Below are 72,089 nucleotides of genomic sequence, written 5' to 3'. Positions count from 1 at the left end.
GCTCTGTGTGTTAGTGCTCTGTGTGGTAGGACAACAACTCCCAGCATGCCCCTGTGTGGTAGGACAACAACTCCCAGCATACTCCTATGTGGCTCTCTGTGGTGAGACAACAACTCCCAGCATACTCCTATGTGGCTCTGTGTGGTAGGACAACAACTCCCAGCATACTCCTATGTGGCTCTGTGTGGTAGGACAACAACTCCCAGCATACTCCTATGTGGCTCTGTGTGGTAGGACAACAACTCCCAGCATACTCCTGTGTGGCTCTGTGTGGTAGGACAACAACTCCCAGCATACTTCTGTGTGGCTCTGTGTGGTAGGACAACAACTCCCAGAATACTCTTATGTAGCTCTGTGTGGTAGGACATCTCCCAGCATGCCCCTGTGTGGTAGGACAACAACTCCCAGCATACTCCTATATGGCTCTGTGTGGTGGGACAACAACTCCCAGCATACTCCTGTGTGGCTCTGAGTGGTAGGAAATCTCCCAGCATACTCCTATGTGGCTCTGTGTGGTAGGACAACAACTCCCAGCATGTTCCTGTGCGGCTCTGTGTGGTGGGACAACAACTCCCAGCATACTCCTATGTGGCTCTGTGTGGTGGGACAAGAACTCCCAGCATACTCCTGTGTGGCTCTGTGTGGTGGGACAACAACTCCCAGCATACTCCTATGTGGCTCTCTGTGGTGGGACAACAACTCCCAGCATACTCCTGTGTGGCTCTGTGTGGTGGGACAACAACTCCCAGCATACTCCTGTGTGGCTCTGTGTGGTGGGACAACAACTCCCAGCATACTCCTATGTGGCTCTGTGTGGTAGGACAACAACTCCCAGCATACTCTTATGTGGCTCTGTGTGGTAGGACAACAACTCCCAGCATACTCCTGTGTGGCTCTGAGTGGTAGGACATCTCCCAGCATGCCCCTGTGTGGTAGGACAACAACTCCCAGCATACTCCTATGTGGCTCTGTGTGGTGGGACAACAACTCCCAGCATACTCCTGTGTGGCTCTGAGTGGTAGGAAATCTCCCAGCATGCCCCTGTGTGGCTCTGTGTGGTAGGACAACAACTCCCAGCATGCTCCTGTGTGGCTCTGTGTGGTGGGACAACAACTCCCAGCATACTCCTATGTGGCTCTGTGTGGTGGGACAACAACTCCCAGCATACTCCTGTGTGGCTCTGTGTGGTAGGACAACAACTCCCAGCATACTCCTATGTGGCTCTGTGTGGTAGGACAACAACTCCCAGCATACTCCTGTGTGGCTCTGTGTGGTAGGACAACAACTCCCAGCATACTCCTGTGTGGCTCTGTGTGGTAGGACAACAACTCCCAGCATACTCCTGTGTGGCTCTGAGTGGTAGGACATCTCCCAGCATGCCCCTGTGTGGTAGGACAACAACTCCCAGCATACTCCTGTGTGGCTCTGTGTGGTGGGACAACAACTCCCAGCATACTCCTGTGTGGCTCTGAGTGGTAGGAAATCTCCCAGCATGCCCCTGTGTGGCTCTGTGTGGTAGGACAACAACTCCCAGCATGCTCCTGTGTGGCTCTGTGTGGTGGGACAACAACTCCCAGCATACTCCTATGTGGCTCTGTGTGGTGGGACAACAACTCCCAGCATACTCCTGTGTGGCTCTGTGTGGTAGGACAACAACTCCCAGCATACTCCTATGTGGCTCTGTGTGGTAGGACAACAACTCCCAGCATACTCCTGTGTGGCTCTGTGTGGTAGGACAACAACTCCCAGCATACTCCTCTGTGGCTCTGTGTGGTGGGACAACAACTCCCAGCATACTCCTATGTGGCTCTGTGTGGTGGGACAACAACTCCCAGCATACTCCTGTGTGGCTCTGTGTGGTGGGACAACAACTCCCAGCATACTCCTATGTGGCTCTCTGTGGTGGGACAACAACTCCCAGCATACTCCTGTGTGGCTGTGTGGTAGGACAACAACTCCCAGCATACTCCTGTGTGGTAGGACATCTTCCAGCATGCCCCTGTGTGGTAGGACAACAACTCCCAGCATGCTGCTGTGTGGCTCTGTGTGGTAGGACAACAACAACTCCCAGTGGTGGGTATGTGTGGTGTGTATGTGTATATGTGACTGTATGTGTGTCTGTGTTTGCAGGATATATATATATACTGTGTGTCTGTGTAAGCAGTATATACACTGTGGGAGAGGTTCATCAAACATGGTGTAAAGTGAAACTGGCTCAGTTGCCCCTAGCAACCAAAGAGTCTGTGAGGAATGAAAGGTGGAATCTGATTGGTTGCTAGGGGAAACTGAGCCAGTCTCACTTTACACCATGTTTGATGAACCTCCCCCGTGCGTCTGTATGTGTATATGTGACTGTATCTGTCCGTGTAAGCAGTATATACAGTGCGTGTCTCTAAGAGATAGGCTTGGGATGGGCTACAATCAGCCGGGGGGTGGGGGGGGGCGCCAAAAGAGTATTCTGCACAGGGCGCCATCTACCCTAAGGCCGGCCCTGGGTGTGGGAGGAAACCGGAGTACCCGGAGGAAACCCACGCAAACACGGAGAGAACATACAAACTCTTTGCAGATGTTGTCCTTGGTGGGATTTGAATCCAGGACCCCAGCTAGCTAGACCCCAGATAGCTGGAACCATGGGCACGGTCCACACACTTATAGGAAGAATGCAGAGGCTCCAACAACAGGGTCAGGATGAAGCAGGAATTTATACGGAGGTGGTTAGGCTCAAGGACCAATTAGAGGTGTACTGCCTCTTTAAATGACACATTGCGCGAGAGCCGACAGTGGATGCCATGGACAGGAAGCAGGAGTTCAGAGACGTGAGGCGCCCTGCAGGGCTGAAGTACCCCCCCTTTTGGCCTCCCCCTCCTTCTTGCCTGTAAGAACCTCTTGATAAGTACTTGATCCAGGATGTTGGCCTCAGACTCCCAGGACTTCTCATAAGCACCAAAACCTTCCCAGTCCTCAAGAAAGTACCATCTACCTCTTCATGGCCAGGATGTCTTTGACGGCATAAAAGTCTGAAGAGGATGTTTGTGGTTGAGGACCACTGGCTTTAACCCCTAGACGACCCTGGACGTAGGGTTATGTCATGGAAGTCTGTCCCCAGACGACCCATGACGTAACCTTACGTCCTGGGTGTTTCTCCCGCTATGAAGCGTGCTCCGGAGCGGAGCGCGCTTCATAGCAGGTGGGGGCCGGCTGCAATCAGCAGCCGGGACCTCACCGGTAATGACACGCTGCAGCGATCGCGCTGCCGCGTGTCATTAACCCCTTAAAAGCCGCGATTGCGGCGCGACCGCGGCGTTTAAGTGTAAGTGACAGGGGGAGTCCCCTGTCACTTACCGATCGGGACCCCTGCAGTGTGACTGCGGGGGTCCCGATCGTTGAAACGGGCCGCCGGAGCTCTCTCACCTGCCTCCGTGCGGTCCGATCGGCGATCTGCTACACTGAGCCTGCACAGGCAGACTCAATGAGCAGATCGCCGATAACACTGATCAATGCTATGCCTATGGCATAGCAATGATCAGTGTAAAAATCCAAGTACTGGATGTGAAAGTCCCCCAAAGGGACTTCAAAAGTGTAAAAAAAAAAAAGTTCAAAACACTATTACACTACCCCAAAGCCCCTCCCCCAATAAAAGTCTAAATCACCCCCCTTTCCCATTATATAAATAAAACATATAAAAATAAATAAATAGATAAACATATAATATACCGTAGCGTGCGTAATTGTCCGATCTATTAAAATATAACAAGCGTCATTGTGATCGGTAAACGGCGTACACGAAAAGAGGGGAAAAAGTGCGCAGATTACCGATTTTATGTTACATTATATATTAAAAAAAATCAATAAAAAGTGATCAAAACGTCCGATCTTCACAAATATGGTATTAATAAAAACTAGAGATCATGGCGGAAAAAATGACACCCCATACAGCCCCGTAGGTGAAAAAATAAAACCGTTATAAGCGTCACAATAGGCCCATTTTATTAATATTTAATTGCCAAAAAAAAGGATTTCATTTAAAAAAAATCTATAACATTAGAGAATCTGTGTAACCTGCATGTGGTTGTGTTCAGACTGACCTATAGAATAATAGTATCATGTCGCTGTTACCATATAGTGCATTACGTAGACACAGGAACCCCCCAAACATTACCATATTGCATTCTTATTTACGATTTCACCTATTTATATCTTCATAAATAATATATTTGGGGTTCCATCATACATGTTATGGTAAAATGAAAGGCGCCATTACAAAGTACAACTATTCCTGTAACAAATAAGCCATTACATGGGTTGTAGATAGAAAACTGAGAGTGCTGGAGCTCTTAGAAGGGGAGGAGGGAAAAACAAAAACACTAAGATCAAAATTTGCGCGGTCCACTGGGTCATTTTGGGCCTGGTCCTCAAAGGGTTAAAGCGACTCTGTACCCACAATTAGGGCATGGATACTCTAGGCCACGGCCCTTTGCTATCCGAAGGTACAATCGGTTTGGGAGGGACAGTGGGTACAGAGTTGCTTTAAGAGAGAGAGAAGTGGAAGGAGTTTGGGATCTACATAGACAGAGGCAGACAGAGTTTATAAGCAACTGGATTTATGCAGACCCAAATTGTAGCTGCTTATCTACAGCTGTACATACTTGGCCAACAAACAGACTTTGCCACCTGGTGCGAAAGTTATTCTTGTGAGCCTGCTGCATCTCTTCCCAAATGGACTTAAAGTCTTTCACTAATTCGTCCACGGCTGGTACCTCAGAGGATGTAGACAGAGGTAGCGGAGGAAGAGACTGTCAACCATAGACAAAGAAGAATAGTTACTTGTCGTTGGAACTTGAGTACAGGTGATTAGAGGAGAACTCTGCCTAGGGAAGTAGACTAGACCAGTTGTCCTGGTGGGCAGAAACAAAATGATGGAGATAGTCCCCCAGAACCTGGTTGACTCTCTCAAGTTGCCCCTTGGTCTCAGGGTATTAGGCCAAAGAGAAGTTCAACTTGACCTGGAGATGGGAACAAAGAGTGCACCAGGACCTGGAAACAAATTGAGGTAGCCTGTCCGAGACAATATATTAGGGCAAGCCGTGCAAGCGGAAAACATGCTGGAAGAAGAGGCTGGCCAGACGAGGAGCAGAGGGTAAACCGGGAAGAGGCACAAAATGGGACATTTTGGAAAACCGATCCGTAACCACCCAGAAGACTAAGTGTTACTAAGAGAAGAAGGAAGATCGGTAACAAAGTCCATGGCAGTGTGTGTCCAAGGGTGGTCTGGAATCGCCAAAGGCTGAAGCAGACAGCTAGTCTTTGACGAAAGGACTTGTTTTAAGCACAGGTGGTGCAGGTAGGCACAGAGTCCTTGACGTCCTTGGATTGACTCAGCCACCAGTAGTGATGGGAGATCTGCTGCTCAGTCTTCATGCGATCAAAGAAGAATGACCCCATTTCAGGATTCTCCTTTGGAGCACAGGTTGTCCATAGGTCTTCCCGGGAGAAATTTTCTGAAGAAAAAAAAGATTTTCTGATGTTGAAGGCGTTGTTTCATTTGTTGGCCTTACAAATCCTAATCAAGTTGTAGGCCCTTCTGAGATCCAGTTTCTTGAATATTCAGGCTTCACAGAGACCATTAAACAACTCCAATATCAGAGGCAAGGGATAGCGGTTCTTCACCCTAACCTTATTGAGGCCCCAGCAGTCTATACAAGGACGGAGAGACCCGTCCTTCTCCTGAAAGAACCCAGTGCCCTCTGGAGAGGTGGACTTACGGATGAAGCCCCTCTGCAGATTCACCTTGATGTAGGCAGCCATGGCTTCAGTCTCTGGGACCGAAAGTGGATACACTTTACCACGAGGAGGAGTAGCACCTGGAAGAAGGTCAATGGGGCAATCGTATGGCCAATGAGGTGGTAGAATCTCAGCCTCCTTTTCAAAGAATACATCTGCTAGGTCTTGGTATTGAGCAGGAAAGTCAGGCAACGGCTTCAAAGAGTCTGGTGATGGTGAAGAAGGCCAAACCTGAGTGGCTGGCAGACAGTGAGCAAAGCAATCTGGACCCCAATGTAAGATCTCCCAGGTCCTCCAGTCAAGACTGGGGGCACAGAGTTGTAGCCAAAGGAGACCCAACAGGATATCTGAAAAGAAACTGGACAGAACAGAGAAGGTTATTTTTTAGAATGCAGTGCCCCCACTTGAAGTGTCACTGGTTTGGTCTGGCACTGGACGGCTTTAGTTGGAGTCTAGCTGGTGACTGAGGAGATGGACAGTGGTAAGTTGAACCAACTGAAGTTGCCATATCTGGACCAAGGAGGCTGTGATAAAACTGCCCACAGAGCCTGAATCCAGGAGGGCGTTAGACTGGAAACACTGCCTAGATGGAGCTAAGACTGTAACTGGCAAGGACAAGTATGGATAGGATGCGTTCTACCTAGCGAGCCCTCTCCAACCGGCCCTAGGTGCGAGAGTTTCCAGACCGCTGTGGGTGCTGAGGACAGTTCAGGCGGAAGTGATCGGGGCTGGCACAGTAGAGGCAGAGCTTCTGGTCCCGACTGTCAAGGACAAGTATGGACAGGATGCGTTCTACCTAGCGAGCCCTCTCCAGCCGGCCCTAGGTGCGAGAGTTTCCAGACCGCTGTGGGTGCTGAGGACAGTTCAGGCGGAAGTGATTGGGGCTGGCACAGTAGAGGCAGAGCTTCTGGTCCCGACTGTCAAGGACAAGTATGGACAGGATGCGTTCTACCTAGCGAGCCCTCTCCAACCGGCCCTAGGTGCGAGAGTTTCCAGACCGCTGTGGGTGCTGAGGACAGTTCAGGCGGAAGTGATTGGGGCTGGCACAGTAGAGGCAGAGCTTCTGGTCCCGACTGTCAAGGACAAGTATGGACAGGATGCGTTCTACCTAGCGAGCCCTCTCCAACCGGCCCTAGGTGCGAGAGTTTCCAGACCGCTGTGGGTGCTGAGGACAGTTCAGGCGAAAGTGATTGGGGCTGGCACAGTAGAGGCAGAGGTTCTGGTCCCGACGGCGAGTGTCAGGCACACTCTTTCCACCTGCATAGGCATCTCAGAAGCTGGCGGGAGCAAATGAGTAGGTGGGCTTTGGAATGCTGGCGCAATCCAGGAATGTGCTACGAGGATGGTGCTGCTCATGTTCTTGTCGAGCCTCCTCCTCTCTACCGGAGAACCGAACATTGATCTGAGTAGCTAGATGGATCAGGTCATTTATTATTATTATTTATTTATAGAGCGCCCTTAATTCCAGAGCGCTATACAATAGATAGGGGTAAGGAGCAGAAACACAAGATCAAAACACATTACATGAAGGCAAATGGCAGACTGGTGCATGGGGAAGAGGACCCTGCCCGTGAGGGCTTTTAGGGAGGTTAGGAGGTCTTGGCTTGAGAGGTGGTGATTAGGGCCGCATTGTTCCAGCCAAGCTCAGCAGACAGCATGTGGAAGTTTATAGCATAGTCGCCCACAGAAGAGTTCCCCTGGCACAAGTTAAGGAGGGCGGTCTCTGCAGAGGACGCTCTTTGAACATGAACTCTGACAGGTGACTGGATCATCCCGATCCCACAGGGGTGTCGCCCAAGTCAAGTCCTCTTCCTCAAGGAGGCTGATGACAGATGCCACCTTGGAGCGCTTGGTGGTGAATTGGTTGGTCAGAGACGAACCCAGTGCACCATGAGGATGCAGAGGGCAGGAAGTAGGAGCTTGGACATGTTAGGCAGCCTGGGGGCCAAAGAATCAGCGCCTCCGGATCACTGCACATGGGGACCGGTGTCCGCCCATGACTGGGAGCGACATCAACCGTGACAGTGGAATATGCATATAGGAGCAGAGACATCTGTTGCTGAACTCTGTATCCATACTGTACTAGTGATTGACTATGCATAAACTGGCCAAAAACCAAAGAATTTGCACAATTAGGTAAAGGTATACAAAAGTCTTTATTACAATCAATCAATTCATAAAAGCAGATAAAATGACATATGGAATAGAACACAGAGGTCACAACCAGAGGGGAGGGAGACATCAGTGTGGTATAACAAAATAGAAATAAAGTATACTGTGGTAAAAGATAAGGCACTGCCATCTAGTGGAAAAAAGGCTTATAGCAAGTAGAAAGCCAGGTGATTGTAACAAACCATAAAACATGTATATAATATCTGGGGAACTGTATGTGACCCCAGAAAAGGTTTGCAATCATGTAGGTGAATAAATTTAGTGATCAACCTAACAAACACAGAAAGGATAATAATAATAAATGAAAAATAAATGAAGATAAAGTAACCATACACAGGTTAACTATATCATAGGACCAACACTGAAGTCTTACCCCCCGTCTGGCACAACAGCCCGACGTACGTTTCGCTCACTTCATCAGGAGCTAATATGCATATAATGGATTGCACAATGGAGGAGTGGCTGACGCTGGTTTGCTACTGTTAACGTGCAGGAAGATAGCACATCACTAGGAGACAGAAAAGACTGGTCCACTGGGGAAACCGATGCATCTGGCATTTGCTTGAAATGGCAGATGGCCAGTCCGGCCTTGATAAGGAACATGACCAGGAGCAGGCGAGCGACAAGGTAACAGGAGCAGACCAGAGACAAGGTAAGGATAGAGACCTGGAACAGGAGCAGACCCGGGACAAGGTAAGGATCATGACCAGGAGCAAACCCGGGACAAGATAAGGATCATGACCAGGAGCAGACAAGGATCAAGGTAAGGATCATGACCAGGAGCAGACCCGGGACAAGGTAAGGATCATGACCAGGAGCAGACCAGGGACAAGGTAAGGATCATGACCAGGAGCAAACCCGGGACAAAGTAAGGATCATGAGTAGGAGCAGACAAGGATCAAGGTAAGGATCATGACCAGGAGCAGACCCGGGACAAAGTAAGGATCATGAGTAGGAGCAGACAAGGATCAAGGTAAGGATCATGACCAGGAGCAGACCCGGGACAAAGTAAGGATCATGAGTAGGAGCAGACTAGGGACAAAGTAAGGATCATGACCAGGAGCAGAAAAAGATCAAGGTAAAGATCATGACCAGGAGCAGACCCGGGACAAAGTAAGGATCATGACCAGGAGCAGACAAGGATCAAGGTAAGGATCATGACCAGGAGTAGACCCGGGACAAAGTAAGGATCATGACCAGGAGCAGACAAGGATCAAGGTAAGGATCATGACCAGGAGTAGACCCGGGACAAGGTAAGGATCATGACCAGGAGCAGAAAAAGATCAAGGTAAGGATCATGACCAGGAGCAGACTAGGGACAAAGTAAGGATCATGACCAGGAGCAGACCAGAACAAGGTAAGGATCATCACCAGGAGCAGACCCGGGACAAAGTAAGGATCATGACCAGGAGCAGACCCGGGACAAGGTAAGGATCATAACCAGGAGCAGACTAGGGACAAAGTAACAATCATGACCAGGAGCAGACAAGGATCAAGGTAAGGATCATGACAAGGAGTAGACCCGGGACAAGGTAAGGATCATGACCAGGAGTAGACCAGGGACAAGGTAAGGATCATGACCAGGAGCAGACTAGGGACAAAGTAAGGATCATGACCAGGAGTAGACCAGGGACAAAGTAAGGATCATGACCAGGAGCAGACCAGGGACAAAGTAAGGATCATGACCAGGAGCAGACTAGGGACAAAGTAAGGATCATGACCAGGAGCAGACTAGGGACAAAGTAAGGATCATGACCAGGAGCAGACCAGGGACAAGGTAAGGATCATGACCAGGAGCAGACCAGGGACAAAGTAAGGATCATGAGTAGGAGCAGACTAGGGACAAAGTAAGGATCATGACCAGGAGCAGACCAGGGACAAGGTAAGGATCATGACCAGGAGTAGACTAGGGACATGGTAAGGATCATGACCAGGAGCAGACCAGGGACAAGGTAAGGATCATGACCAGGAGCAGACCAGGGACAAAGTAAGGATCATGAGTAGGAGCAGACTAGGGACAAAGTAAGGATCATGACCAGGAGCAGACCAGGGACAAGGTAAGGATCATGACCAGGAGCAGACCAGGGACAAAGTAAGGATCATGAGTAGGAGCAGACTAGGGACAAAGTAAGGATCATGACCAGGAGCAGACTAGGGACAAAGTAAGGATCATGACCAGGAGCAGACTAGGGACAAAGTAAGGATCATGACCAGGAGCAGACCAGGGACAAGGTAAGGATCATGACCAGGAGCAGACCAGGGACAAAGTAAGGATCATGAGTAGGAGCAGACTAGGGACAAAGTAAGGATCATGACCAGGAGCAGACCAGGGACAAGGTAAGGATCATGACCAGGAGTAGACCAGGGACATGGTAAGGATCATGACCAGAAGCAGACTAGGGACAAAGTAAGGATCATGACCAGAAGCAGACCCGGGACAAAGTAAGGATCATGACCAGAAGCAGACCCGGGACAAAGTAAGGATCATGACCAGGAGCAGACCTGGGACAAGGTAAGGATCATGACCAGGAGTAGAAAAAGATCAAGGTAAGGATCATGACCAGGAGCAGACTAGGGACAAAGTAAGGATCATGACCAGGAGCAGACCAGGGACAAGGTAAGGATCATGACCAGGAGCAGACTAGGGACAAAGTAAGGATCATGACCAGGAGCAGACTAGGGACAAAGTAAGGATCATGACCAGGAGCAGACAAGGATCAAGGTAAGGATCATGACCAGGAGCAGACCAGGGACAAGGTAAGGATCATGACCAGGAGCAGACCCGGGACAAGGTAAGGATCATGACCAGGAGCAGACCAAGGACAAGGTAAGGATTATAACCAGGAGCAGAAACAAACCAACGATAATGTAAGGATAATGAACTGGAACAGGAGCAGACCAGGAACAGGGTAACGTGAGCAGAAGCAGGCCAGGGACAAGGTAAGGAACATGACCAGGAGCAGACTAGGGACAAAGTAAGGATCATGACCAGGAGCAGACTAGGGACAAAGTAAGGATCATGACCAGGAGCAGACCTGGGACAAGGTAAGGATCATGACCAGGAGCAGAAAAGGATCAAGGTAAGGATCATGACCAGGAGCAGACTAGGGACAAAGTAAGGATCATGACCAGGAGCAGACCAGGGACAAAGTAAGGATCATGACCAGGAGCAGACCCGGGACAAAGTAAGGATCATGACCAGGAGTAGACCAGGGACATGGTAAGGATCATGACCAGGAGCAGACCAGGGACAAGGTAAGGATCATGACCAGGAGCAGACCAGGGACAAGGTAAGGATCATGACCAGGAGTAGACCAGGGACATGGTAAGGATCATGACCAGGAGCAGACCAGGGACAAGGTAAGGATCATGACCAGGAGCAGACCAGGGACAAGGTAAGGATCATGACCAGGAGCAGACCAGGGACAAGGTAAGGATCATGACCAGGAGCAGACCAGGGACAAGGTAAGGATCATGACCAGGAGTAGACCAGGGACATGGTAAGGATCATGACCAGGAGCAGACAAGGATCAAGGTAAGGATCATGACCAGGAGCAGACCAGGGACAAAGTAAGGATCATGAGTAGGAGCAGACTAGGGACAAAGTAAGGATCATGACCAGGAGCAGACTAGGGACAAAGTAAGGATCATGACCAGGAACTGGAGAAGGCAAGGGACAAGGTAATGACCAGCGAGGGGCAGACCAAGGACAAGGTAAGGATTATAACCAGGAGCAGAAACAAACCAACCATAATGTAAGGATAATGAACTGGAACAGGAGCAGACCAGGAACAGGGTAACGTGAGCAGAAGCAGGCCAGGGACAAGGTAAGGAACATGACCAAGAGCAGACCAGGGACAAGGTAAGGAACATGACCAGGGACAAGGTAGGGATCCTGACCAGACACAAGGGGATGGGGAATACGTAACAGCTGATGTATTATTTGTATTTTTTTATTCTACGATTCAGCAGCTGCATCAGATACAGAATGTCATACAGAAGATTAACCCCAGATTTCTGGTATATATAGGGATCATGTGATCTGGCATATAGGTACACTATGCTTTACCATGAGCAAGGGATATAGATACAGTGTATCACTATGGGGCAGGTGGAGGGTATATAGATACAGTGTATCACCATGCAGAGTATATAGCTACAAAGTATCACAGTGGGGGTGTATATAGTGTATCACCATGTGGAGGGTATATAGATACAGTGTATCACCATATGGAGGGTATATAGATACAGTGTATCACCATGTGGAGGGTATATAGATACAGTGTATCACCATATGGAGGGTTTATAGCTACAGTGTATCACCATGTGCAGGGTATATAGATACAGTGTATCACCATGTGCAGGGTATATAGATACAGTCAGTGTATCACCATGTGCAGGGTATATAGATACAGTCAGTGTATCACCATGTGCAGGGTATATAGATACAGTGTATCACCATGTGCAGGGTATATAGATACAGTGTATCCCCATGCAGGGTATATAGATACAGTGGATCACCATGTGCAGGGTATATAGATACAGTGTATCACCATGTGCAGGGTATATAGATACAGTGTATCCCCATGCAGGGTATATAGCTACAGTGTATCACCATGCAGGGTATATAGATACAGTGTATCACCATGTGGAGGGTATATAGATACAGTGTATCACCATGTGCAGGGTATATAGATACAGTGTATCACCATGTGCAGGGTATATAGCTACAGTGTATCACCATGTGCAGGGTATATAGATACAGTCAGTGTATCACCATGTGCAGGGTATATAGCTACAGTGTATCACCATGTGCAGGGTATATAGATACAGTCAGTGTATCACCATGTGCAGGGTATATAGATACAGTGTATCACCATGTGCAGGGTATATAGATACAGTGTATCCCCATGCAGGGTATATAGATACAGTGTATCACCATGTGCAGGGTATATAGATACAGTGTATCACCATGTGCAGGGTATATAGATACAGTCAGTGTATCACCATGTGCAGGGTATATAGATACAGTCAGTGTATCACCATGTGCAGGGTATATAGATACAGTGTATCACCATGTGCAGGGTATATAGATACAGTGTATCCCCATGCAGGGTATATAGATACAGTGTATCACCATGTGCAGGGTATATAGATACAGTGTATCACCATGTGCAGGGTATATAGATACAGTGTATCCCCATGCAGGGTATATAGCTACAGTGTATCACCATGCAGGGTATATAGATACAGTGTATCACCATGTGGAGGGTATATAGATACAGTGTATCACCATGCATGGTATATAGATACAGTGTATCACCATGTGCAGGGTATATAGATACAGTGTATCACCATGTGGAGGGTATATAGATACAGTGTATCACCATGTGCAGGGTATATAGATACAGTGTATCACCATGTGCAGGGTATATAGCTACAGTGTATCACCATGTGCAGGGTATATAGATACAGTCAGTGTATCACCATGTGCAGGGTATATAGCTACAGTGTATCACCATGTGCAGGGTATATAGATACAGTCAGTGTATCACCATGTGCAGGGTATATAGATACAGTGTATCACCATGTGCAGGGTATATAGATACAGTGTATCCCCATGCAGGGTATATAGATACAGTGTATCACCATGTGCAGGGTATATAGATACAGTGTATCACCATGTGCAGGGTATATAGATACAGTGTATCACCATGTGCAGGGTATATAGATACAGTGTATCCCCATGCAGGGTATATAGCTACAGTGTATCACCATGTGGAGGGTATATAGATACAGTGTATCCCCATGCAGGGTATATAGATACAGTGTATCACCATGTGCAGGGTATATAGATACAGTGTATCACCATGTGCAGGGTATATAGCTACAGTATATCACCATGTGCAGGGTATATAGATACAGTGTATCCCCATGCAGGTTATATAGCTACAATGTATCACTATGGGGTGGGTGGAGTGATGGGGCTCTGCTATAAGGAGGAGGAGGAGTCATGTGACCTGTCAGCTGATGAGGAAGAGCTGTGTTCTGGGTGTAGTTACATTGTATGAAACCGGGATTGTGAGCAGGATACATGTGATGTGGATACAGGTAATGTACAGTGCTGGGTATATCTGGTATATGGGGGGTGTACAGTGCTGTGTATATCTGGTATATGGCGGTGTACAGTGCTGTGTATATCTGGAATATGGGGGGTGTACAGTGCTGTGTATATCTGGTATATGGGGGGTTTACAGTGCTGTGTATATCTGGTATATGGGGGTGTACAGTGCTGTGTATATCTGGTATATGGGGAGTGTACAGTGCTGTGTATATCTGGTATATGGGGGGTGTACAGTGCTGTGTATATCTGGTATATGGGGGTGTACAGTGCTGGGTATATCTGGTATATGGGGGGTTTACAGTGCTGTGTATATCTGGTATATGGGGGTGTACAGTGCTGTGTATATCTGGTATATGGGGGTGTACAGTGCTGGGTATATCTGGTATATGGGGGGTGTACAGTGCTGTGTATATCTGGTATATATGGGGGTGTACAGTGCTGTGTATATCTGGAATATGGGGGGTGTACAGTGCTGTGTATATCTGGTATATGGGGGGTGTACAGTGCTGTGTATATCTGGTATATGGGGGTGTACAGTGCTGTGTATATCTGGAATATGGGGGTGTACAGTGCTGTGTATATCTGGTATATGGGGGTGTACAGTGCTGTGTATATCTGGTATATGGTGGTGTACAGTGCTGTGTATATCTGGTATATGGGGGGTGTACAGTGCTGTGTATATCTGGTATATGGGGGTGTACAGTGCTGTGTATATCTGGTATATGGGGGGTTTACAGTGCTGTGTATATCTGGTATATGGGGGGTTTACAGTGCTGTGTATATCTGGTATATGGGGGGTTTACAGTGCTGTGTATATCTGGTATATGGGGGTGTACAGTGCTGTGTATATCTGGTATATGGGGGGTGTACAGTGCTGTGTATATCTGGTATATGGGGGGTGTACAGTGCTGTGTATATCTGGTATATGGGGGGTGTACAGTGCTGTGTATATCTGGTATATGGGGGTGTACAGTGCTGTGTATATCTGGTATATGGTGGTGTACAGTGCTGTGTATATCTGGTATATGGGGGTGTACAGTGCTGTGTATATCTGGTATATGGGGGTGTACAGTGCTGTGTATATCTGGTATATGGTGGTGTACAGTGCTGTGTATATCTGGTATATGGGGGTGTACAGTGCTGTGTATATCTGGTATATGGGGGGTGTACAGTGCTGTGTATATCTGGTATATGGGGGTGTACAGTGCTGTGTATATCTGGTATATGGTGGTGTACAGTGCTGTGTATATCTGGTATATGGGGGTGTACAGTGCTGTGTATATCTGGTATATGGGGGTGTACAGTGCTGTGTATATCTGGTATATGGCGATGTACAGTGCTGTGTATATCTGGGGGGTATACAGTGCTGTGTATATCTGGTATATGGGGGGTGTACAGTGCTGGGTATATCTGGTATATGGCGGTGTACAGTGCTGTGTATATCTGGTATATGGGGGTGTACAGTGCTGGGTATATCTGGTATATGGCGATGTACAGTGCTGTGTATATCTGGGGGGTATACAGTGCTGTGTATATCTGGTATATGGGGGTGTACAGTGCTGGGTATATCTGGTATATGGGGGTGTACAGTGCTGTGTATATCTGGGGGTATACAGTGCTGTGTATATCTGGTATATGGGGGTGTACAGTGCTGTGTATATCTGGTATATGGGGGGTGTACAGTGCTGTGTATATCTGGTATATGGGGGGTGTACAGTGCTGTGTATATCTGGTATATGGGGGTGTACAGTGCTGTGTATATCTGGTATATATGGGGGTGTACAGTGCTGTGTATATCTGGTATATATGGGGGGTGTACAGTGCTGTGTATATCTGGTATATGGGGGGTGTACAGTGCTGTGTATATCTGGTATATGGGGGGTGTACAGTGCTGTGTATATCTGGTATATGGGGGTGTACAGTGCTGTGTATATCTGGTATATGGTGGTGTACAGTGCTGTGTATATCTGGTATATGGGGGTGTACAGTGCTGTGTATATCTGGTATATGGGGGGTGTACAGTGCTGGGTATATCTGGTATATGGCGGTGTACAGCGCTGAGTGTATCTGTTTTATAGGGGTGTGCAGCGCTGAGTATGTATCCGGCGCCCTCTGTTGATACTACACTCTTTCTCTGCAGTGATGACCTCAGAAAGTTCTCCCCTCCTCCATTACCGCCTCTTCAGTGTGTCGGATGGGGCCCTGGGACCCGCCACCTCCACCCTCTGCGATGCAGAGCCAATCACGGTGGGCACCGGCCCCGCCCCCCGAAAGCTCTCCACCTTCTTTGGGGTTGTGGTCCCCACCGTCCTCTCCATGTTCAGTATTGTGGTCTTCATGAGAATCGGTGAGTGGGCGGGCCGTGATATCTTGTTTCTCACAGAGGTAGGTATATGGGTAATAAATCCTTATGGTGGCTACAGGCGGTATAACCAGTGTATTATATGCTGTATCACCCAGTAAGTGGTCAGTATACAGATACAGGCGGTATAACCAGTGTATTATATGCTGTATCACCCAGTAAGTGGTCAGTATACAGATACAGGCGGTATAACCAGTGTATTATATGCTGTATCACCCAGTAAGTGGTCAGTATACGGATACAGGCGGTATAACCAGTGTATTATATGCTGTATCACCCAGTAAGTGGTCAGTATACAGATACAGGCGGTATAACCAGTGTATTATATGCTGTATCACCCAGTAAGTGGTCAGTATACAGATACAGGCGGTATAACCAAAGTATTATATGCTGTATCACCCAGTAAGTGGTCAGTATACAGATACAGGCGGTATAACCAGTGTATTATATGCTGTATCACCCAGTAAGTGGTCAGTATACAGATACAGGCGGTATAACCAGTGTATTATATGCTGTATCATCCAGTAAGTGGTCAGTATACAGATACAGGCGGTATAACCAGTGTATTATATGCTGAATCACCCAGTAAGTGGTCAGTATACAGATACAGGCGGTATAACCAGTGTATTATATGCTGTATCATCCAGTAAGTGGTCAGTATACGCATACAGGCAGTATAACTGGTGTATAATATGCTGTTTCACTGAGTAAGTGGTCAGTATACAGATACAGGCGGTATAACCAGTGTATTATAAGCTGTATCACATAACAGGTGTATTATATGCTGGATCACTCAGTAAGTGGTTAGTATATGGATACAGGCGGTATAACCAGTGTATTATAAGCTGTATCACTCAGTAACTGGTCAGTATACAGATACAGGCGGTATAACCGGTGTATTATATGCTGTATCACTCAGTAAGTGGTCAGTATACGGATACAGGCGGTATAACCAGTGTATTATATGCTGTATCGCTCAGTAAGTGGTCAGTATACAGATACAGGCGGAATAACTAGCGTGTTATAAGCTGTATCGCTCAGTAAGTGGTCAGTATACAGATACAGGCGGAATAACTAGCGTGTTATAAGCTGTATCGCTCAGTAAGTGGTCAGTATACGGATACAGGCGGTATAACCAGTGTATTATAGGCTGTATCACATAACAGGTGTATTATAAGCTGTATCGCTCAGTAAGTGGTCAGTATACAGATACAGGCGGTATAACCAGTGTATTATATGCTGTATCACCCAGTAAGTGGTCAGTATACGGATACAGGCGGTATAACCAAAGTATTATATGCTGTATCACCCAGTAAGTGGTCAGTATACAGATACAGGCGGTATAACCAGTGTATTATATGCTGTATCATCCAGTAAGTGGTCAGTATACGCATACAGGCAGTATAACTGGTGTATAATATGCTGTTTCACTGAGTAAGTGGTCAGTATACAGATACAGGCGGTATAACCAGTGTATTATAAGCTGTATCACATAACAGGTGTATTATATGCTGGATCACTCAGTAAGTGGTTAGTATATGGATACAGGCGGTATAACAGGTGTATTATAAGCTGTATCACTCAGTAACTGGTCAGTATACAGATACAGGCGGTATAACCGGTGTATTATATGCTGTATCACTCAGTAAGTTGTCAGTATACGGATACAGGCAGTATAACTGGTGTATTATATGCTGTTTCACTGAGTAAGTGGTCAGTATACGGATACAGGCAGTATAACCAGTGTATTATAAGCTGTATCACATAACCAGTGTATTATATGCTGGATCACTCAGTAAGTGGTCAGTATACAGATACAGGCGGTATAACCAGTGTATTATAAGCTGTATCACCCAGTAAGTGGTCAGTATACAGATACAGGCGGTATAACCAGTGTATTATAAGCTGTATCACATAACAGGTGTATTATATGCTGCATCACTCAGTAAGTGGTTAGTATATGGATACAGGCGGTATAACAGGTGTATTATAAGCTGTATCACCCAGTAAGTTGTCAGTATACAGATACAGGTGGTATAACCAAAGTATTATATGCTGTATCACTCAGTAAGTGGTCAGTATACAGTTACAGGCAGTATAACCAGTGTATTATATGCTGTATCACTCAGTAAGTGATCAGTATACAGATACAGGCGGAATAACTAGCGTGTTATAAGCTGTATCACCCAGTAAGTGGTCAGTATACGGATACAGGCGGTATAACCAGTGTATTATAGGCTGTATCACATAACAGGTGTATTATAAGCTGTATCACTCAGTAAGTGGTCAGTATACGGTTACAGGCGGAATAACTGGCGTGTTATAAGCTGTATCACTCAGTAAGTGGTCAGTATACGGTTACAGGCGGAATAACTGGCGTGTTATAAGCTGTATCACTCAGTAAGTGGTCAGTATACGGATACAGGCGGTATAACCAGTGTATTATAGGCTGTATCACATAACAGGTGTATTATATGCTGTATCACTCAGTAAGTGGTCAGTATACGGTTACAGGCGGAATAACTGGCGTGTTATAAGCTGTATCACTCAGTAATTGGTCAGTATACGGTTACAGGCGGAATAACTGGCGTGTTATAAGCTGTATCGCCCATTACAGTCCTGTCTGCTCCTCATGACCGCCTGGTCTAGTCCCTGGGGCAGAACACAATGGCGCTCTCTGTCCCTCATCCCACATGGATCCGGTTAGTAACGCTTATTATACTGCTGTTCTCTGCTTGTGAAATTTCCTTCTTAGACAAAAATCATGTGACAGGACTGCTGATCCTGCAACAAACGTCATACCGCCATATAGACCCCCGGACACATGTATAGTCACGTCATACCACCATATAGACCCCCGGACACATGTATAGTCGCGTCATACCACCATATAGACCCCCGGACACATGTATAGTCACGTCATACCGCCATATAGACCCCAGGACACATGTATAGTCACGTCATACCACCATATAGACCACAGGACACATGTATAGTCACGTCATACCGCCATATAGACCACAGGACACATGTACAGTCACGTCATACCGCCATATAGACCCCCGGACACATGTATAGTCACGTCATACCACCATATAGACCCCCGGACACATGTATAGTCGCGTCATACCACCATATAGACCCCCCGACACATGTATAGTCACGTCATACCGCCATATAGACCCCCGGACACATGTATAGTCACGTCATACCGCCATATAGACCCCCGGACACATGTATAGTCACGTCATACCGCCATATAGACCCCCGGACACATGTATAGTCACGTCATACCGCCATATAGACCCCCGGACACATGTATAGTCACGTCATACCGCCATATAGACCCCCGGACACATGTATAGTCACGTCATACCGCCATATAGACCCCCGGACACATGTATAGTCACGTCATACCGCCATATAGACCACAGGACACATGTGTAGTCACGTCATACCGCCATATAGACCCCCGGACACATGTGTAGTCACGTCATACCGCCATATAGACCCCCGGACACATGTATAGTCACGTCATACCGCCATATAGACCCCAGGACACATGTATAGTCACGTCATACCGCCATATAGACCCCAGGACACATGTATAGTCACGTCATACCGCCATATAGACCACAGGACACATGTATAGTCACGTCATACCGCCATATAGACCACAGGACACATGTACAGTCACGTCATACCGCCATATAGACCACAGGACACATGTATAGTCACATCATACCGCCATATAGACCACAGGACACATGTATAGTCACGTCATACCGCCATATAGACCACAGGACACATGTATAGTCACGTCATACCGCCATATAGACCCCAGGACACATGTATAGTCACGTCATACCGCCATATAGACCCCAGGACACATGTATAGTCACGTCATACCGCAATATAGACCACGTCTATCCACGTCTTTTGGCGTCTATCCTCCCGTAGAACATAGGAGAACCTCTATTTTCTAGCAGTACCTGTGTGTGTGTGGGTGGGGAGGGGCATCTATCCTCCCGTAGGACATAGGAGGACCTCTATCTTCTAGCAGTACGTGTGTGTGGGGTGGGGGGCGGCATCTATCCTCTCTCTCATCCTCTCGTCACTCTCTGTTCCGTAGGTTTTGTGGTGGGCCATGCCGGTCTCCTGCAGTCTCTTCTCATGCTCTTTGTAGCATACCGCCATATAGACCCCAGGACACATGTATAGTCACGTCATACCGCCATATAGACCACAGGACACATGTATAGTCACGTCATACCGCCATATAGACCACAGGACACATGTATAGTCACGTCATACCGCAATATAGACCACGTCTATCCACGTCTATTGGCGTCTATCCTCCCGTAGAACATAGGAGGACCTCTATCTTCTAGCAGAACGTGTGTGTGTGTGTGGGGGGGGGGCGTCTATCCTCCCGTAGAACATAGGAGGACCTCTATCTTCTAGCAGAACGTGTGTGTGTGTGTGTGTGTGTGTGGGGGGGGCGGCATCTATCCTCCCGTAGAACATAGGACGTCGTCTATCTTCTAGCAGAACGTGTGTGTGTGGGGGGGGAGCGTCTATCCTCCCGTAGAACATAGGAGGACCTCTATCTTCCAGCAGAACGTGTGTGTGGGGGGGGGGGGGGCGTCTATCCTCCCGTAGGACATAGGAGGACGTCTATCTTCTAGCAGAACGTGTGTGTGTGTGGGGGGGGGGGGGGGCGTCTATCCTCTCTCTCATCCTCTCGTCACTCTCTGCTCCGTAGGTTTTGTGGTGGGCCATGCCGGTCTCCTGCAGTCTCTTCTCATGCTCTTTGTAGCATACGCCATCATCTGGTTGACGGTTCTCAGCGTTTGTGCCATTTCTACCAACGGGGCGGTCCAAGGAGGTGGAGCCTACTGTATCCTTCTTGTGGTTTATACGTGCATGGATGTCACCCAGTCAGCTAGTCGGACATGGTTTTATTAACAGTGATAGCCTGAATCTGCTGACCCGTCTATGCGGTCTGTAGCGGTAGATGTTGGTGACACATTTCTTACTAGGCATTTCACACAGTCCAGTCCAGGTAGTCAGTGGGCCAGTCCCCCCCAAATGATGAGGAGAATGGCCAAACTCCTACAGCACTGGGATTCTTTGGGTTGTGGTTTTTGGTAAAATGATGTCTTCTGGCTGCAGACAGACATTGAGCTCTATGACAGCATCTACCTAGTCCTGCCGTGGCCAGTAGGAGTGATTGGTACGTTGGCATGGTTTTTCCTTAACTTCTGCCAGTTATGATCTCCAGGACTCTGGGCCCAGAGTTTGGTGGCAGCATCGGACTTATGTTCTACTTGGCCAACGTGTGTGCGTGTGGAGTTTACGTTCTCGGTCTGGTGGAGGGTGTTCTGGATATCTTTGGGCAGGGTCAGTTCCACCCTCCTGTTTGCCCCCATGTCACTCGTGTGTGTGGCCCTGTAACCGATCCTCTCTCATGTTCCTCTAGACTCGTCTGATCCCACCAATCCTCTGCGATCCCTGCCCCAGGGTTACGGATACAACTTCCTTTATGCTAGTGTGGTGCTCCTGCTCTGTCTGTCCGTCTGTCTGGTTGGAGCTTCCATCTATTCCCAGGCGGCTTTCTTCATCTTTATTCTGGTCACTGTGGTTCTTTTGTCCATTGTGCTCAGTTTTTTAGCTGTCGGGCCCCGGCAGATCACCATTCGTCATGGAGGGAATGTGACTCTGATGGGAGACTACACCGGAATCAATAGTACCACGTTGCATAACAATCTACAGGGTAAGACGTGTGGTTGGTGGCTTCTTCACTTCACAGGTGGATGACTTTGCTTACCTCTCCTCCATTTCCCATTAGCGGACTACTCCGTGGACTACACCACCGGAAACCTCATGAATTTTGCCACCGTCTTTGCTGTGATGTTCAATGGATGCACCGGCATCATGGCTGGATGTAATATGTCTGGTAAGACCTCTTTTAGCTTCTTGTCAAGTGTCACCACTCACAACGTTGCTCTCTGTACTGGGAGGAGCCTTAGACCTGCGGATTGTCATCAGATGTCTATGTTCACACCATTGCACAGGGGCCAGTATTGGATTGGTTTGGTAGGGTCACTTTTTGTTTTACTTTTTTCAGGGGAGCTAAAGCAGCCAAGCCGCGCCATTCCCATCGGGACCATCATAGCTGTCATCATTACGTTCTTCGTTTACCTGATACTCTTTCTCCTCACAGCTCTGACCTGCAACAGGTCTGTAGATGCTATAGAGAGTCCTTACCTACATAGAGATGAGAGGCATGATTGTATGAATGGAGTGGTGGGAATCCTTGTGTGAATGATAGGATATAAGGTTGGCCTAACAGTGGATGTGGTTCTGGAGCTTAGCTGGTCCATTAACTTTCTCCTTCTTGTCAGGACATTACTGAAAGAAGATTATGGATTCTTTCGGCCTATCAATGTCTGGCCACCATTTGTCTTGATTGGAGTCTACGCCACCTCTCTTTCGGCCTCTATGAGCACTCTTATTGGGGCGTCTCGCATCTTGCATGCTCTTGCCAAGGATGACCTATTTGGTGAGACTTTTAGAACATACTTATGTTTTGGGTTTTCCGATACTTCATGTTTCATCCCATGACCTTTGGTCCATCCGACATTGTGTTTTCCAGGAATTCTCCTCGCTCCTGCAAAGCTCATATCAAAGGGAGGAAACCCCTGGGGAGCAGTGGTGTATACCTGGGCCCTGGTGCAGGTAGGATTGTTCCCCATGTCCATGTGAGGTCCTTAATAATCGGTCATAATCCATTTGATAGTCATGAATGTAAATGTAAGTGGATGTCTAGTACTGATAAGAAACCATTGACCTGCCATGTTTCATATCTGGTTCACGTATGATGAGCACTCTTGAGGCCGAGCCTGTGGAAAGGTCGAAAGGATTTTAGGGAAATGTCAACATCTGAAAACCTATAATGCTGGTCAGATTTTGCCCCTCGAAGGCTTAGGCTTGATGTAATAACCTGGACCTACATAGCCACGTGTAACCTTTCTCTAAGGATAGAAGGAGGACTTTTATATTCTCTTAGTAAATGTCCCAATGATTCTCCTTCTCAGTTGGTTCTGCTGGCTGGAAAGTTAAACACCATTGCTGGAATAGTGACAGTTTTCTACCTCATGGCATATGCAGCAATAGACCTGGCCTGCCTAGCACTTGAATGGGCGTCAGCTCCAAACTTCCGGTAAGTGTCTCCACCTCATGATGTCTGAAGTTTTGTTCTATTTGTTCTTCACATTGTGTGGTTTTTCCGTTCTCCTCTTAGGCCTACTTTCCGTCTCTTCTCCTGGCATACCTGTCTTCTGGGCATCTTTAGCTGCTTGGTGATGATGTTTTTAATAAATCCTGCATACGCCTCAGGCAGCATTGTCCTACTTCTTCTCCTGCTAGGATTCATTCACTTCAGAAGCAGCAGCAGCAGCTGGGGATATATCAGCCAGGCCCTTATATTTCATCAGGTGAGAACAAGCAGAGGGAAACTAATACTAGGATACTAGAGGAGACATGAGGAGGTCCACCATAAAGGAGGGTAGTGATGAGGTAGAGGAACGAGACATGAGGAGGTCCACCATGAAGGAGGTAGTGATGAGGTAGAGGAGCAAGACATAAGGAGGTCCACCATGAAGGAGGATAGTGATGAGGTAGAGGAGCGAGACATAAGGAGGTCCACCATGAAGGAGGGTAGTGATGAGGTAGAGGAGTAGAGGAACGAGACATAAGGAGGTCTATCATGAAGGAGGGTAGTGATGAGGTAGAGGAGTAGAGGAGCGAGACATGAAGGAGGTCTATCATGAAGGAGGGTAGTGATGAGGTAGAGGAATGAGACATGAGGAGGTCCATCATGAAGGAGGGTAGTGATGAGGTAGAGGAGTAGAGAAGCGAGACATAAGGAGGTCCACCATGAAGGAGGTAGTGATGAGGTAGAGGAGTAGAGGAACAAGACATGAGGAGGTCCATCATGAAGGAGGTAGTGATGAGGTAGAGGAGCGAGACATAAGGAGGTCCATCATGAAGGAGGTAGTGATGAGGTAGAGGAGTAGAGGAACGAGACATTAGTAGGTCCACCATGAAGGAGGGTTGTAATGAGGAGGTCCATACAGAAAAAAGGATAGTGACGAGGTTGAGGAATAAGACCCAACGAGGCCCTCATGATTGGTGATAGAGGTGTAGGACACAATGATGGTGGATATATTATAAGCTTTCCTTTGTTCTCGCACACACTGGGTCTTTATTGTTCTCTCTATTAGGTCAGGAAATATCTCCTGCTCTTGGATGTGCGCAAGGAGCATGTTAAGTTCTGGAGGCCGCAGATCCTTCTCATGGTGTCCAACCCGCGGACCTGCTGCCAGCTCATCAAGTTCATAAATGATCTGAAGAAGGGCGGACTATTTATCATGGGTCATGTAGAAACTGGAGATTTAGGTGAAATGGTGCAATCCTTGTTAGCTTGATCAACACATGTACTCTGGGTGGTCTGATATGATGGGTTCTCTGGTAAGCTGGGTGGTCTCATACTGGGCAGTCTGACACAGTGAGTCCTCTAGTACACTGGGTGGACTGATATGGGTTTCCTGGTACACTGGGTGGTCTGATATGATTGGTTCTCTGATACACTGGGTGGTCTGATATGATGGGTTCTCTGATACACTGGGTGGTCTGATATGATGGCTTCTCTGATACACTGGGTGGTCTGATATGATTGGTTCTCTGATACACTGGGTGGTCTGATATGATGGGTTCTCTGATACGCTTGGTGGTCTAATATGATGGCTTCTCTGATACGCTGGGTGGTCTGATATGATGGCTTCTCTGATACGCTTGGTGGTCTAATGCGCTGGGTGGTCTGATATGATGGCTTCTCTGATACACTGGGTGGTCTGATATGATGGCTTCTCTGATACACTGGGTGGTCTGATATGATGGGTTCTCTGATACGCTGGGTGGTCTGATATGATGGCTTCTCTGATATGATGGGTTCTCTGATACGCTTGGTGGTCTAATGCGCTGGGTGGTCTGATATGATGGCTTCTCTGATACACTGGGGGGTCTGATATGATTGGTTCTCTGATACACTGGGTGGTCTGATATGATGGCTTCTCTGATACACTGGGGGGTCTGATATGATTGGTTCTCTGATACACTGGGTGGTCTGATATGATGGCTTCTCTGATACACTGGGGGGTCTGATATGATTGGTTCTCTGATACACTGGGGGGTCTGATATGATGGCTTCTCTGATACCCTGGGTGGTCTAATATGATGGCTTCTCTGATACGCTGGGTGGTCTGATATGATGGCTTCTCTGATACGCTTGGTGGTCTAATGCGCTGGGTGGTCTGATATGATGGCTTCTCTAGTACGCTGGGTGGTCTGATATAATGGCTTCTCTGGTATGCTGGGTGGTCTGATATGATGGCTTCTCTGGTACGCTGGGTGATCTGATATGATGGCTTCTCTGGTACGCTTGGTGGTCTAATACGCTGGGTGGTCTGATATGATGGCTGGTAAGCTGGGTGGTCTCATACTGGGCAGTCTGACACAGTGAGTCCTCTAGTACACTGGGTGGACTGATATGGGTTTCCTGATACACTGGGTGGTCTGATATGATTGGTTCTCTGATACACTGGGTGGTCTGATATGATGGCTTCTCTGATATGATGGCTTCTCTGATACGCTTGGTGGTCTAATACGCTGGGTGGTCTGATATGATGGCTTCTCTGGTACGCTGGGTGGTCTGATATGATGGCTTCTCTGGTACGCTGGGTGGTCTGTAACGGTGGGTTCCTGTTCTTCCTTTCCCAGATACGCTCCCATCGGACCCGGTGCAGGCACATTACAGCTTTTGGTTGAGTCTGGTAGATAAACTAAATGTTAAAGCTTTTGTGGATCTGACTCTGAGTCCATCGGTACGACACGGAACGCAGCAGCTTCTGCGCATCACGGGGTTAGGTATGTTAGATGCCCACTTACACATTACAGTACCAAAGTGTGTGTGTACAGTGCAGCCATTGGTTTCCTGTACTGACCTGGCACACTCTCCGCTCGGCCACCTCCATGATTGTTGTGTTTTTCCCCTTCCAGGTGGGATGAAGCCGAACACTTTGGTTCTTGGCTTCTATGATGACGCCAGCCCAGAGGATTACTTTCTGCAGGACTCTGCCTTTACCCCTGGCCTGTCTCCCCATGACGACCCCTTTGGTGTAGACGCCACGTCCCTGCAGGCTCACTTCCCTCCGGTCCGCAGTCCGGACACTCCGCACCATCTGGAGCCTAAAGAGTATGTGTCCATAATTTGTGATGCGCTGAAGATGCATAAGAACATTGTGCTGGCCCGGGGATTCCCTTCGTTGGTGCGGCCAGGGACGTCCAGCTCCAATGCGGCCCTGTACATTGACGTTTGGCCCCTGGACCTCCTTCGGCCCCAGGCTTCTGCCTACGTGGATGTCTGCAGTTTATTTCTGCTCCAGATGGCGTGTATTCTGAACATGGCCGCCTCGTGGCGCAGGTACCAGCTGCGTGTCTTCCTCTGTGTGGAGTCTTCTAGCGGCATGAACAGTGGTAATAACGGATTGTTAGCGGCAGAAGTCAAGTTCCGAGAGCTGCTCATCAAGTTGCGTATCCGAGCTACCATCCGGGTGGTGGACTGGGATAGAGTGGCCGTTCTGCGGGGGCAGGATGTAGAACATACAGGCCTCACCCGTAAACCCACCTCCCCGGAATATCTGAGGGCGGCCAACCAGGCGGTGCTGGAGGAAGGCGGCATGGAGTCTGCTGTGCGGTTCCTCTACCTCCCCCGCCCGCCCGCCGACCCAGCTCTCCATGACCTTTACTTGGGGGAACTGGACGCTCTCACAGCGGGGCTGGGCCCCACACTACTGATCCACGGCCTGACCCCCGTCACCTGCACTGAGCTTTGATGGGGCCCCTGCAGCCACCGCCGCCTCCTCCTTCTCCAGGACCTTCAGCACCTTCTAGAACCTTCCAATGCAATAATGAACCACTTTCCAACGCGGCCTGCACCCCCATCCTCTCTAGCAGGGTGCAGACCCTTCCCACAATCCTCTGCTGAGTCCCCTTAGTCATGCGGTGGACGTTACAGCCCGGGCTGTGGCATCAGACGACCTTCTGACTGTTTCCCCTGTGACCGGCTGATGTATGACTGTAAATACTCCAGATACTTAGAGTTAATAATATTAATAATATAATCTCTTTATTCCTCCACGTGTGACCCCACAGCCCGGCTGGTCCGTCCCCCCACCCCCACCCTGTATCCAGCCACAGGCTCCACCCCCAGCTATCACTTTGGTTGCACTTTACACTGACAGATGTTTCCTGTTCTCTCTTTCCTGCTCAGTCATTGGTTGGTGTTCACACTGAGCTCTGTGAGCTGTATGCACTGTGGGCCTGAGGGCGCCCCCTACAGGCTGCTCTTATTTTTGGTATGCAGAACTCTCATCCTTTCAGCTTGTTGGCACAAGTTACACCCAGAGCTGCTCCGCACTCCTCCTGTCTGATCAGTCACATGGGTAGAGGTCTTCCCCTCCGGAGCTGCACTCACAATATGCTCTTTCTCCCATCGTATTCACATACAGAACTGTGTCTATCATTTTACCGTTGTAACACTCCATTCACAGTGATTATGTCCGATCACATCACACCCAGAGCTGCATTCACAATTCTGCTATTACACCATATAGTTATCATGTCTTCTGCTCCAGTCATATCCAGAGCTGCACTCAAACTGTTTACTCTTCTACCAGCTGTAACGTTGCGTTATTGCAGTCATTATTATATCGATCCCATGTCTCATCCTCCAGAGCTGCACTCACTATTCTGCTGTTACATCATGTTTCATCCTCCAGAGCTGCGCTCATTATTCTGCTGTTACATCCTGTCTCATCCTCCAGAGCTGCACTCACTATTCTGCTGTTACATCATGTTTCATCCTCCAGAGCTGCGCTCATTATTCTGCTGTTACATCATGTCTCATCCTCCAGAGTTGCACTCGCTATTCTGCTGTTACATCATGTTTCATCCTCCAGAGCTGCACTCACTATTCTGCTGTTACATCCTGTCTCATCCTCCACAGCTGCGCTTACTATTCTGCTGTTATATCATGTCTTATCCTCCAGAGCTGCACTCACTATTCTGTCATTACATCATGTCTGATCCTCCAGAGCTGCACTCGCTATTCTGCTGTTACATCCTGTCTCATCCTCCAGTCACCTCCAGAGTCATTATTTTGCTGTTACAACATCTTTAATGTCAATCACATTCAAAGAGTTGGATATAATGTAATAGAATAATGAGTGCAGCTCTGGAGGATGAGACAGGGTGTAACAGCAGAATAGTGAGTGCAGCTCTGCAGGATGAGACATGATGTAACAGCAGAATAGTGAGTGCAGCTCTGGAGGATGAGACATGATGTAACAACAGAATAGTGAGCGCAGCTCTGGAGACATGATATATCTCAGAATCAGTAAAGCATTTGTAATCTGTGCTGCCCCTTATGGTGCCATCACTTCTCCATTACCCACAATCCTACAGTCTATTTATTGGGGGGCTAGGGGGGCTTTGCGGATGGTTTGTGCCTTCTGGTCTATGTTTCTGCCTTAGCGCCTCGGCCATGCTGGTGGGAGGGGCTTATCCCGGGTCGTGACTGTTACGTAAGGTTCTTTTTTTTTCTTTTTTTTTAACCTGAATTCGTTTTTTATGTAACAATTTGACAATTAATAAAATTTAAAAATAAATAATGTACCAGAGTTTTGTAATGTGCGCCCCCTCCCCCTCCCCTGTCAGTGTGTAGTGACTGCTGACACCACCAGGGGGCACCTGAGCCACCTGAACGCTGCAGAGGATTCTAGAGAACAGCACAAGCATCCCAGGCACTCAGCCACACACATCCACATTACAGCCGGGCAAGTGAGGGTTAGAGAGATGAGTGTGTCTTGCTTATCACTCATCGCTAAGGTAGAGTAAAAGTCGATAGAACCTTAAGTTCACTAGTGAAGCACCAACGGCCGAGGTGCTATTTGTGTTAACCACTTATCAGCCAGTGAGACCTAGTTATACATATGTGGATGAAAAATACATATAACCCGAAGGTAATCTATACCCCAGCTATTTTAAACAATTTTTCACTGTATAGATTGAGCACAATTATTCTTTTTTATATTTATATATATATACAAATAAAAGTTAAGTTTTAGTCCGCAGGGAATATATGGGCATAAGGGTATTTTCCCAACACAACACAGCGTAATGTACGGCGCTCACAGGGTAATGTACGGCGCTCACAGGGTAATGTACGGCGCTCACAGGGTAATCTACGGCGCTCACAGGGTAATGTACGGCGCTCACAGCGTAATCTATGGCTCTCACAGCGTAATGTACGGCGCTCACAGGGTAATGTACGGCTCTCACAGCGTAATCTATGGCGCTCACAGGGTAATGTACGGCGCTCACAGGGTAATGTACGGCGCTCACAGGGTAATGTACGGCGCTCACAGGGTAATCTACGGAGCTCACAGGGTAATGTACGGCGCTCACAGCGTAATCTATGGCTCTCACAGCGTAATGTACGGCTCTCACAGCGTAATCTATGGCGCTCACAGGGTAATGTACGGCGCTCACAGCGTAATCTATGGCTCTCACAGCGTAATGTACGGCGCTCGCAGGGTAATGTATGGCTCTCACAGCGTAATGTACGGCTCTCACAGCGTAATCTATGGCGCTCACAGGGTAATCTACGGCGCTCACAGGGTAATGTACGGCGCTCACAGCGTAATCTATGGCTCTCACAGAGTAATGTACGGCGCTCACAGGGTAATGTACGGCGCTCACAGGGTAATGTACGGCGCTCACAGCGTAATGTACGGCGCTCACAGCGTAATGTATGGCCCTCACAGCGTAATCTATGGCTCTCATAGCGTAATGTACGGCCCTCACAGCGTAATGTACGGCGCTCACAGCGTAATGTACGGCGCTCACAGCGTAATGTACGGCGCTCACAGCGTAATGTACGGCGCTCACAGGGTAATGTACGGCGCTCACAGGGTAATGTACGGCGCTCACAGCGTAATGTACGGCACTCACAGCGTAATGTACGGCGCTCACAGCGTAATGTACGGCCCTCACAGCGTAATGTACGGCGCTCACAAGGTAATGTACGGCGCTCTCAGCGTAATGTGCGGCCCTCACAGCGTAGTGTACGGCCCTCACAGCGTAATCTATGGCTCTCACAGCGTAGTGTACGGCGCTCACAGCGTAATGTACGGCCCTCACAGCGTAATGTACGGCACTCACAGCGTAATCTATGGCTCTCACATGGTAATGTACGGCACTCACACGGTAATGTACGGCGCTCACAGCGTAATGTATGGCTCTCACAGCGTAATGTACGGCGCTCACAGCGTAATGTACGGCTCTCACAGCGTAATGTACGGCACTCACAGCGCAATAAACGGCGCTCACAGGGTAATGTACGGCGCTCACAGCGTAATGTACGGCACTCACAGCGTAATGTACGGCACTCACAGCGTAATGTACGGCCCTCACAGCGTAATGTATGGCTCTCACATGGTAATGTACGGCACTCACAGGGTAATGTACGGCGCTCACAGCGTAATGTACGGCTCTTACAGCGTAATGTACGGCACTCACAGCGTAATGTACGGGTCTCACAGCGTAATGTACGGGTCTCACAGTGTAATGTACGGCGCTCACAGCGTAATGTACGGCCCTCACAGCGTAATCTATGGCTCTCACAGCGTAGTGTACGGCGCTCACAGCGTAGTGTACGGCGCTCACAGCGTAATCTATGGCTCTCACAGTGTAATGTACGGCTCTCACAGCGTAATGTACGGCATTCACAGCGTAATCTATGGCTCTCACAGCGTAATGTACGGCGCTCACAGTGTAATGTACGGCGCTCACAGTGTAATGTACGGCTCTCACAGTGTAATGTACGGCTCTCACAGTGTAATGTACGGCTCTCACAGCGTAATGTACGGCCCTCACAGCGTAATGTACGGCCCTCACAGCGTAATGTACGGCACTCACAGTGTAATGTACGGCACTCACAGCGCAATAAACCGCGCTCACAGGGTAATGTACGGCGCTCACAGCGTAATGTACGGCGCTCACAGTGTAATGTACGGCGCTCACAGGGTAATGTACGGCGCTCTCAGCGTAATGTACGGCTCTCACAGGGTAATGTACGGCGCTCACAGCGTAATCTATGGCTCTCACAGCGTAATGTACGGCTCTCACAAGGTAATGTACGGCGCTCACAGCGTAATCTATGGCTCTCACAGGGTAATGTACGGCGCTCACAGGGTAATGTACGGCGCTCACAGCGTAATCTATGGCTCTCACAGTGTAATGTACGGCGCTCACAGCGTAATGTACGGCCCTCACAGCGTAATCTATGGCTCTCACAGCGTAATGTACGGCGCTCACAGCGTAATGTACGGCCCTCACAGCGTAATCTATGGCTCTCACAGCGCAATGTACGGCCCTCACAGCGTAGTGTATATAATAGTGAATATAATTCACAAACAAGGCAAGAGGCGGCACTCCAAATTTTAAAGTGAACAAAAAGTGGTGTTTATTCACCCAGTATGCAACGTTTCAATCTACTCATTGAGATCTTTGTCAAGCACAACAGTGGACCATAAGGGGCTGGTATATAACACACCATAAGACAGCCCACTAATCAAGTGACATCATAATAATTAATAATATAAACATATACAAAGATACATAACCGTGTATTACATAGTGATAAAAAGTGTCCCTGTGTAATGTGAACATAATCAAACATATAGTGAAAACGACCGATCGACATGTAAATATCCTGATCTCTATTATAATCTTCATAAAATAGCTTCCCTGTTAATGGAGGGGGCCGGACTCACCAACGTGTTTAACAAGCCGCTACTCCGTCACGTTGTCTTCCATCGTCGGTCACTTGTTTGTACACAAAGTAACTGCGCATGCGTGAGGAGCGCACCAAATAGGGGGAAGCTTAGGAGTGTCATAGCGTCCGGCAGACCAATCAGAAGATACATGGGAGGATCAAAGTGTCTAGTGGGCAGAGTTCCATTGTCACAGTGCAAGTAGCGCATGCGGTCTAGCGTCATATCTCCCCCGCCGCCATCTTTGATGTTGGCGAAGCGTCTGGACAGCACGGGAATAGCCATCCCAAATGAGTGATATCCAGGATTTCAGCGCCTGCGCACCGCAACGGGTTTCTGCGCCATCTTTGGATAGGGAAAGATAGCCCATACTTGTATTCAAGCGGCATCAATATGATATTACCCGGGTACCAAGGCTGCTCCATTCTCGGGGTCCTTCTCAGTCATCCCAGGCTGGTTGATCCTCTGGCGCTTGTCTTAGCCATATCTCGAGGTCTCCCAATAAAGTTCAAAAAGTGAGCCGCATCTTAAGGAGAAAATCCAAAAATATGATGATCCTCAGACCAGGTCTGAATCGGTCGTCACGACACTCCATGCTTCCCACTTGTAAATAATAAAGGATAAAAGCTATATACTGGTGAGTCATCGGCCAAGCTCCATCATCAGATCTAAAAAAGAGAAAAAAGTAGTGTAAATACCCAATCATAAATATCGGTCATATATTGTGCCAAAAAACATTTATTATTATTATTATATACATATATACAAAATGTCAAATTCCTTTACCCAGTCTGAGGATGGCATATAGGGTTGAAATAGGGCAAGGTCTACAGAAAGGCCTTCAGTGAAAAGTCAATATTCAATCCAGTGGGTTGTAATGAATTCAGCTTAGCTATCCAATGTGCCTCCCTTTGTTTAAGTAATTTGTGACGATCTCCACCCCGTCTAGGTGGGGTAATCCTGTCAATAACACTAAATTTTAATTGTTTAACTGTGTGTCCACATTCTTTAAAATGGCGTGGTACTGGTAGTTCAAGTTTCTCCGTACGGATTGAGGATTTGTGATTGTTTAATCTGATTCTGCACTCGGTTGTGGTTTCGCCTACATAGATCCGTGGGCAGGATCCTTCGGAACCTGGGTCTGGAACCGTGGGGCAGAGCACCCGACCGGAGCCTTGAGCCACGCAGTGCCGTTTAGCAACTATACACATTCCTAATAGTGAATATAATATATACACACCCGGATGTTATATATACACAGACCAGAATGTAATATATATATATATATATATATATATACACCCCCGAATGTAATATATATATACACACCCGAATGTAATATATATATACACACCCGGATGTAATATATATACACCCGAATATAATATATACACACCCGGATGTTATATATATCTACACACACCCGAATGTAATATACACTCAGCTGAATGTTATATATACACACACCTGAATGTTATATATACACACACCCGAATGTAATATATATACACACCCGAATGTAATATACACACACCTGAATGTTATATATACACACACCTGAATGTTATATATACACACACCTGAATGTTATATATACACACACCCGAATGTAATATATATACACACCCGAATGTAATATACACACACCTGAATGTTATATATACACACACCTGAATGTTATATATACACACACCCGAATGTAATATATATACACCCTCGAATGATATATATATACACACCCGGATGTAATATATATACACCCGAATATAATATATACACACCCGGATGTTATATATATACACACACCCAAATGTAATATACACTCACCTGAATGTCGCCTGGATGGGACTTTTCGGAATGATACCCATGACTAGTACGAGTGTCATCCCTAGGCGATGTATTAGTGAGCGGTGTGCCGTCCGACATGAGAACAATACTTTGTGGAGTTGGAGTTGCTGAAATGATGTGACTGTATATATTTATTCTAGCTGGATGGACTAATTCTGGACCATCTCTGCGTTAGCGGTTGAGTCCGCTGTGGACATTAGGCAGAGAGAAGGTTAAGCCACTATGGGCGGTGATCCCAGCTGGTCATATCGAACTATGTAGAAGCCTAAAGATTCTATTAAGATGCGGCCTGAGACAGTGGACGGCGAATATGCGAAGCTGCTAACCCTGAACCAATGGGAACACAAGCATCGCAACTATGGTAACACCTACGCCTATTGCCGCTCTAAGCGTGTCAATCCTGAACCAATGGGAACATAAGCGTCGTAGCTATGGCAACATTTACACCTATTGCCGCTCTGAGTGTGCGCAGCCGCTCTTTCTTTGTTTACAAGCCAGACCAGGACGAGTGGAGTCGCTTATCAGATGACCGCTCACCCGGAGAGGATTCGTGATCGTGTGAGCTGGAGTACGGAGGGTGTAACGGGTTAGTTCCCGGAGGGGACAGTGTATATCTTATGTTTATTGTTATGGATATAACTATGAAGGTTTGGTTAATTGATGGATGTCCCCGCCCCTAGCCTTTTATGATTGGCACTTTTTTAATTGTATGTCGGTGGTGATTGGTCACTTGGTATATAAAACTCCTGTTTGCACATTGATGTAATATACTTGAGAAAGGCTCAGTATGTTTTTTTGAAGGGCCGAAACGTTGTTTGATATTTTGTACGCATATGGCTAAATAAAATAAAAGAAGAAACTTTTTTGATATTCTAAGAGACGCTGTCTTCAATTGCGATTTTCTTTGTGGATGAAGTACTGGGAACGAGCCAACCTGGTGGAGGACTGTGCGTCTGTATGGGAATACCGCTGTTTTCACTTGGGAGAAACTACACACCTGAATGTTATATACACACACCCGAATGTAATATATATATATATATATATATATATATATATATACCCCCGAATGCAGTAGTGGACTATAATAGGGGCGTTCCGGGCGGCAGCCCGGGGCCCTGAGCTCCTGGGGGGCCCATGACCACCCAAAAAGACTTATACTTTCAGTGGTGTACTGTCTCCTGGCTACACTTCTGCCATGATTTGCAAAAAATCACTGTTTTTTAACTGTTTGTCAATTTTGCACAAATCAGGACATCATGACATTATCTGTCCTGTACTGTGAACGCCAGGCTAGTGCTGCCATAGTTACAGTGGGGTGGGGGGGGGGCCAGGCTAGTGCTGCCATAGTTACAGTGGGGTGGGGGGGGGGGCCAGGCTAGTGCTGCCATAGTTACAGCGGGGCGGGGGGCCCAGGCTAGTGCTGCCATAGTTACAGCGGGGCGGGGGGCCCAGGCTAGTGCTGCCATAGTTACAGCGGGGGCGGGGGGCCCAGGCTAGTGCTGCCATAGTTACAGCGGGGCGGGGGGCCCAGGCTAGTGCTGCCATAGTTACAGCGGGGCGGGGGGCCCAGGCTAGTGCTGCCATAGTTACAGTGGGGTGGGGGGCCCAGGCTAGTGCTGCCATAGTTACAGTGGGGTGGGGGGGCCAGGCTTGGTGAACAGCCCGGGGCCTATGGGAAAGTTAATCCGCCCCTGCCCGAATATAATATATACACACCCGGTTTTAATATATATATACACACCCGGATGTGTCCACATTCCAATTCGACCGAAGTGATGTTCATCCAACCGATACTGTCGTATTGGCTGAGTGAGTATCTCGGACATCGGCCATTATTTGACCCAGCCGGGTGAAACGACGGCCGATGCTCACACTGTGTAAACATGGCCTTAACCTTTATTGCATTAAGTAGTTTACAGTAAAAGTATTCCCTTGGTTAATTGCCGGACTCTGTCCAGTTTTTGTGTCCCAGCACCTGCTCACACTTTGGCTATCCCTCTTTTCAAGCGGGTCGGGCTCTCCGGGTGGGTGCGGGGTGATGGTCACACTCTCTGGGTGGGTGCGGGGAGATGGTCGGGCTCTCTGGGTGGGTGCGGGGTGATGGTCACACTCTCTGGGTGGGTGCGGGGTGATGGTCACACTCTCTGGGTGGGTGCGGGGTGATGGTCACACTCTCTGAGTGGGTGCGGGGTGATGGTCACACTCTCTGGGTGGGTGCGGGGTGATGGTCACACTCTCTGGGTGGGTGCGGGGTGATGGTCACACTCTCTGGGTGGGTGCGGGGTGATGGTCACACTCTCTGGGTGGGTGCGGGGTGATGGTCACACTCTCTGGGTGGGTGCGGGGTGATGGTCACACTCTCTGGGTGGGTGCGGGGTGATGGTCACACTCTCTGAGTGGGTGCGGGGAGATGGTCGGGCTCTCTGGGTGGGTGCGGGGTGATGGTCACACTCTCTGGGTGGGTGCAGGGTGATGGTCACACTCTCTGGGTGGGTGCGGGGTGATGGTCACACTCTCTGGGTGGGTGCAGGGTGATGGTCACACTCTCTGGGTGGGTGCGGGGTGATGGTCACACTCTCTGGGTGGGTGCAGGGTGATGGTCGGGCCCTCTGGGTGGGTGCTGGGAGATGGTCAGGCTCTCTGGGTGGGTGCGGGGTGATGGTCACACTCTCTGGGTGGGTGCGGGGTGATGGTCACACTCTCTGGGTGGGTGGGGGTGATGGTCGGGCTCTCTGGGTTGATGCGAGATGATGGTCGGGCCCTCTGGGTTGATGCGAGATGATGGTCGGGCCCTCTGGGTGGGTGCAGGCTGAGGGGTCGTGCAGTATATTGGGGGGGAGGCTGAGGTGTCGTGCAGTATATTGGGGGGGGGGGAGGCTGAGGGGTCGTGCAGTATATTGGGGGGGAGGCTGAGGGGTCGTGCAGTATATTGGGGGGGGGGAGGCTGAGGGGTCGTGCAGTATATTGGGGGGGAGGCTGAGGGGTCGTGCAGTATATTGGGGGGGAGGCTGAGGTGTTGTGCAGTATATTGGGGGAAGGCTGAGGTGTCGTGCAGTATATTGGGGGGGAGGCTGAGGGATCGTGCAGTATATTGGGGGGGGAGGCTGAGGTGTCGTGCAGTATATTGGGGGGGGAGGCTGAGGGGTTGTGCAGTATATTGGGGGGGAGGCTGAGGGGTCGTGCAGTATATTGGGGGGGGAGGCTGAGGGGTTGTGCAGTATATTAGGGGGGGGGAGGCTGAGGGATCGTGCAGTATATTAGGGGGGGGGAGGCTGAGGGGTCGTGCAGTATATTAGGGGGGGGAGGCTGAGGGGTCGTGCAGTATATTGGGGGGGAGGCTGGGGGGTCGTGCAGTATATTGGGGGGGAGGCTGAGGTGTCGTGCAGTATATTGGGGGGGAGGCTGGGGGGTCGTGCAGTATATTGGGGGGAGGCTGAGGTGTTGTGCAGTATATTGGGGGGGAGGCTGAGGTGTCGTGCAGTATATTGGGGGGGGGGGCTGAGGGGTCGTGCAGTATATTGGAGGGGGGGGCTGAGGGGTCGTGCAGTATATTGGGGCTGAGGGGTCGTGAAGTATTTTAAGGGGGGGTAGGCTGAGCTGGGGGGGTGCTGGGTTGTGGGTCTCCTCTGATGGGCTGTGGGTTGTTGATCACTCCCTCATGTCTCATCCCCATTGGGTTTGGTGTTAGGACCCTTTGACCTCCAAACAATCCCAGCTCTGCTTTCAATCTGAGTGTTGAGCAGTGATTGGTTACTATGGTGACTGGCCTGTCCTTTTCCCCTGCAGCCATGGTTGCAGAGCTTCATATAATATGGTGGCCGCCCTGTGGGTTCCTATTATACTGATCCCTGTAAGTGGCCTAGAACTGCAGTGTTCTAGAGCAGTGTTTCTCAATTCCAGTCCTCAGGCCTAACCAACAGGTTGTGTTTTGAGGATTTCCTTAGTATTTCACAGGTGATATAATTAGTCAGTGCATCAGGTATAGTCACAGGTGATATAATTATACTCAGTGCATCAGGTATAGTCACAGGTGATATAATTATACTCAGTGCATCAGGTATAGTCACAGGTGATATAATTATACTCAGTGCATCAGGTATAGTCACAGGTGATATAATTATACTCTGTGCATCAGGTATAGTCACAGGTGATATAATTATACTCAGTGCATCAGGTATTAGCACAGGTGTCTTTTTGTATGGGAAATCCTCAAAACATGGCCTGTGGAATTGAGAAGGCTGACATAGTTCTAGGCTGACATAACCTTCTGTACGGTGTAACCCTTGCCCCATCCTTCTGTGATGCCGGACACATCAGCCCTCTCCCTATGTATGCATGTTGTCGTGTCTCTGGCCAAGATGGGGATGTGTAGGAGATCTCTGGGGGTTGTCTGGGGCCACTATGGGGATCTGTAGGAGATCTCTGGGGGTTGTCTGTGGCTACTATGGGGATGTGTAGGAGATCTCTGGGGGTTGTCTATAGTCTGGGGCCACTATGGGGATGTGTAGGAGATCTCTGGGGGTTGTCTATAGTCTGGGGTCACTATGGGGATGTGTAGGAGATCTCTGGGGGTTGTCTATAGTCTGGGGCCACTATGGGGATGTGTAGGAGATCTCTGGGGTTTGTCTATAGTCTGGGGCCACTATGGGGATGTGTAGGAGATCTCTGGGGGTTGTCTATAGTCTGGGGCCACTATGGGGATGTGTAGGAGACCTCTGGGGGTTGCCTATAGTCTGGGGCCACTATGGGGATGTGTAGGAGACCTCTGGGGGTTGCCTATAGTCTGTGGCCACTATGGGGATGTGTAGGAGATCTCTGGGGGTTGCCTATAGTCTGGGGCCACTATGGGGATGTGTAGGAGACCTCTGGGGGTTGCCTATAGTCTGGGGCCACTATGGGGATCTGTAGGAGATCTCTGGGGGTTGTCTATAGTCTGGGGCCACTATGAGCCTTAGAGGCGTTGATGAGTTCTAGATGAACGATCCTGTAACCTCTTCTATTGGTGGAGTCTCCTGGAGGTCAGAATCCTGTGATGGAGCAGCTGCTCTCACATCTACACTGATGGCCTCCCAGTCCCTTGTTGCTCCTGTTGGGGGTGCTGTTGGTAACATGTATATTGGGGGTTATAGTCTTGAACCCCAACCCCCCCCATACAGCAGAGTGGTTCATGTTCCAGGATTGGTAGCGATCCCTTCCTGGCTGTGGTCTGATGGATGTGATGCATCTTCTCCCCTGTCAGACCGCTGGATGGATCAGTAAAGTTTGGTTGATCCACAATCGATGGTCGTTCCTGGCAAAATCAATTTAGATCTGCAAACCAAGGATTGCATCGTCCCGCTGCTGGCCCCAATCTGTACCAACTAGGGGCCCAACACCTGCAAGTGGCTGCTCTAAAAAGACTATTAAAAGACCCCTTTAGCTCTGCTACATCTGTGTATAACATGTTCTACTGGTTAACATGACGGCCCACTCTGCTGACTGTTTCCAAGTGTGACTGGAGATGGTGTCTGCCATGTCCCCTGCTTTATGTTTAGACAGTATGGTGTAGTTCACACTTCAGTAGCGGAGTTCTTACCATGTCTGTCCTCCCTCTCTCCACAGCAATGGGTGGGGTGACCGTTCTGCTTCTGTGGTCTTTCCTGGCATTCCTATCTGGTAAGTAGAGACCGTACATGTTGTCTAATCTGTTGAAGGGTCCTTTTACACGTACAGATAAATCACTTGCCAAACATAGATCGCCATGAAAAGTCATAAATATGATCAGAATTGGGTTCGTACATATTCTGATCGTAATTGGGTTTGTATCTATATACTGTGACGAATGAGTTTACGCTAAGACTTAAGGACAGTTGACGAAGATTCATCAATCATTGCCACGTTTACACCCAAAGATTATCCCTTAAATTCGAATGATTTAATGACTTTTTTTTTTTTGCTCGATAATCGGCCTGTGTAAGAACAGTCAACCATGCTGTAGTTCAGACAACTCTCGTCATACACATGAATGTTTGGCATGACTGATCGCCCATGTGTTCCTTATGGAGAGGGTTAAGCCACAAACAAATGGCTCTGGTGGCAGGTTAACTATCCAACAACAAGAGTCAGGCAGCCAACACTGATGCAGGTGGAGAGTTGTCAAAGCCACCACCAGTGTTGGGTTTGACTGACTTGTCCATAAAGTGTTTTGGCACCTGTGCCTCAATCCCCTATGTCCAAATACCCCAACGGTTACAGGTAGGAGCCCATTCCAGGGGTCTACAAGCCATTACCATTGTGTATTAGCTGCTACTATAGGGAATAAAGTCTCCTGTTGGGTTATAACCTTCTGTGATGTTTCCTACTCTCCCTATAGGAACGTGTACGGCCGGTCCGCTGGGTGAGGAATTTGTTACAGTCTTCATGCAGAACTAAACAAAAAAACAGAAAATCGCTACAACCATATACATGCCTGTAATGCAGGTCTGAACCTTCTCCTAGATGCAAGCGTGGTATAGGAGGCGTCGCTAGTGCCCTGGAACTCACAGGGCTGGTCAAAATGCAATGTCCAGAAAGTATTCCAGCGAGACAGCCATCCTTGATAAAATCCACTTTTATTTAACTTGGACAAAAATAGAATAAAACATCCAGCACATGGATAGTGTGACGCGTTTCGACGTTAGTACGTCTTAATCACTGCAGTGATTACATCTCACGCCAAATCTCACCATTTGATCACACAACTGAACACCAAGGGGGAGATTTATCAAAGGGTGTAAAATTTAGACTGGTGCAAACTGCCCACAGCAGCCAATCACAGCTCCTCTTTTCTTTCAAAGCTGAGCTGTGATTGGCTGCCGTGGGCAGTTTGCACCAGTCTAAATTTTACACCCTTTGATAAATCTCCCCCTTGGTGTTCAGTTGTGTGATCAAATGGTGTGAGATTGGTCTGATTGGTCCCATGGGCTGCTGTTCTGGAATGTGGACAGTGTGAGCAAGGGTAGCAGAGGTAATATTCCAGGTTGCTACCCTTGCCCACAAGCATAGTCTGGGGATTTTTTAGTGTTCTACCCTCATCCATGAGCTGTAGTTAGTATGACGAAGAGAAAGGCGGACACTTTTCTAATCTCATACTAATAGTGCATTTACACAGACAGATTTATCTGACCAATTTTGGAAGCCAAAGTCAGGAATGGACTTGAAAAGACAGGGAATCTCAGTCTTTATGACATGCACCCTGTTTATAGGCCGTTCCTGGCTTTGGCTTAAAAAATCTGTCAGATCTGTGTAAACGCACCATAACATACATACTATTGGCAAACACTAACTAGAAATCTCTCTCCTTAGCACTGCCTTGTCCTGAAAACAGCGAGTACATGCTCTGTGGCCAAGCCTGCCCAGCCACTTGCAATGAGGATGCAAAACCTTCCATATGTTCTGCTTCATGTGTGGAGTCGTGTCACTGCAAGGCTGGCTATGTCCTTGATGAAGGAAAATGCATAGCAAAGTCTGAATGTGGATGTATCTACCAAGGCAAGTTATTTGCACCCAATGAAACCTTCTGGGGTGATGATAGATGTGAGCAGCTATGCAAATGCAACCCGTCAACCAGGGACGTCGAATGCAAAACCACCAGGTGTAAGTCTTCAGAGCAGTGTTCTGTGGTGAATGGAATCCAGAACTGTTACCCCGTATCTTATGGCACCTGCTCGGCATCAGGAGATCCCCCACTACCTTACCTTCGATGGTGTCGGATACGACTTTCAGGGCACATGTATCTACCAGTTTTCAGGACTTTGTAACAAATCGGATCATTTGGAGGACTTCCAAGTCATTGTGCAGAATGAAAACCGAGGCAGCAAAGTCGTGTCTTATGTCTCAGCCGTCCAAGTCAAGCTCTTCACCTATGACATGGGTCATCGACAGGAGGTACAAGGACAGGATTGTGGTGAGTTTATCATGAGTGCACAGCCTGTGTGTCTATCTCTATAGGAGAGTCTACCCTAGTAACCTATTCTCTTTTTAGCTCAATGGAGTCTTAACTAACCTTCCCTTTGTGGTTGAGAATGGCAAACTGTTGGTCTACAAACGCGGTTATTTTGCCGTAATCCAGGCTCGCTTTGGTCTACGTGTCTCCTACGACTGGGACAGTCATGTAGCCGTCACCCTTCCAAGCAGCTACACCGCAGCTGTCTGTGGTCTCTGTGGTAACTTTGACAATGACACAAGTAATGAATTCCTTATGAAGAACAACCACATGACCACAGAACCAACAGTGTTTGGAAATAGCTGGAAGGTGCAAGATGTATCTGGGTGTTATGGAGATGAAAAAGTCACTGTTATTCACAAACAAGGCAAGGATCCCATTTCTCCTAATTCATATCGTCCAATTTCTTTAATTAATCAAGACTTAAAAATCCTAACAAAAATCATGGCAGACCGCTTAGCCCTTCTTCTTCCCAAACTAATAGGTAACCATCAAACGGGTTTTATACGAGGTAGAGCTGCTGTTACTAACATTCGAACAGTTTTAACAATCCAAGAGTCTGTCTGTAAGAGGAGAAATCCTGTCCATTCCCCAGGTCTACTAACTATCGATGCCGAGAAGGCATTTGACAATATAAGCTGGGACTGGTTGGATATTGCCCTCTCAAACTATGGTATAATAGGACCATTCAGAGACCTTCTTTCCATCATTTATAATCACCCTAAAGCCCGTATTCATACCCCAGGCTTTCTTTCAGATGTATTCTATATCCATAAAAGAACAAGACAGGGATGCCCCATTTCACCTCTCCTTTTTAATTTAGCATTAGAACCCCTAATTAGACATTTATTGATCTCGCCAGATTTTGAAGGTATAAAAATTAAAGATACTGAGATACGTGTACTTTGCTTTGCCGATGATACTTTGATATTCCTAGAAAACCCAAATGTGCATATGACTAAGATTCTAGACCTCTTCCATTATTATAACTCTTTTACAGGCTTCAAAGTCAATGATTCTAAATGTGAATTGTTACCACTGATCCCTCATTTAGCACCATCGACTTCTCCTACAGGAATATCTATTGTTGAATCTCATATTACTTACTTAGGTATTAAAATTGGTCCCTCTCCATCCTCTCTGTATACTCTAAACTATAATCCGCTTTTCAAAAAAATTGAACAAGAGCTAATAAGATGGAAAGATTTACCTCTATCAGTTTTGGGAAGAATACATCTTATAAAAATGATATCATTTCCTCGATTATTATACCCCATACAAATGATTCCCATTCTCCTTAAACATAAAGATATATCTAAACTTAGAGCTGCATTCACTGCTTTTATATGGAGATCAAAAAAATCCCGAATATCGTATGATACTTTATACAGATCCAAAAACCGAGGAGGAGCTCAGCTACCTGATATCAGGTTATACAATCTGGCATCTATATACAGACATATTAGAGATTGGCTCAATCACACCTCTTACTTCTCTAACTTCTCACTAGAATCCTCCCTTACCCATCCATGGCCTTTATCCGCACTCCTTCATAATACCATCTCTGAATTACCTTCTCATTTCAGGCAGAATGTCATTCTTAGAGACACAATAGCGACTTGGAAGGCTGTCAGGAAACTATACAATTTACCCTTCAAACTTTCTAAATATCTTCCCTTGTGGAATTCACCATTATTCCGACCTGGAATTAGAAGCCCCGATCATACAATATGGAAGGAAAGGAATATCACTACTTTAGGTCACTTACTTGATTCTGAAGTAGGAATATTTCTTTCCTTGATCCTTCCTTGATCAACAAGAAGTACAGCACTATAAACTTCTCAAATTAGCAAGCAACCGAGTTCAATCAATAGCCATTGCAGAAAAATCGGGACCGTTTGACCTTCTTTGCTCCAGAACGACCTTACGACTTTCCCTGTCACCAATATACCAAATGCTTTCCTCCATTTCTTTTGACCGTGCCCCCCCCCGGCATTTGTGAAAAAATGGTATGACGACTTACAATGTAATGTATTAGAACAACGATTATTAAATGGAATTAAATTCGTCCACACCGCTACTCCTAACACAAAACTTAGAGAGCTCCACTTCCGACTGTTAAACAAAGCAATATATGCTTTTAATCTCTTATACTCAACACATAGAAGGTTATTTACAACACTGTCCTAAATGCGCTAAATCTAAAGCTGATCTCTTTCACTGCGTATGGCTGTGTCCCCATGTCCACTTATATTGGAAATTGATAGAATCTTTTCTAACAAACACTTGGGGCACGTCTCTGCCTTTTGATCCAATCTGTTATTTGTTCCACGACGTGACGGAAGGAGGTGAGGCGCTCTCAGCCACAAGGACTATTCCTCCCGGAGTTCACCTTACTCTATTGTTAGCTCTTAAATGCCTTTTAAATCATTGGCTCAAGTCTACATCCCCTACAATACCAGAGTTGGTTGATAATCTCAAAGAAACACTTCATTGGGAAATGATTGATACCCTACGTAGTAATGAAAAGTTTACGGTTTCTTTCATGAAAAAATGGAAACTTTTTATAGTGAATGTTCTGTCTACAGAAGAAGAAATTCTGTTATGCAACAATTTTCCAATACAACTTGGTATCACAAAGCAATGGTTGCAGGTACCCTGGGAGTACTTACCTGTACTTGATATAGAGCATAGTATGATACAATATTACTTTAATTGTATGTTAGAGCAATAATTGGTTGCTTTCTTGTTTGCTTTAATGATTTGTTATATTTATTATATGATTGTTCCTATCACTTTGTATTTTTGTATAACTTCAATAAAATATTGTAAAAAAAAAAAAAGAAAAAGGCAACTGCTCCAAGCTGGCAGAGCTGGAACTCCGCCACAGTAACGACAGCAAAGGATGTGGAATACTAAGGGATACGAATGGACCTTTCCGTGAGTGCCATGCCAAGATCGACCCAGAGGGGCCCTTTAAGAATTGTGTATATGATGTTTGCTTCTATGAAGGTAGACAGGACGTAATTTGCAAGATGATAGCCAGCTATGCCAGCCTGTGTCAGGAGGCTGGGGTCACCATATACCCATGGAGGACCTCAGAGTTCTGCAGTAAGTTTCATTGAGAACATTTCACGTGTATCACCTGCTTATGTATTTTCAGCATAAATGTAACCTCTACCATCTTTATTACAGGTCCCATTTGTCCAAAACAGCTCCTATTCAATATGCACCTCTGGATGTGCTCCAACATGTCTGTTGTTCTCTCCTCCATTGGGATGTCAACCCCAGTGCTCTGAGGGATGTGAGTGTCATGATGGTTTCCTCCTGAGTGGTGGACAATGTGTTCCGATCTCCCAATGTGGCTGCAAATACAATGATAAATATTACAAGGCTGGTGAGGTGTTTTTCCCCAATAGTGTCTGCAGTCGGCAGTGTGTATGCATGGCCAATGGAGTCGTTGAATGTAAAGCTTTCAGCTGTGGACCCAACGAAGAGTGTAAAGTCGTAGATGGAGTCCAGAAATGCCAACCAGTCGGTTCTGCTCAGTGCTCTGCTGAGGGTGACCCTCACTACATGTCATTTGATGGTCGGACCTTTGATTTCCAAGGCACCTGCACTTACACCCTCACCAAGACCATCGCAAAGAACAACAACTTGGTGCAGTTTGTGGTCAATGTGACAAATGAGAAATGGGGTAACGGGAAGGTTTCAGTCACTAAACTGGTGTCCTTTGAAGTCTATGGATACAACATCGTCCTTCAGTATGACGTTAAAGACAAAATCCTGGTGAGACAACATCTCCTCTTCTAGAACAGGTCTATAGGATATTGTGAGCTTCTCTGATGGCTACCTCTCTAGTATTAAACAATGGCTCAGTGGTTACCAATGTTGCCTTCCAGTACTGGTAGAATTTGGGTTGAGAGCCATTTATGGGGGTTGGGAGTGACTGTGTACAGAGCTGTAGAATAAGTTGCCATAATATGAACTTGTATCCCATAACCTAGGAATTCCTTCAGGCACTTGAAATGGAGACCTCTGTACTGGACTTCCTAAAGCATTCTCCTACCCCAGCTGTGTGTGTGTGTAAAATATATATAATATTCTGTATACGGTGGTTTACAGCCCCTGTAGACCTATTCCCACTTCATCCCAAATGCAAAGGTGTAATGTGAAGCTCCTGAGGTCTATTTCAGAATTCCCTTCCCTATAACGTTGTATGAATAGCATTGGACAGGTTTTTTTATTTACTTGATCGTATCCTCTGGGACATAAGTCAAGTGGAGGAGGATAGCAGCAGTCGTCTCCCCACTGAAGACTCTCAGCCAACCATTTGTGTATGTAGGGATCAGAAGAGATGGATGTTAGCCAACAGCTATCTTGTGTATGGTGGCTACAGTATTGCACTTAGTAGGTGCAACCCATTAGAAACCTTATGAGTAGGTTTACAGCTTGTTGAGGTGGTGTGAGTAATTGTTCTGTATCCCACAGGTTAATGATGTATACTTTAAGACCCCATTAAACTTGGAGGATGGAAAGATCCGTGTATACCAGCTTGGAGTTAGCATCCTCATTGACACAGACTTTGGCGTTCAGGTCAATTACGATCTTGTCTACCACGTCCTAGTTACTGTTCCTGGAAACTACAAGGAGCAGTTGGGCGGCCTGTGTGGTAACTATAATGGTGATGGGGAGGATGACTTCCAGCTACCCAACAAGACTCTGACTACAGATGCCACCAGATTTGGAGCCTCCTGGAAGAGCCAGGTTCCCGGTGACTCTTGTGAGGATGGCTGTGGTGGCAGTGACAATGCTTGCCCAACGTGTGGTGAAAAGAGTGAAAACTTCAAGACTGAGAACTATTGTGGGTTCCTGAAGAAACCTGAGGGTCCACTGAGTGCTTGCTATGCCGCCATTAATCCTGATCCCTACTTCAACAACTGTGTCTATGACCTGTGTGCAGATGTGGGAGATAGGAACATCCTGTGCAGCAACATCCACAGCTATATGGCTGCATGCCAGGCGCTTGGGGTCACCATCAAACCATGGAGAACTGAAGCCTTCTGCCGTAAGTCTACTTAACTATAGGAGTACTCCAAAAAGTTACATAATCTTCTAAAGCAAATGTCTAGATCGGTTTAGGACCACTAGGAAAGATGTCCAAAGTCACTAAGTAATGCATTTACCAACTGACTCATACGAGTCAGATTTGGCTTCCGGTAACTGCTCGGGGTTGCTCAGAGTCAATGTAGGCCCTCAATGGTAGCTGTAGTTCTCCTGTCTGCCCCACCTTAAGGTGCGTGCATGCTTGCTTGGGTTGCCCTAAGGCCCTGGAATCTTGTTTAGATTTGCAAAAAATTTTTTCGTGTTCTATTGTAAGTATATACTATGAGATGTTGGCATCCTGTTCTGCTTTGCTCCAACCAGTGGACTTGGCTTTCTTCTATGACTAATGGCCTAAATTGCTGTTCTTCTAGCGATGTCCTGCCCAGCAAACAGTCACTACGCACCCTGTACCAGAACTTGTGCACAAACCTGCTCGGGACTGGTGGAGCCAATGAGATGTACAGATCGCTGCTTTGAAGGCTGTGAATGTGACGCTGGCTATATGCTGGACGGAGACAAATGTGTCACGGCTGGCGGATGTGGATGTGTATTCGGCGAAAGATACATGAGTGTGAGTATAAATCATTGTATGTAGAGAAGCTAATTGTCCATCTAACCGAAGTGCATTTGATCAGCAAGTAGCCGCCTGCCTTTTAAAGGGAACCTGTCACCCCATGGCCCCAGGCAGCAACTGACATACAGGGACATAAAGCTCAATATACTTACCACATTGGTCCCGGTCCTGTCCTGGATCCCAAAGAAAATGCTGAATCTTCTCTAGCCCATTATGGTAATGAGACAAGATAAGTCCAACGTCCATAGGAATCGATGGATGAGTCCAGCTTATTCATGAGGTCCTCTTCTCATTGCCGCCCATTTATGCCTCCTGGAACTTGATTGACATCTTCAGTCTTCTCACGAATTCCCGTGCAGGCACCGTTGCAGAGGTCTCCTCACTACTTCTGCGCATGCACAGTCAATGGTGAAGCTGTGGAGCGGCTTTAATTGTGAACTGCGCATGCGCCGAAAACATCCGCCACGGCGCCTGCGCGTGATCCGGCGAGAAGGACTAGGAGGAAGACCGGCATCAATCAACAGTCTGAGGCGTGGAGAAGGCTGGACTTCGGGTCCGCCGGCGCTCATTACCATAATGGGCACAAGAAGAATCGGCGATTTCTCCAGGTGAACAGCGGGATCCGGGATGGGACCGATGTGGTAAGTGTATTGAACTTTATGTCCCTGTATGTCAGTTGCTGCCTGGGGCCACTGGGTGACAGGTTCCCTTTAACTTTGTGCCAGGACAAGCTGGATCCAGTCCTGTGAAGCTTCTCCCAGTCTCGGATCCAGCTTTTCCCAACACCTGGCATGGCAGGGAGCAGAGCTGAAGGGTAGGTGGCCAATAAAACTTAGAGCTTTGCTTTAGACAGGTGACTCGCTCATCTCTAATTGTAGATGTTAGAAGGGAACCTAGGGAGGATTCTAGAACCAGGACCTATAGAAGGCGCTAGCATTATTAGACCTCTGTTCCCAAAAAATATTTATGGTTCTGTCTCCTGAAGGGGTTGTCACAAATGTCAGCATGTCCTGTTGTCTGATATGGACATCAGAAGGTCTTCCTTCCTGGTGTGCTACACTGGATAGATGCTCTTATAGGGCAGTTCCTACTCTGGTGGACCTCATGTTTCCCCATCCTACATGGACAGACCTCCACATGCCCTTTATCTAATGCCACAGTTTCTATACATGGATTCCCTTGGTGGTGGGAGAGGATAGAGAAGCTGGAACCATGGTGGCTGGTTTCTTCTCAGATTGGTTTTGGATTTCCAGGATTTTGTCAGCCTAAGGCTCAAAATTGGTAAATGTGAAAATGTGGTCTAATTTCCAAGGCACAATGTACCAGGGTCTGCACCAGCACTCGTATCAGAATGTCTTACATGTCAATTTTCTTGATTCAGGAGGGAGAGACCTTTATCACGGCAAACTGTAGCAGTCTATGCAAGTGCCAGGCTGGAGGTGTAACATGTATTGCCGTAAGATGTGGGGCCAAGGAACGGTGCCGTCTGGTGAATGGAGTCCGTGGCTGCTACTTAACAGAAGAAGACTGTTTTGTGAACCCGCAGAAGCTGGTGACTTTTGATGGCCTCAATGGAGGACCTATTGGGGATGGTCTAGTGGAGGTGGCTTCTCTATGCAATGACACGGTGGCTGGATGGTTTAGAGTTACTGCTGATATTCAGAGGTGTGGAAAGACTGAAGCATCAGTGGTGAGAGTTCATATCTTCCGTGCTGGTTCTACGGTGACCATCTACAAAGACAAAGTGTGGGTGAGTAATAATTCTTGAGAAACTGCCAACTGAGTATTGGAGTGTAAAATCTTTGTATGTTTATGTAGGTGAATGGGCGCCTAGGTCGTCTCCCCTATGGGTCTGGTGATCTGTCAGCCAATGCTCAGGAGAGCTATGTAGTTATCCAGCTTGGCCTTGACTTGAGGATAGAGTTGAATGATGGTGGCAATCTTGTTCTCCATGCCTCCGAATTGTCCCAGGTGGTCAGTGGAGCTTGTGGAAACTTCAATGGAGACCCTTCTGATGACCTCAAGGCTCAAAGTGGACAGTCTGCCACTGACAACTGAGCTCAGGACCTAACCAAGTGGTGAGTGAATTTATTGTGAACAATAAAAAGAATTAAGATTAACATGAATGACCCCCCCCCCCTCCCCCGAGGGTGGTGTGTAACAGGAAATGTGACCACCCCAAACTTCCACAGCATAGTCTATAAGCTGTTATAGTAGCTGAATCAATGGTGATCGGCCAATCCTTGTGGAATCGGTCTGTCTAGTTGGGAGCCAGTCGGGAGCCTTTTTCAGAAGGCTAAGACAATCAATATGGGGTGTTTGTGGCCGTCCCAGGTCCGTCACATCCTGGATATTTCCCACATATCTATTAGATGATCAGGTTCAACCTCTCTTCTCGTTCAGTAATGCAGGAACAGATGACTCTTATGGAGGAGGATCAGGGGCGTAACTAGGATTCATGGGGCCCCAAAGCAAAAAACTGTATGGGGCCCCCCTCCTCAGCATACTCCTGGAAGGAATGCTGCCTCTGGCAATGTGTTGCAAGCCCTACATATACACATGCACCCACATAGCCGCTAGTCTACTGTGCCACCATCTCCCCCTTGTGTACCCTGTCATCTTCTTATCTGTTGCAAAACTACAACTCCTATTATGTGAAATAGTCCTGCATATTACCCCACACTATGCGGGGAGATGTAGTCCTGTATATTACCACACACCATGCTGGGAGATGTAGTCCTGCATATTACCCCACACTATGCTGGGAGATGTAGTCCTGTATATTACCACACACCATGCTGGGAGATGTAGTCCTGTATATTACCACACACACCATGCTGGGAGATGTAGTCCTGCATATTACCCCACACTATGCTGGGAGATGTAGTCCTGTATATTACCACACACTATGCTGGGAGATGTAGTCCTGTATATTACCCCACACTATGCTGGGAGATGTAGTCCTGTATATTACCACACACTATGCTGGGAGATGTAGTCCTGTATATTACCCCACACTATGCTGGGAGATGTAGTCCTGTATATTACCCCACACTATGCTGGGAGATGTAGTCCTGTATATTACCACACACACCATGCTGGGAGATGTAGTCCTGTATATTACCACACACACCATGCTGGGAGATGTAGTCCTGTATATTACCCCACACTATGCTGGGAGATGTAGTCCTGTATATTACCACACACCATGCGGGGAGATGTAGTCCTGTATATTACCACACACCATGCGGGGAGATGTAGTCCTGTATATTACCCGACACTATGCTGGGAGATGTAGTCCTGTATATTACCCCACACTATGCTGGGAGATGTAGTCCTGTATATTACCCCACACTATGCTGGGAGATGTAGTCCTGTATGTTACCACACACCATGATGGGAGATGTAGTTCTACAGCCCACCCTATACACAAAGCTGGGGGATGTAGTCCTGCATATTACCACACAGCATGCTGGGAGAAGTAGTTCTACTGTGCCACTGCCTCCCCCCTCCTATACTATGTCAACCTCTAATCCCCTGCAGAACTTCAATCCCCACTATGAACCATCAATAGGAAATGATGAGGGTTGTAGTTCTGCAACTTGAATGTCCACAGGCTGTAAAACTACATCTCCCATCATGAACTGTTACCAGGACATAGTGGGGGTTGTAGTTCTCTGGGGTAATCTCACCTGTCCTGGTTCCTGCTCTGTCCTCTGGTCCTGTGTGGCTTCTGTGCCCGCCTTCCTCTTGTCTCTGGTCTGTGGGGGCACTGATGGTGATGGTAGGGGACAGGGACCCCGCAGAGACGGAGGCCGCAGGGGGACACAGAACGGGGACGGGGGCTGCAGGGGGACACGGGACGGAGACGGAGGCCGCAGGGGGAGACAGAACGGGGACGGGGGCCGCAGGGGGACATGGGAGATGGAGACAGAGGCCGCAGGGGGACACGGGCTGCAGGGGGACACGGGACGGAGACAGAGGCCGCAGGGGGACACAGGACAGGGTGGGAGCCGCAGGGGGCGCGGAGGGCGGGAGCCGCAGGACAGGGGAAGGAGGGGACGGGTGCCGCAGGGGACGCTGAGGATGGGGGAGGGGGCCGCAGGACCAGGGCAGTTTTTAGATCATTTTGGCAACAGGGCGAATCTTGATAAAAGCACCCCCCCCCCCCCCCGACCTCACTCAATTCATCCCTGGAGAAGGAAGGGGGGCTTTTATCAGGAATCGGGTTATTAGGAAGAAGCAGTGTGTGTATTATGGCATAGAGCAGCGTTGCACCCCTAAGAGTTCAACTGAATACAAAATCATCGTACAGGGACTCACAGGTGACGTCTTCTTTGATCTGAGGCGCCATTTTCCTTTACCTCCATCCGGCCCGGACCACCATGATGATTTCTTGCAGCTACAATTCGTGTCTTCAGAACCTGCCAGACAGACATCTCAGGCTCTGCACATTTCCGGCAACTTCCTTCCCTTTTCCCTCCTATAGGCTCCTAAACTGTAGTAATTCTGCTGCTTGGTGCAGTAAAGTCTGCAAGGTGTGGGCTCCATTACACTGACATACAGGATGCTGGGAAAGCTGGGTGACCTCCATTACACACTGACATACAGGATGCTGGGAAAGCTGGGTGAGCTCCATTACACTGACATACAGGATGCTGGGAAAGCTGGGTGACCTCCATTACACTGACATACAGGATGCTGGGAAAGCTGGGTGACCTCCATTACACACTGACATACAGGATGCTGGGAAAGCTGGGTGACCTCCATTACACACTGACATACAGGATGCTGGGAAAGCTGGGTGACCTCCATTATACTGACATACAGGATTAGGGGAGAGCTGTGTGACCTCTATTATACACTGACATACAGGATGCTGGGAAAGCTGGGTGACCTCCATTACACTGACATACCGGATGCGGAGAGCTGGGTGACCTCCATTATACTGACATACAGGATGCTGGAAAAGCTGGGTGACCACCCCCTGTAATTCCCCTGTGCTGACCTCATTGTAATTCCCCCATGCTGTCCCCATAAAAAAAATCCCCCCTGTGCCCCCCCCCCCCCATAGTACTAATCCCCTCTGCTCCCCCTGCATTGGCAAACACACACACAAAACAACACATTATACTCACCTTATTCTGGCATACCGCGGTCCCTCTCCTCCTCCACTGCCGCCCCTGCAACGTCTTCTCTCTCCATGACGTCACTGCGCTGCTGGTGGGAGATGTCTCCATGTGCTCGGCTGAGTCGGAGCGGTCCGGGGGCGGAGTTACGAACGGTCCGGGGGCGGAGCTACGACGGGCTGGGGGCGGAGCTATCGGTGGGCGGCGGAGCTACGGGCAGGCGATCGGAGGGCAGTCTTGCCAGGTGATGGGGCAGAGGGGCAGGTGATGGGCTGAGCGGGCGGCCGGGGGTGCCCGCAGCTAAGTGGGTGCGGAGAGTGCCATCAGCACCCCCTAGCTGTCGGCGCCCCGTGCGGTCGCCCAAAACGGCCCTGCGCAGGACAAGGGAAGGAGGGGGCGGGTGCCGCAGGGGACGCTGAGGACGGGGGCGGGAGGCCCGCTCGGCGGTCGGGTGCTGCGAGTGTCTTCTCAGGGGGCTCGGTCCATTACAGGATCGGGCACCGGGCCCCCTGATAAGGCGGGCCCCGTAGCAGCGGCTACTGCTGCTACGGCGGTAGTTCCGCCACTGACGAGGATGTATACGATCCTGATGACTACAAATAGAGAACTACCCAGCTACTAAATACATAGACTTCTGAGGACCATCAATGACCAAAAGTAAAAGTGGCAAGAACGTCGTCTATGTATCGGGACCATAAGATGCATGTGTATAATGGAGGTTCTTGGCTTGATGTAATACCAATGGTTTAGGGATCAATAAAATGTTATCTGCTTCACACTGCTGTATGGTCTCCAGATTACTCCATCATGAAAGCAACAGAACAAGTGAAATGTAGAGCAGATTGTGGCAACCGGCCTGATATTGTAGTCGTATCAGCCAATGTCAGTACATATACAAAAAAGTCTGTCATGTGACTGGTCGGTAAACCTTCCAGCCTTTTTCAGCTGATATACCATCCTCTCAATCTTCTGGTCACCTTGCTTATAGCTGCCCCAGTATGGGGTAAAGCATCCGGATGCAGTATACTGGAGGTTTGCACATGGGGTATTGGGGTGCATTTGATGTGTGCAGGGGTGGAGAAAAGTGTTGGCTTCAGGGTCATACTATGCTACATCCATGGATATGAACTAGAGTGCCATCAGTATATAGATTCCAAGGCCTGTACATGTGGGGACTAGGGGAAGGGTGTTAGACATGGGGGGGGGGGGGGGGGTCTCTGGTAAGGGCATGGCTACATGGGATGTCTGAGGGATCTATGGTGAGACACAGGGGTGGGGCATGGTATGATTGGCCCTCTACATGAGCAGGGACACGAGCAGTCACTACACCACATAATAGACAGTTATCTGGGGCTTGATGCCTCTTTCCTATTGAACTGTGACCACCACAATCTTGCAGACCGCATTAGAGATGAACACCTCTATACACATCCCGCACCCCTCAGTGGTGTCGCACCTTCTCTGTAACCCCTCAGTGGTGTCGCACCTTCTCTGTAACCCCTCAGTGGTGTCGCACCTTCTCTGTAACCCCTCAGTGGTGTCGCACCTTCTCTGTAACCCCTCAGTGGTGTCGCACCTTCTCTGTAACCCCTCAGTGGTGTCGCACCTTCTCTGTAACCCCTCAGTGGTGTCGCACCTTCTCTGTAACCCCTCAGTGGTGTCGCACCTTCTCTGTACCCCTCATTCCTCTTTTTCAGCAATGTTCTTTGTTGTAGGGATATTCTTAGCTGCCAAACCTGCCCCTCTTCATGCTCCTGTCTGTTTTCCCTTCCAGCTATGGGCAGAGGACAGGCACCTCCACTCACTGGCTATTCTGGTCACCACCTCTGTGCACTGTTCTGTGTCCAGCTCTGCTATGCCAGATCCCATTCTGACAGCTCCACAGGTGGCCAAGCAGGGGAGCCTCCCAGATCCTGACAACCCCCTCCACTCACTTGGGGGGGGGGGGGGGGGCTGGGCTGTACCCTCCATGGGCTGTACCCTCCATGGGCTGTACCCTCAATGTTCCTTCCCTGTGTAGTATATTCCTCCTCTTATCAGTGGGTAGAGTCCGGTGACCAGTCACACCCCGATCAATGGCTGACGTCTGTCCGGTACATGTAACTGGTGATCCCTGAGGAGGAGCTCTGCATACAGGAGGCCAGATGATGGTGGTGACAGGGGAGACATGAGGACAGGCTGCTGCCCGCCAGGAATAACATGGAAGAGAAGGTGACACTGTCCTCCATGTCCCAGGATGGATATTAGAGTATGGGTATGTGTATTGTACAATGGATAGAGCCTATTACCTGTGTAATGTATGATGTGTTATATGTATTTATATCTGTTATGTATTGTGTGATGTGTAAGATGAGATTTCTGTATGAAAGCTATAGTATGCTGTGTATGTTGTCTCCCTCTCGCCCCCGGTGTCTGGTAATACGATCTACCCCCGAGACGTCCCCTCTATATACTCTGCTCAAGGAAATGGCCGGAAACCGGTAAATCCAGATTCTTATTGTTTCAGGATTGTGGACATACTGTTTGCACGGACACCCAGTATATGTCTGTGTGTTACAGGAGCTGGGACCACATATACCTGCACCAGGTATATAGTATATACTGATATCAGGCAGTCACTGAGCTCTCTGTGGCCGGACACCATTGGGACATTAGCATTTCTAAGGCCCTGAGTCCAGGAAGAAGCCAATGTAACCAGTTGGTCCACATTCTCCATTCCCCCCACTGTAAGGTGAATGTCCAAGGGTGGAGTCCATAGACTGGGATGGGAGCAATCCTGGAGGATATAACCTGTGTGATACGCTGGGCTCTCACTCTCCCTCCTGCGGCCCTGGATGAACACTAAGGTACAGGTATAATATGTGGCCTTCTGTGTGTGTATATAGCAATATACGGATAATACATCAGACTGTGTATGTACATATAGATATTCTGGGTATCAGTGTGTTGGTATAGATATACTGTATATGTACATATAGGTATTCTCAGGATGTTGTAATGTGGGCGGCCACGTCCTGTAATGTGGGCGGCCACATCCTGTAACTTATCAGAGTAAGAGATAGTAACGGATAGCCCATGTGATGAGACAGAACCAGGGATCTATATAGGGATATATAATATATTAGAAAATGTACCCGGCGCTGTCCGGGTATAAAGTGTCAGTGTGTTAATTAGATTTATTCTAAGGTGCCCAGGAGGCCAATCTATATCCTTTTTTTTTTTTTTTTTTTTTTTCTGTGGGAAAATCGCCAGTAGCCCTATATGCCCCTATATACCGGACAGTTCTGCACTGTTTATGTAAATTGTAGCTTATGCACATTAGAAATAAACTAAAAACTTCAAACATCCGTCCTCTGTATATCTGTAGTGTATAGTTGGGGGGGAACGTATACCTGTAGTGTATAGTTGAGGGAGGTCCTGTATACTAGTAGTGTATAATTGGGGGGGCTGTATACCTGTACTGTATAGTTTGGGAAGTACTGTATATCTTCAGTGTATAGCTGGTAGAGGTCCTATATACCTGTACTGTATAGTTGGGGGTCCTGTATACCTGTAATATATAGTTGGTGAAGGTGCTGTATTCCTGTAATGTATAGTTGGTGGAGGTCTTGTATACCTGTAGTATATAGTTGGTGGAGGTCTTGTATACCTGTAGTATATAGTTGGTGGAGGTCCTGTATACCTGTAGTGTATAGTTTGGGATCCTGTATACCTGTAGTATAGTTGGTGGGGGTGCTGTATACCTGCAGTTTATAGTTTTGGGGTCCTGTATACCTGTAGTATATAGTTGATGGAGGTCCTGGGGGTATAATAGTATTGGTCAGGTCTGGTGTGGCAGTGTTATCCACTCACGGTATGGTAGTATTGAGAGAGAGAATTATGTAAGCGTCAAAATAATTATGTACAACCGTGCAGTGTATCCACATGGCCTCCTAGGTTAACTGCATGTAAATCTCCCTAATCCACGCAGTATCTAGAAAATCATAAAAAGCGCTTACCCATCGTGGTATCTGGCTTCTGTAACCCCGACGCACGTGTCTAACTCCTGTTTCTCACACTACTTATACTGCAGGAGGGGATTCCTTCCGGGAAACGACGCAGGTCACAGGAGCGGCCAGGAATCACGCTACTTCCTCCTGGCCTACGTCACTGGAACGCACGGCCGCCGGTGGAACGCAGGCGGGCATGCGCACAGAAAACTCAAGAGGCCAGAACGTAAGGGTGCCTGTGCCCAATCCTCCCGGGACCTGCGTACACAGAAGGTGATCATTATTCCCTATTAGGAGGCCATGTGTTTACCTTGGTACTACATGACTATACAGCGTCATATATATTACATCCAAAAAACAAATCTATTCAAATGAATATATAAAGTGCATTAGTTCAATTATCAATGTAAACATGTGAGTAGTTAGTGTTAAAATACTAGAAATTATGTGCAAAGTGTTGTTCATTTCAATACATCATAACAAACATCATGAAAACGTGAAAACATAAGGCATAATCAATACTAATCATAAATTTGTTATAAAATGTAATACATCTCTATATATATAAAAAGTGACAGTGCATAAAAGTGCAATGTGAAAAGTGCTGCAATGACGCTGTCGATGATCTCATAATGTCATGAGAAATCACATATCCTCCTCTTATATAACCTTCGTCCATTTGGTCTATCTTAATGTTTTTTTTTTTATAAACTTTGTTTCCCCTTTCTTTTTCTTAACCCAGTCATACATCGGAATCCACATTCTGCTGTTTCAAAAATTTCCCAGTAACTAAAATAAAATACAAACATACAAGAAATAAAAACATGCAATTAAAAATTGATGCACATAGAAAACTAGAGGAATGAAGCAAAGCTTTGCTGATCATTTAACCCATGGGGGGCCATGCTACCTAGCAGGTGTATCCATCGGCATTCTTTCTGAGTGAATAGCTTTTGATTTCCTCCTCTGATGCCGCCTCCCACTTTCTCAATCCCTCTCACTTTAAATGACCTTGGATCACTATTATGGCACAACCTAAAGTGACGGGGGATTGTTGTGAGCTGATTGATATCGGTACACTCTTTTGCTGCCACAATAACTCTGACTTGTTCCCTGACACGAATCCTCAACTCCCTTGAGGTTAATCCCACATAGACCTTGTCACATCCATGAGATGTAATCTCTAATTTTATATTCCCTTAAGTCCCATTGGCATCACAACATATGGGGTAAATTCGCCCCTGCGAGCCCCCTCCTCCATAAGGTATAAATAGGCTCCACCTCCCACTAGACCTCAGTCTTTTTTTACTTTGTTGCTGTTAGCCCTAGGGGACTTTGTCCCTCCTCCGTCTTTATGCTTTGTTAACCTGTTGCATTCAGGTTTTCTCTCCAGGTAATGATTGCTGGGATGCCGCTGGAGCCGGTGTCCAGGTAGTATCCTGATATTTGCTTCTGCAGGTCTTAGCTTTTAAGTTTTTCTTACCTAGTACGTATTGGAACGCACTCTGCGTGTCACCGGAGCCGCTGGCGTTTCTTCCGGTCGTTTTCGACTGTGGAACGCATCGCAGCACTGCGGCGTTGGCATGATGTCACTGCCAGGGGCCGGCGCTCTCTGCATGCCGGATTAGCTGTGTGTTCATTTATAAGGCAGAAGGTAAGCTGTTGCTACCTCTAGGTCTGGCTGTCTTCCTCTGGAAGGAGTTTCTGTGGCTCATCCAGATCTAATAGAAAACATCTGAGTGCAAAGTGCTGTGATCTCTCTTCTAAATAGTTAAGTGTTGCTGCCACCTAGTGTATCTTTCCGGTATCACTCTAGCCAGGCTAGTGGTTTATATGTATTGTAATCCATTGATTATTTGCAGATGTCTGAAATGGAGACCAGTCCTGCTGCTAAGGAAGCACTTCATGTGCCGAGTGTGAGACTCCTCTACCTGTCGGCTATGGATACCGTAGGAGGATCATTTTTTCCAGATAAGATTCATCCTTTCTTTTATAAAAATGTTTATAATGCCTATAATGCCTATGTGTTTCAGTACGCTGTCCTTCATGCAGACCTAAACCTATGAGGAGCCTGATGCTCAGGATGTAGTGGTATGGGTCAAGGACTATGTGCAAAAGACTTTAGCGGCTAATGAGAATCGCCGCCCGTGTCCTAAGATAAAGACCAAATGGAGTATTTCTCCCTCTGCTCCCAGCCTTTGAGTATATTACTTTATGGCTGTAGGATTATGGTCATTTTCAGCTTTACTGTGATTGATGAAGTTAAGTCATCCTCTTCTTCTGAAACCTCTTCTACTTCTGAAGATGAGAATTATTCAAGGGGTATTTCACAGCTGATAGAATTTACAAACCCTGCAAAGCTGTGCAAGCTGAAATACACCCTGAGGAAATAAGAGGATAAGGGTTCGTCCTCCTCTAAAAAAGCCTAGGGCTTTTTCTGTGGGAAAGACTTCATTGTCTATGTTACAGGCAGAATGGAAGGAACCGAAAAAGGCTCCGGGTTTAAGACCTTATATGTTCTCAAGAAAGAACAATGTAAGGACTGGATTGAGCCTCCAAAGGTGGATCCGGCCATAGCCAAACTGTCGAAACGTACTGTGCTGCTGCGGAGGATGGATCCAATCTGAAGGATCCGATGGATAGAAGGGTAGAGGTAGCCCTCAAAAGATCATATACCCAAGGGGCAGTCTCCATATCTCCTTTTGAGGTTTCTAGAAGCCTAAGAAGATGGCTGGCCAAGGTCCAGGGAAATTTGGAAGGTGGAGCGAGCAGGGACAAGGTCCTTTGCTCCTTAAAAAAGGTCATTATGGCCATTGACTTCCTCTGCGATGCTGCATCTCAGGGAACCAAGTTAGCGTCCGTCATAGCTGCCGAAGGGCGCAATGGTTAAAACCCTGGGTTGGAGATGCTAACTCCAAAATTCAGCTCTGTAATATGGAGTTCCAGCCAGGTCGGCTGTTTGGCTCTGAGCTGGAAAAAATAATGGAGGAATTGTCTGACAAGGAGGGGAAGTCCCTACCATTGTCCAACAAGAAAGACACTTAGTCCTAGAGACAGAAATTCTTCACCTCCTTTCCATTGAGGCTCTAGAGGATGTTCCTCTATCCGAGATCGGTCAGGGAGTTTACTCCTAGTGCCAAAGCCATCAGGAAATTGGAGGCTTATTATAGATTTGCGACATCTCAACAGGTGCTTTGTAAAGAAGACGTTCCACATGGAGAACATAAGATCGGTAAAATCTATCCTTCAGGAGGGAGATTTTATGGTCACCATAGATCTACAGGATGCATATCTTCATGTACCGATTTCTGAAGGCTCACAGGAGATTTTTAAGGATCGCCATCCAAATCCAGGGGAAGGTAAGACACTTACAATTCAAAGTCCTTCCATTCGGAATACCTCCGCACTCTTTGTTTTCACAAAGGTAGTGTCACCATGATTATCCCTTACCTGGACAATTGGTTATGACTCAGACTCGGGATCTTCTGAGAGTTCAGTTGAACTCAGAATCTTGAAGTCAACAGGAATCAGCTCTGCCCTCCAAGGTGAGGGAGCTCAGAGCGATATACCTAGCTTTTCTTCGTTTTTCTCCTCTTATTTTACAGAGAGCAGTCAGAATCCGGATATACAACATGGCCAGGTGGCGTACCTAAACAGGGAGGTACCAGATCCCCTTCTCTCCTCAGGGAAGTAATGAAGATTTTCTGTTGGGCAGAAACCAGAATAACCAGACTCTCTGCCATTCATATCAGGGGTGTCGACAATACATTGGCGGATCGACTGAGTCGAGGCCTGACATTCCCGGGAGAATGGTCTCTCTTAAGGAGAGTGTTCAGTTAATCCAGAGGTGGGGGCTTCCTCAGAGAGACCTCATGGCATCAGCAAGCAGTGCCAAACTGAGGAATTTCTGTTCCCTTTACAGGGCAGACAATCCCACGGTAGTGGACTCAATGACAATACCATGGACATACCAGCTGGCGTATATCTTTCCTCCCATAGCCATGATTCCCAGAGTTTGATGATCAGTCGTCAGTAATAATAATAACTTCCTTCTGGCCGAAGAGGTCATGGTTCACCCTGCCCATGAATATGAGCAGAGGGGAATTTTGGAGATTACCTCTGCATCCGGATCTAATATTCCAGGGTCAACATCTGTGCAGGAATCTTTCCAGCCTCAGCTTGACAGCTTGGAGACTGAGAGGACCGTATTAGACTCTAGTTTTTCTGAGAAGGTATAGTATACCCTTTCTCACGCTCGTAGTAGCACTACAAATAAATCTTATGCACGTATTTGGAAGATTTTTCAAGATTGGTGTGCAAGCAGGAGTATTGATGGACTTAAACCTTCTACTCCACAGTCATTGGAGTTTTTACAGGAAGGCTTCTATAAAGGATTAAAACCTAGTTCCATCAAGGTGCAGATAGCAGCCCTCTCTGCACACCTAAACTCACGTTTCTTTCAGATCTTGGAGGTAAAGAATTTTGTTAAGGCTAGACTAGGCCTAACCTGGTAAAGCAGGTAGACCCATGGGACGTATCCTTTGTGTTGAGACGCCTGTGTCTTCCTCCCTTTAAGCCTTGGGAGGAAGTAGACTTCAAGTTAACATTGAAAGTTTCTCTTTTACTAGCCATTACCTCTGCTAAGAGAGTTGGAGAACTTCAAGCCCTTGACTCCGCACCTCCCATACGTGATTTTTTTTTTTCCCAATCCTTAGGTTCCAGGATTCCTGCCTATGGTGGCTTCATTTGCCAACATCAATCAGCCTATAGTATTGCCTGTATTTTCTCCTACTGGATCATCTGAAGAAGACTTGGATTTTTCTTTATTGGACGTATACAGAGCTATCAAGATCTATCTACATAGAGTAGGTGATTTTCGTAAAGACGAGAATTTCTTTATCCCTTTCGCAGGAAAGAATAAGCGGTGGAAGGCTTGAAAACCTTCAATATCCAGATGGATCTGTGACTCCATTGCCTTATGTTACTCTTCTGCTGATCTGGATCCACCAGAATTTACCAGGGCTCACTCTACTAGAGCTGTGGCCTCCACTTGGGCAGAGCGTGCCGCTGTGCCATTTGAGGACATATGCCAGGCAGCTACCTGGTCTACTTAGACTACCTTTGTGAGATATTTCAGGCTGGATACTTCTTTCTTGTCAAGAACAACCTTTGCAAGATCTGTTCTTAATGCGGACGTAATAAATAACCCGCCCATTGGGGATAATGCTTGCTAATTCCCCATATGTTGTGATGCCAATGGGACGTAAGGGAAGCTAAAATTATGTTAATTTGTTTTCCCTGAGACCCATTGGCATCACAAGACTCCCTCCCTGTGTTTCTTTATAATTAGACTGAGGTCTAGGGGGATGTGGAGCCTATACCTCATGGAGGAGGGGATTAAAATGTAATTGTTATTTTTTCATTAAATATTCCTTCGTCCCAGGGGCTCGCAGGGGCGAATTTATTGGGTCTCAGGGAAAACAAATTAACATAATTTAGCTTTTTTTTTTTCTTAATTTCAGGTGAATCTGTCAAAATGGCAGCAATAATAAGAATCACATGACCTTGTGCACCACCATCAAGCTTCACCACAACCCTACCTGTATGATATCAAGTCATGAGGAAATATAGGGGTGAGTGACCGTCTGATAGGGTTGAGTGATAGGGATGAGACCACGAGGGGAGGAGCTACAGCAACTGATAAATCACCTTGTTCTTACAGAATCTGGTGATAGCCGATAGCAACAAGCAAGCATTTATGCTGCAGCCTGTATCTAAGTGACTATTTAAACCCTGTTGCTGATAGCACTGTGCACTCTAATTCATAGTGCCACAAAAACATGACTGGTCTAAGATCGAGTGGCAAAGAACAGGTACAGCCATGCTATGTCATATGCCAGTAAGAATATGGGTGGCAGTAGTGTAAGCAGCAATCATCCTGCCAGAAGTAGCATAGCAGGCCACTGTCATCCATGATCTCCAGTGCACATATTTTTGGGGATGACCTTGTGGACTGGATAGTAGCAAGATCGCCTCAGTCACAGGGGATGATGCTTCTTCTCACAATTGTCAGAGAATTGCTCATCCTCTTCTGGGAGCACCACCCAAGAGAAGCTTTTCACTGTCTTCTCTGACAACCTGATAATAACCTTAGGCCTCATTAACATGTCCACAAAATAGATTGAAGATCTGCAATTATACCCAAATTTAGGGTCCATAGGTTTCTATGTGCAGTTTTTGTGGATCCGTGACTAGGCTGTGATCCTTGCTGTAAAAAAAATAGCACGGATACGCATGGACAGGCAACTGCGCCGCCTTTATTCAGAGAAGACTGATACAGCACCTTGGGTGCTAAGCCAAATATTCAAGACCGTTTTCCCGCTGATGGGGTGCATGAGAAGAGTCTATGTTTAGACTGATGAGGAGGAAGATCGGGCGGGGGGGAATACATGATGGCTGAAATGCCTGGTTGGCTGGTAGTGGTATAAGTGGCACTGCTAGCCCAGGTGTTGGTAGTGGCCACTGGTAGCCATGGTTTTGATACTGGAGTCACAGGTAGCCATGATGGTAGTGATGTCAGTAGTACTTATAGGCATGGTAGTGATATTGGAACTCAAGGCAAATCCAGATATGGGAATCCAACAATACTAGTCTACTCATCTGGTGGAGCCATCTGACCCTCCTGGCTAAGATGCTGCTGGTTCAGTTACTGCTGTACCACGCTAAGGCACTTTAAGGCAATAAACAGTAAGCACTCGGCCTTGATAGATACCTAGCCACCATCACCTGTGCCCTCTAACATTAAGGAAGTTATGAGCCACTCCTTGGTCTTTTCAGTGCACACAACCATTAACATGTGGAGCAGCCCTTACTCCGACTGCCACGACTATGGCTATCACTGAGGCTACCGCCATCACCAGGGCTATCACTGAGGCTACCGCCATCACCAGGGCTATCACTGAGGCTACCACCACCACCACAGCTATTATTGATAGCCCTGGTGGGGATATTCTCCGTAATAGCCCTGGTGATGGTGGTAGCCTCAGTGATAGCCCTGGTGGGGATAGTCTCAGAAAGGCTCAACCACAAGGCACTACCACAACCAGGGCTATCACTGGGACTACCACCACCGCCACAACATGCCCACCACCTCTACCTGATACCCTCCTTTATCACAGTCCAGACTCTTAACTGGTTTTCTCTAAACCATAAGCAGGACATTATTTTAAGTATCTTTCTAGGTGCCCAGGAAGAAGGGGGGGGGGGGTGCTTTTCTTGGTGGTTTCTAGCACATTGGATGGAGAATCCCCCTCCGGGTCACTGTGGCCGCAGCTCTCCTGAAGGAGTTCACCCCATAACACAATCTTCTCCCTTTTTCTGTTTAGTGAATCTTGTGACATGAGGATGAAGATGAAGCTTCGTGTTCTTTTTCCTGGCCTCCTGATTGTCTCCTTGACTTTTCTTATTAGAATACAGTTCATTCACTTATTACAAAGGTTCCACCTGGGCCAAAGATCTCTCTCCGGTTTACCTCCACAAAGGGTGTCAATGACCCTGGATGATGGAGTCCATGTTTACCACCTGAACCTCTCCCGGTTCCAAGAAGAGTTTCCTTATCTACAGAACTATCTATGCTCAATAACTCTCGCTCCGCAGACAAAGTGGAAGGCCTCGAAGCCCCTTATAATAATGGCCATCAAATCTCACCCAGAATCGGGGTCCAGAAGGATGGCGCTCAGACATACGTGGGCACAGGAATGGCATCTGGATGGTTACCAGCTGAGGCCAATATTCCTAATGGGTCACACAGATGTACCTGGACATAAGGAGATGGTGAAGTCTGAGAATGAGGAATATGGAGATGTTCTACAGTGGGACTTTACCGAGGGCCACCATAACTTATCTCTCAAAGAAAGATGCTTCCTGGAATGGATAGTCCAACGAATTCCACAAGTGGCCTTCATATTCAAAGGTAGGTGACTAGTAGGTCTCCAATGAGTCTCAAAGGCAGGAAAATGGGTCATACGTTCACATCTGCCTTATAACTTCAACCACGGACACAGACAGTCCTACGAAACCAAACTGAGCTTTCTATATAGGGTTCTGTGCTCCTATAACAATGGTTTCAGAATACTACAGGGGGTCTGGGAATGACAGCTAAAATATAGAAGCCAAAAGTGATATCTATGGCTTTTCTGTCCTAACAGTCACCATGGAGATTGCATCCGATGTGAAGGAACCCATCAAAAACAATAATTGAACCACTGTAAGGTTTAAAGGGGTGGTTTACTGTCTACAACCTGTGTTAGAAGGTCTTTTAGAAGTTATTCAGATTCTGAGACCCCCACTGGTCTGCAGCAAGTCTTGAAATCTCCTGCAGTGCCACCATAGGTGAAAGAGAATATTGCACATTAGTGTTTGAAATCAATAGGCTGGGAAATGTATCGGTGTCTGTGCCTTCAGAGCAAGAGATGACAGTCTTCTCCTGGCTGTGAATCTTCTCTCCAGAATCTGCCAGACAAATATTTTAGGCTCCAACACATACAGTAGTTAGGTCCCTTGTACCCCTATATAGTAGTTACACCCCTCCGTACCCCTATATAGTTACACCCCTCTGTGTAACGTCATCTTATGCAGGTTGATGGGACAGCAGGAGGAGGCTACAGCACATTGCCCCCTCCTGTCGCCACTGCTGTAATGCTCTCCCCAGGTCCCCCTTCCTTCAACCTGTAATGTCCGGGCTCCCCCCGCCCCGATCCAGCTCCCCCCCGTTCTACTCTTTCCCAGTTCTCCTCTCCCTTCCTCTACTTGTCCCCCTCCCCTCCGGATTCGGCTCCCTCCCCGTGCTCGTCCTCCCCGCCCCCGTGCTCCCCTCTGTGCTCTCCACCCCCTGCTCGTGCTCTCTCGTGCTCCCCCCCCCCCCCTGCTCGTGCTGCTCCCCCCCGCTCGTGCTCTCCCCCTTTACTTGTGCTCTCCCGTGCTCCCCCCCCCTGCTCGTGCTCCCTCCCCCTGCTCGTGCTCCCTCCCCCCTGCTCGTGCTCCCCCCCCCCTGCTCGTGCTCCCCCCCCCCTGCTCGTGCTCCCCCCCCCCTGCTCGTGCTCCCCCCCCCCCCTGCTCGTGCTCCCCCCCCTGCTCGTGCTGCTCCCCCCCCGCTCGTGCTCTCCCCCTTTGCTTGTGCTCTCCCGTGCTCCCCCCCCCTGCTCGTGCTCCCCCCCCCCTGCTCGTGCTCCCCCCCCCCCTGCTCGTGCTCCCCCCCCTGCTCGTGCTCCCCCCCCCCCTGCTCCCCCCTGCTTGTGCTCCCCCCCTGCTCGTGCTCCCTCCCCCTGCTCTCCCGTGCTCCCCCCCCCCTGCTCGTGCTCTCCCCGTGCTCCCCCCCCGCTCGTGCTCTCCCCCTGCTCCCCCCCCGCTCGTGCTCTCCCCCTGCTCGTGCTCTCCCCCCTGCTCGTGCTCTCCGTGCTCCCCCCCCTGCTCGTGCTCTCCCCCTGCTCGTGCTCCCCCCCCTGCTCGTGCTCTCCGTGCTCCCCCCCCTGCTCGTGCTCCTCCGTGCTCCCCCCCCCGCTCGTGCTCTCCGTGCTCCCCCCCCCCTGCTCGTGCTCTCCGTGCTCCCCCCCCCCTGCTCGTGCTCTCCGTGCTCCCCCCCTCGTGCGTTCCCCCCCCCTGCTCGTGCGTTCCCCCCCCCCTGCTCGTGCTCTCCCCCCCCCCTGCTCGTGCTCTCCCCCCCCGCTCGTCCGTGCTTTCCCCCCCCCTGCTCTCCCGTGCTCCCCCCCCGCTCTCCCGTGCTCCCCCCCCCTGCTCTCCCGTGCTCCCCCCCTGCTCTCCCGTGCTCCCCCCCCCCCTGCTCTCCCGTGCTCCCCCCCCCTGCTCTCCCGTGCTCCCCCCCCCCTGCTCTCCCGTGCTCCCCCCCTGCTCTAGCTCTCCCGTGCCTACCTCCCTGTGCTTCGTTCCGTCCTCGCCCCCCCCTCGCCCCCTCTCCCCCCCCCCCCCCCCGTGCTATACGATCAGGTCCCTGCACTGATTGTTTGAAAAAAAACACACACACACACACAAATATATAAATAAATTAAATTAAAACAAATAAATTAAATTAAATAAATACATAAATAATTAAAATAAATATACACATTCCCCATCCTCCCTTTATAAACCCCTATAAATAAGATACACATATTTGGTATCGCTGTGTCCGTAATGACCCCGTCTATTCACCTGTTACATTAATTATACCGCCAGATTAACACCGCTCAAAAAATAAATAAAAAACTAACCAAAATGACAATTTTTTGTTATTCCCGCCCCCTAAAAAATATAGAGAACAGCTATCAAAACGTCACATGTACCCAAAAGGTGTACTGCTAAAAACGTCATCTTATGCCGCAAAAAAAAATGCCCTCACATATCTCCATTGGCGAAAAAAATTAAAAATTACTGCCCTTACAATATGCAAGACAGTATTTATAGTATAAATGCCATAAACTATAACAAAAGTTATATAAAATGGATATCACTGTAATCGTACCAACCTGACAAATAACAACAACATGTCATAGGTGATGTATAGTAAGCGGCGTACAAAAAAATGGTGAAAAACAGCTGCTAAATTGTGTTTTTTATTCGTACCACCTCATAAAAAATTAAATAAATATTGATCAGGGTGTCACATGTCTCCCAGAATGGTACCGAAGGAAACGTCAACTTGTCTTACACAAATATTTTGTCACCGCAAGGCCCTGTGACATGGTATAATGGCAAAAAAAACCCCTGAAATAAAAAAAAAGGCCCCAAAATTCACCAGGTCTCTGTCATGTCTGCGGCCTGTGGTTAAGTCAGGTGACGCACTGTGGCCACATATGGGGGATTTCTAGAAACACTGGAATAAGGGGAATAAATAGTGAGTGGTATTTCTCAGTTAATATTTGCTGTGTTAGAGGGAAAAAATAGATTAACATAGAATGACTGCCAAAAAAATAAAAAAAATGTAATTTCTCCTCCAACTTGCTTAAATTTCTGCAAAACACCCAAAGGGTTAATACACTTATGAAATGTTACTTTGAATACTTTGAGGGGTGCAGTTTTTACAGTGGAGGGATTTATGGGGGTAACTAACATACAGGCCCCACAAATCCACTTCAGAACTGGACTGGTCTCTAAAAAAATCAGAATTTGACATTTTCCTGACGTCACCATAAAGCAGACATGTTGTAGATATTGCAGTAATAATTAGTTCATGCGGCATGACTATCTTTCTTAGGAAAAGAGAATTTTGAATATAAAGGATTGTAAATTTTTCTAATTTTGGGGCAAATGTGTTTTTTTACAAAAAAATACTTAGGGTATCAACCAAAGTATACCACAAACATACAGAGGAATATGTCACGAAAAAACAATCTCAGAATAACCACGATAGTTAAGCGCATCCAGGCCCGCTTCTGCCATGAGGCGGAATGAGCCTTCCGCCTCAGGCGGCAGATTTTGCGGTCCGGCAGGGGGCGGCATTATGTCCCCCCTGCTGTCATTTTTGTTAAGTATCACTTAACAAAAATGACAGCGGCCGCTCACCTGTCCCGTCGCCCGCGCTCTCCACATCCCGTCAGGTCCCGCGATGTCACCCTGCAGCTGTCACGGACCTCCAGGCTGTTGTGAGTGCCCGGGGTCGGTGGGGGACACGCTGGGGTGATCGGGTCGCGCGGGACCGCCCCGCGCGACCCGATCACCCCACTCACTCACCACAGCCTGGAGGTCCGTGACAGCTGCAGGGTGACATTGCGGGACCTGACGGGATGTGGAGACAGCAGAGAGCGCGGGCCGGCTGCGGCGTGGGACAGGTGAGTGGATGGCTGCGGCGACGGGGGGAGTGCCGGCCATCACTCGGGGCGGCCGCCTGAGGTTTGCCTCAGGCGGCAGAAACCCCAGAATCGGCCCTGAGCGCATCGCAGAGTTATCACTACATAAAGAGATATAGGTCAGATTAGCAAAATAGGCCCTGGTCATTAAGGCCAAAACAGGCTGCGGAGGCGAGGGGTTAAGACTGGCATATTTGTACGCCGGCCTTAAATTAGGAATATGCAACTTTTTTTTTTGTTGATAAATCTGCCCCTATGTGATCATCTGTTGTTCCAGACTATACCTCTATTATAGCAACCTTATAAATACCATAACATAAGTCAAGGCAGAATGAAACTCAACCACAGGCCCAACCGAGATCTCAGTGGGACACTGGCACTGCAGGAGAGCAGATCTCTGCACAGACATTATGTAGACTGACTAAACTCCAGGGGTTCTCTTCCATCTTCTCATTGCTGGGAGGGGGGGCTTTGTGCAGTGCCGTTCAGATATATCATGAATCCTTCTGGTGTACTTGCAGGTGATGATGATGAGTATGTCAGTCCTCCAGCCTTGGTCCAGTACATAAAGACATTCGCGTACCACCCCCGGTTTCTGCATGGATATTTAAGGCCTCACTCCAAGGTCGTGCGCCACGCCAAATATGCGGTTTCGGAATATCTTTTTCCAGGAAATGTCTACCCCACCTTCCTGTCAGGCGGAGGCTTTCTATACAGCGGGCCCTCAGCCAGGCTCTTGCACAATGTATCTCAGAAGATGCCGGTCTTCCCACTGGATGACGTCTACTTTGGGTTCTTGGCTTTGGCAGCAGATTTATTGTTTCGACATGATGAGCGATTTCACGTCTACAGATTGAAGTTTGAGCCTTGTCAGTATCTGAAAGCTCTGGTTGTCCATGGTATGAGCCCCGAGGAACTAGTAGAAATATGGAACAAAGTTCAGAATGTAAAGTGTTAGACTCTCTCCATCGATGTGATGCCCTGACCTCTGGTGTCTGCGCTGCCCTGACCTCTGGTGTCCTCCTTTACCGTACGATGAGCTCAGGTCTGTCCCTAATGGTGGTGACATACAGTAAATTAGACATATCTTCCATGCTTGTGATATCAGAGTTGGGTGATTGGATCACGAGTTGTGAATATGGATTAAAGTTAAATGGAGAAATCAATGTAAATAGTCAGAATACTGAATAAACATGGAAAAGATGAAAATCCTCAAACGTGTCTGAGGCCGTAACACCCCCCCAAGAAGTGGCAGGATGGAGGTGCAGTGTGCCACTGCTCTTTTCAGCACACCTGTAGGTTGGTATCACTGTCAGGTATGCTCTGGGCTAAAGGATGGTGCTTTGCTACTCCTACCACTAGATGTCTCCCTATATTTTATGTATTTGGCACAGCTGAAAGGGAAAGGTGATGGAAAGGGTTAATTATATTCTTGTGACTCCTCATCTTTGCCACTGTATGCCATTATGTGACCAATCCATGAGCTGGGTACCTCACACTTGCCCCCTTCTTTCTCTCTTTCCTAATCTTTCACAAATTGGGCTATATATATTTATCTCCTATGTAACACCAGTGTGGGGCAGTTCCTGAATAGTACTGAGAGAGAGAGTACACAGGGTACGTTCACACTGAGTAAATCAGGCAGAATTCCGTGGCGGAACTCTCCACCGTGGAATCCCACCTGCCTCGGTGTGCCTTAGCCTGCCTATGGAACAGCTTGCGTGCCTTCACTGCCGCCGCTATCCACCTGACTGCCGCAGCATTCTGCCTGACTTATTCAGTGTGAACATACCCTAAGAGTTGTTTCTACTGAAGTACTTACCCAAGGCCAGGACGCATGTGTGGGACACTACACTAAGTCAGAGTGTGCATGCAGATCCTTATTTCCTTTGGCACACTTATGCCCCTAGCCATGTTTGTCTAGTAATACTCATGGTGAGGCTGTGGTAAAAGGAAACAGGAAACCCTATTTACCCTGAGTGGCAAACTTTCCATTCTGAAGAGTTATTCCAGGATGCAGTCAGTAGCTAGGTAAGTATGACCAAGCCTAAACTCCACTGCTCTTGTTAGGTTACCTTAGGGGTCACCCTGACTGCTAGCTCTACCACTAGTTGGGGCCTACAACCCTGATTAGTGTCACTCTGCGCCCACAGATGGCAATAGGCAGATCACAAACCACAAGAGAACTCTGATTCGGCTCTACCAGCCCGTCCAATATACATGGGGGGCACTGACTCCACAACTCCTGAGAAGGATACGAATGTAGCGACACTGATGGTGCTCAGCTTAGAAAGTAGCAGTCCAACCAAAGTATCCGACAAAAAACAAACAGATTTGGCACTCACCAGTAGTTGTCGCATACCAGCGACGGCTGTTTCGTGCATGCACGCTTCGTCACGGCTAGGTATGTCTGACGTCTACCAATACTTAAAGGTGGCCGTTTTTAGGATCTCATTATGGGATGTGTGTTTTTAAAGGAGAAATAAAATCTTTTATTTTCCTTATTGCTGTTCTCATCCTCCTCCCTTCCATTTCGCTTATTAGGTCTTCAAAAAGAAGTCCTAAGGGTCTCTCTAGGAACTTTTCTCTGCTCTGTTAGCCACTTGTTCTAACAAGTCCAATGGATGACGGCCATCTTGTAGTCTATGCTTCAGGTCCTGCGCTTGTTGCAGATAAGTCTCTGGATTGCTGTTGATGCTCTTCTGAGAACCTGGCTGTAAGGGACGGTCCTCTTTATCGCCTGCGGATGGGAGGACTCCAAATCTAAAGAATTACAGGCTGTAGCCACCAAAAACGCCTCCCGTGTTGTCTCATGGGATCAGAATCTCATCCATGTATCTATAATAATTTTTAATACACCAAGCAAAAGGGTTCTAGTAGAAAAAATGTAATGGCGCTGGAAGATGGCAAGGAACAGGATTTTTTGGACATGACAAATACAGCTAAGGGTTGTGTTCAGACAGAGGGATACCACCAAGCTACAGCCTGCAATTCTATCTTAAATTTTGAGTCCTCCCATCCAACAGCAATCCAGAGACTTGGGGTCCTATTTCACGGGCCGAGGAGGGCCCGATCAACGATGTAAACGAGCGCCGATCTGCTAGATCACCGCTCGTTTACTGGGCCTATTCCACGGCCCGATGATCGTTGAGCAAAGGCTGCAGGGACATCATTACCAATGTCCTTGCAGCAATACATTACCTGTCAGGTCTTCTGCTCCACTCCGTCCTCCTCCCCGG

General features: G+C 47.9%; 2 protein-coding genes across 3 annotated transcripts; both read left to right on the top strand.

Moving 5' to 3' along the window:
- The first annotated feature begins 13,985 nt into the window (after window positions 1-13,985).
- SLC12A9 (solute carrier family 12 member 9) lies at window positions 13,986-29,615 on the top strand. The gene is made up of 14 exons (XM_069950059.1): window positions 13,986-14,064; window positions 16,218-16,424; window positions 21,205-21,339; window positions 21,711-21,842; window positions 21,922-22,215; window positions 22,291-22,398; window positions 22,570-22,681; window positions 22,847-23,004; window positions 23,098-23,180; window positions 23,540-23,664; window positions 23,746-23,938; window positions 24,728-24,902; window positions 26,283-26,429; window positions 26,562-29,615. The coding sequence occupies exons 2-14, from the start codon at window positions 16,220-16,222 to the stop codon at window positions 27,395-27,397; spliced, it is 2,703 nt and encodes a 900-aa protein (XP_069806160.1). The 5' UTR covers window positions 13,986-14,064; window positions 16,218-16,219; the 3' UTR covers window positions 27,398-29,615.
- A 27,552-nt stretch (window positions 29,616-57,167) lies between these two features.
- On the top strand, window positions 57,168-70,167 carry LOC138769703 (beta-1,3-galactosyltransferase 5-like). Of its 2 annotated transcripts, none has more exons than XM_069948364.1 (3): window positions 57,168-57,283; window positions 64,396-64,982; window positions 69,372-70,167. In XM_069948364.1, exons 1-3 carry the CDS (start codon window positions 57,207-57,209, stop codon window positions 69,806-69,808), a joined length of 1,101 nt encoding a protein of 366 aa, XP_069804465.1. In that variant the 5' UTR covers window positions 57,168-57,206; the 3' UTR covers window positions 69,809-70,167. The 2 variants fall into 2 exon arrangements, with proteins under 2 accessions (XP_069804465.1, XP_069804542.1); XM_069948441.1 differs by lacking the exon at window positions 57,168-57,283 and adding an exon at window positions 62,573-62,643.
- The last annotated feature ends 1,922 nt before the right edge of the window (window positions 70,168-72,089 follow it).

Source organism: Dendropsophus ebraccatus, chromosome 1, assembly GCF_027789765.1.
Source record: "Dendropsophus ebraccatus isolate aDenEbr1 chromosome 1, aDenEbr1.pat, whole genome shotgun sequence".
In the NCBI taxonomy this organism is placed as follows: domain Eukaryota; kingdom Metazoa; phylum Chordata; class Amphibia; order Anura; family Hylidae; genus Dendropsophus; species Dendropsophus ebraccatus.
The sequence above is the reverse complement of the archived record's forward strand: the minus strand, read 5'-3'. Positions and strand labels throughout refer to the sequence as shown.

What these genes read in the sequence shown, in the direction of transcription:
- SLC12A9 (XM_069950059.1), top strand. Translation starts at nt 16,220, where the DNA reads ATGACCTCAGAAAGTTCTCCCCTCCTCCATTACCGCCTCTTCAGTGTG. An exon ending in CCAAGGAGGTGGAGCCTACT is followed by an intron (nt 21,340 to 21,710) that starts GTATCCTTCTTG and finishes AACTTCTGCCAG; the next exon opens with TTATGATCTCCAGGACTCTG. An exon ending in GGCTGGATGTAATATGTCTG is followed by an intron (nt 22,399 to 22,569) that starts GTAAGACCTCTT and finishes TACTTTTTTCAG; the next exon opens with GGGAGCTAAAGCAGCCAAGC.
- LOC138769703 (XM_069948364.1), top strand. Translation starts at nt 57,207, where the DNA reads ATGCGCACAGAAAACTCAAGAGGCCAGAACGTAAGGGTGCCTGTGCCC. An exon ending in GGGACCTGCGTACACAGAAG is followed by an intron (nt 57,284 to 64,395) that starts GTGATCATTATT and finishes TTTTCTGTTTAG; the next exon opens with TGAATCTTGTGACATGAGGA. An exon ending in AGTGGCCTTCATATTCAAAG is followed by an intron (nt 64,983 to 69,371) that starts GTAGGTGACTAG and finishes GTGTACTTGCAG; the next exon opens with GTGATGATGATGAGTATGTC.